The sequence below is a fragment of the Suncus etruscus genome, chromosome 10 (genome assembly GCF_024139225.1).
Source record: "Suncus etruscus isolate mSunEtr1 chromosome 10, mSunEtr1.pri.cur, whole genome shotgun sequence".
NCBI lineage: Eukaryota > Metazoa > Chordata > Mammalia > Eulipotyphla > Soricidae > Suncus > Suncus etruscus.
In genome coordinates this window covers 54,507,779-54,579,322 of record NC_064857.1, presented here as the reverse complement: position 1 = coordinate 54,579,322, position 71,544 = coordinate 54,507,779, and the positions used below count along the sequence as shown (strand labels likewise).

General features: G+C 44.2%; 1 protein-coding gene and 1 non-coding gene across 4 annotated transcripts; one reads left to right on the top strand and one right to left on the bottom strand.

Moving 5' to 3' along the window:
- Window positions 1-29,204: 29,204 nt before the first annotated feature.
- SEC22C (SEC22 homolog C, vesicle trafficking protein) lies at window positions 29,205-57,931 on the top strand. Of its 3 annotated transcripts, none has more exons than XM_049781780.1 (7): window positions 29,205-29,498; window positions 37,113-37,321; window positions 41,185-41,348; window positions 44,677-44,856; window positions 47,710-47,828; window positions 51,297-51,362; window positions 52,958-57,931. In XM_049781780.1, exons 2-7 carry the CDS (start codon window positions 37,140-37,142, stop codon window positions 53,156-53,158), a joined length of 912 nt encoding a protein of 303 aa, XP_049637737.1. In that variant the 5' UTR covers window positions 29,205-29,498; window positions 37,113-37,139; the 3' UTR covers window positions 53,159-57,931. The 3 variants fall into 3 exon arrangements, with proteins under 3 accessions (XP_049637737.1, XP_049637736.1, XP_049637738.1); XM_049781779.1 differs by having other exon boundaries at window positions 29,205-29,628; XM_049781781.1 differs by lacking the exon at window positions 29,205-29,498 and adding an exon at window positions 30,543-30,577.
- On the bottom strand, window positions 29,783-29,905 carry LOC126021273 (U6atac minor spliceosomal RNA). The gene has a single exon (XR_007499842.1). It is a non-coding gene; the product is annotated as a U6atac minor spliceosomal RNA (small nuclear RNA).
- Window positions 57,932-71,544: the final 13,613 nt, after the last annotated feature.

Below are 71,544 nucleotides of genomic sequence, written 5' to 3'. Positions count from 1 at the left end.
AGGCAGGGGTTGGGAGGAGGTAGGAAATTCGGAGACAATGATGGTGGGAAAGTTGTACTGGTGAAAGGATGTGTCGCAGGGGTCTTCAAACTACGGCCCGAGGGCCACATATTGTATTTATTCTCATTTTGTTCCTTCACTTCTAAATAAGATATATGCAGTGTATAGAAATTTGTTCATAATTTTTGTTTTTACTATAATCTGGCCTTCCAACAGTCTGAAGGACAGTGAACTGATCCCCTGTTTAAAAAGTTTGAGGACTCCTGGGGCCGGGCGGTGGCGCTAGAGGTAAGGTGCCTGCCTTGCCTGCGCTAGTCTTGGATGGACCGCGGTTCGATCCCCCGGTTTCCCATATGGTCCCCCAAGCCAGGAGCGACTTCTGAGCGCATAGCCAGGAGTAACCCCTGAGCGTCACCGGGTGTGGCCCAAAAACCAAAAAAAAAAAAAAAAAAAAAAAAAAAAAAAGTTTGAGGACTCCTGTACGAAACCCAATTATGGACATGTTTGTAACCATTGTACTCAAATAAGGAAATATATATGTATACACACATAAAGTACTAGGGATCCCAGTACCCTGTGCTAATTTTAAAAAAATTTATAAACGGGGCCAGAGAGATAGCACAGCGGTGTTTGCCTTGCAAGCAGCCGATCCAGGACCTAAGGTGGTTGGTTCAAATCCTGGCGTCCTATATGGTCCCCTGGCCTGCCAGGAGCTATTTCTGAGCAGATAGTCAGGAGTAACCCTTGAGCGCCATCAGGTGTGGCCCCAAAACCAGAAAAAATAAAAATAAAGACAGATAGGGGCTGGAGAGATAGCATGGAGGTAGGACCTTGCAGAAGGACGGTGGTTCGAATCTCGGCATCCCATATGGTCCCCTGAGTCTGCTAGGATCAATTTCTGAGTGTAGAGCCAGGAGTAACCCCTGAGCGCTGCCGGGTGTAACCCAAAAACCAAATAAATAAAAATAAAGACAGTTCAAGCCTCAAAAACAATCAATCTGGATCAAGAGCTAAGGTCACAGGGGGTCTGAGAGGTGGAGGTGCTCCAGCCCACCCCAGATCCTCATCCCACCCATCACAGGGAAGGATGGTCAGACAGACGAGGTGCTAAGGGGGTCTCAGGGTACAGGTCCCTCAGTAAAATAGAGAAGCTGACCCCTGACAGATGTTAGACCCACTTTGTGAACTGCCTGTGACAAGAGACAGGTAAGCCATGGGATCCTTTCCAACAAAATGAGTAACATCTACCCTGCTTCCCCCAGACTCCCAAGAGAAATGATACTTGGGAGAAGGTGTTGAAGGTGAAAAAGTATTCCCAATTACCTAAATTGGTTAGGAGTCGTAATTCGCGTGAAGTTCAGGTGTAGAAAGGTGTCACGAGTGACTTATAGGATTCAGAGAGAGAGAGAGAGGATTTGAGAGACTTAGAATGCATGAAAGTTAGGCATATTTGGGTTGAGGATGCACGCATGGTGTCTTGGAAGGACTTACTGTCTACGGCCGGTAGAGGGCGCGAGAAGACAACCAAAGACCTGAAGTCTGAGCATTGGAACCTGAAGCTGGAAACGCAATTCCGAGCAGGATGAGGGTCCCCAGCCAGAGGTGGAGTCGTGAGGCAGGTCTGAGTATTGCAGGTAACCCTGAAGGGGCTTTAACACCAGAAGGACAGAATGCCAGCGTGAGGTATAAGGGAGATGATCTGGCACAGAAAGGGGAGAGAGTAGGCTGCCCCACGCACCCTGCGGTCACCCAGGATCACAGTAGGCAACAGAGGAAAGCAAGTGGTCTGGCTGTTTACCCTCCATATTCCTTGTTCCTGAAAGCAGAAGTGAGCAGACCTGGGAAAGAACTAGGGCATGCTGAGTTCAGCATTGCTGGACAGGCAGGGCTTGGTTCTGCAGGATTTCCCAAGCCAGGTAGCTTTTCCTGAGCACCACTGGCAGATTCACAAGTGGCAGCCAGTCTGGACCATCATTTCAGAAGCAAAAAGCCAGACAGTTGCTGTTTTTCTAATTCACTTGTGATATCAAAGCCCAGAGTTGTCATAGAGCATGTGATCTTGGGCTCTCTTGATGTCAGTCTTCCTGCCAGTAAGGCCTCTATCACCCTTGAATAAATTATAAAGCACAAGAGTAGGAGAAGAAAAGAACAAGAGAGCAAGTTGGATCAGGTTGCACAAGCAAGAAAAGAACAGGGTCATAGAAACCAATAGTACATTTTATATGAAATTTAGAAAGTAAATGATGATTATTTTACATTTATGCATACATTAGCATGTATGTATAAATGAAAAATGTTTCCCTAGAAATGATATAGCCTGTAGACTATAAAAGGCTCCTTTTGGGCCCGGAGAGATAGCACAGCGGTGTTTGCCTTGCAAGCAGCCGATCCAGGACCAAAGGTGGTTGGTTCGAGTCCCGGTGTCCCATATGGTCCCCCGTACCTGCCAGGAGCTATTTCTGAGCAGACAGCCAGGAGTAACCCCTGAGCACCGCTGGGTGTGGCCCAAAAACCAAAAAAAAAAAAAAAGGCTCCTTTGGTGAATGAAGTTCACAGCCCCACCCATTTGCGCATTAATCAGGTCAAGTCCATTTGTGTGATTAAAGTTGACTCTCCCGATAATCTCTCAAATGTTGGTATGTGTTTCTTGGTCAGATCTCTTCATCACATTGTCAGAGCCTCTACCCAGTAAGCTGACTCTAGCCTTTGGCTCCCTGCTGAGGCGGCCCTGTCAAACCAAATCTTGACATATTCTGACTTTAATTACACCAATACAAAGAAGAGTGCTTTGCTTAAGGACAGCAACCTCCTAGTCCCAGAGATTTTGTGGAGATGAAGAAGATAGTGCAGATCTATTGGTTATGTCTTCTCTTTCTTTCTTTAGATTTTTTGGGTCACACCCAGAAGTGTTCAGGGGTTACTTCTGGCTCTGCATGCAGTAATTATTCTTGGCTGTGCTTGGGAGACCATATAGGACACTGGGGATCGAACCTGGATTGCCCATGTGCAAGGCAAACACTCTACATGCTGCACTATCTCTTCAATCCTCCGGTTGTGTTATTTCTTTTGTTAAAAATTACTACACTGCAGGGGCCGAAGACATAGCATGGAGGCAAGGCATTTGCCTTCCATGCAGAAGGATGGTGGCTTAAATCCTGGCATTCCATATGATCCCCTAAGCCTGCCAGGTGTGATTTCTGAGTGTAGAGCCAGGAGTAACCCCTGAGTGCTACCGGGTGTGACCCAAAAACAAACAAACAAAAAATTATTACACTGTAATTTACCAAGTCATATAATACAGTTGTTTAAGGTATTCAATATCCCAACACCAATCCCACCATCAGTGTGACCTTCCCTTCACCAATGTCCTTAGTTTCCCACCCACCACTCCAGCCTGCTCTGTTATAAGCACAAATTTACTTCATATTGTTTGCTATTGATCCAACTTCATATTGTTAGTTCTGAAGGTAAAAGAAAGGTAAAAAATGGTAAAAAAAAAAAAAAGTAAAATAAAGGTAAAAGAAATGGTCAAAACTTAGATTAATGAAAGTCAATTTGTGATAGCTGTTATATCTCACAATGATGTCATTGAAGTTATTGTCTGAGGATTTTTTGTTGTCTGAGGATTTATTTTATTGGGTAGTACTAGTTGTGTGTGTGTGTGTGTGTGTGTGTGTGTGTGTGTGTGTGTGTGTTGCAAGGAACTGAACACCAGGGCTCAACATCTTTCTCCCCCCACTGAGTCCCAGCGCCAGCTCAGGCCCATTTTTTCTTTTCTTTCTTTTTTTTGTTTTGTTCTGGGGCCACACCTGGTGGTGCTCAGAGATTACTCCTGGCAGAGTTCAGAGAATCATAAGGGATACCGAGGATTAACCCAGGTCAGCCACATGCAGGGCAAACTACCTATCCACTGTACTATCTCTCCAGCACCAAGACACATTTTTTTTCATGACTAGATTCAGCGACTAGACTTTTAATGACTGATCATTTGTGCTTGCCTAATTTCTAACAAGGCGTAATGGGACCCAAAATTTCTTGGGAGGGTTATCATTTGTAGAAACATAGGCATAACCCCTTCCTCTCAGGAGAAGATGTCCAGCTATCCATTTTTCATCCTCCTTGATCCAAATAGGTGTATGGGTTGTTTCTGGTCTCTGAATATCTTCTTTAAAATGTCTTTCAGCTGCAGTGTAACTTTTCCCTTGGGGTAAATTTAAGTAATTTAGTGTGATAAGAGTCAAAGATAACAAATCTGTTGGTGATAAGCCCCTTTTCCTATTTTTTTTTTTTTGTTTTTGGGCCACACCGGTTTGACGCTCAGGGGTTACTCCTGGCTAAGTGCTCAGAAATTACCCCTGGCTTGGGGGGACCATATGGGACGCCAGGGGATCGAACCGCGGTCCGTTCCTTGGCTAGCGCTTACAAGGCAGACACCTTATCTCTAGCGCCACCTTCCCGGCCCCCCCTTTTTCTATTTTTTTGTAATTGAATTTTTAAGGTTCTGTGAGTCCTTTCTACAATGGCCTGATCCCTACAATTGTAAGGAATCCCCATTAGCTGTTTTATCTGCCATTCTTTACAAAAATAATTCAAAAGTTTTGCTAATATAGGCTGGCCCATTGTCAGTTTTTATAAAATATGGAATGCCCATCACAGAAAAACATTGTAAAAGAAAACTACAAGCAGCCTTAGATTTTTGAGAAGACATAGGAATTGCCCACATACACTGAAAATATGTGTCCACCACAACATGAAGATAAGGTTTTCTTGGACATAAATCTGTTTGAGTTATATCCATTTGCCAAAGTTCGTTAGACTGTATGCCTCTTGGGTTTGCTCCTGCTATGTGAGTCTTTTTTGTTAACGGTGCACAAATGTTGCAATTTTTTATAATTTCTCTAGCTTGCCTCCATGGAATTTGGTAATTCACATGTAAATGGCGTGCATTTGTGTGTAGGGCTGAATATTCCTCTACAGGTGATTTAAATATAGGTATTGCAAACAAGTCAGCAGTTTTATTTCCTTGAGTCATTGGTTCTGGAAGACCTGAGTGGGCTCTAATATGCATGATAAAGATGGGCTCAGTTCGTTTTTGAAGAAGCTGTTGTAATTGTTTAAGTAAATTCTGTATGGTTGGGTTATTAGCATTAAGGGAGGCAGTGGCTATTACAGGACATAAATTTACCACATACAAAGTATCAGAAACAATATTCATGGCTTCAGATACATTTTCTAATAGGTAAATTAACGTTGCTAATTCAACTTTCTGTGCAGATTTATATTTGGTATCTCTGGTCATATTAATGTTTTCCCCGGTTAGTCCTCCTTTTCCATTTTGGGATCCATTGATGTAAAAAACCTTGGCATTGGGAATAGGAGAATCCCAAACAATTGAAGAAATAACAAACTGAGTTTTCTTTAAAAAGTCCCAAGTTATTCCTGCTGGATAATGGGAGGATATTTCTCCTATGAAATCTGAGAGGGCCCTTTGTAGAGATTCATTAAGAGGCAATATTGACTCAATTTCCTTTTTTTGGGATTGGCAAAACTACTATATCTGGGTCGAAACCTAGTAAAGATATAGATCTGAGTCTTGCCTTGATAATAATCTCTGAAATCAGTTGCAAGTAGGAGACAAATGAGCAAGGCTGTAATTGGGCTTTAGGGGGATGTAATAGAACTACGCAATGTTTTCTGTCTGAAATCACATCATGTCCTACTTGCGGAAGCCTAATGCTTTCATTTATCTGGGGGTGACATTTCTTGAAGCACCACGGAATCACACTTGGAGTAAAGAGAGCAGAAAATCCATCAGAGAGTGGATCACCAATGAGGGTGTTCTCTTGTCTTCTTCCCTAGGAGCTCCCCATGCTCCCTGACAGCTAAACTCTCTTCCCGTTCTTGGCATATTACCATCCTAAGCCCAATTCAGTGCTCCTGCTTGATGCCTTTTCTGCATGCCTGTGTCCCTTGGCCTTGTTCAAATGAAAGCTATGCAGTACCCAAGTAGGGAAACACCCCCAGAGGAAGCTCAAGTGCAGCAGAGAAGCAGCACTCCCTGTTTGCATTTATTATATGTTTATAACATTGGAGGAGGTTCTCTGGGGTACCCTTGATGTACAAGTGGAAATCGATGTCTGTCACATCCAGAAGTGCACAGAGGTTAGTCCTGGCTCTACGATCAGAAATTGCTCCCAGCAAGCACAGTGGACCCTTTGGGTTGCAGGATTCAAACCACCATCTGTCTTTGTAGGCAAAGACCATGCCTTTGTAGGAAAAGGCTCTACATCCATGCTATCTCTCCAGTCCCAATTACTTTCTTTGAGATCCAGGTTAAGTCCCTTAAACCATTTCTTTATTTTTTGCTTTTAGACTAAATGCCCAAGTATTCACTGGAAAGGAATGTTTTATATTATACAAATAATAATAACATCACCAAAGATGTTGATGGGGCATGTTTTGGTAAGTACATTTTCACTGTGAGTGGGAATTGGGTGCTGCTGCTCTCCTCCAAGATGAGCTTTCTCCAGGAGGGTCTCACTATTTGGGCAGTACATAGCTTTCATATGAACTTGGCAAAGTGACACAGGAATGTAGAAAAGGTATCAAGTAGGAGCCTTGAATTGGGCTCAGGATACTAATAAGCAAGAACAGGGAAGAGAGTGTAGGTGTTGGGGAGGCTGGGCAGCTTCCATGGAAGAAGACAAGAAAACACCATTCTGAGGGTGAGAAGTCCCTGGCAGTGTGGAAAAGGGCCTGGTAGGAGAGATGGGGTGAAGTAGATGGTACCCCAACTCGGGTCAGGATTGAGGATCAGGGTCCATCAAGGATACATATTTTTGGTCTTTCCATCAGGGCTAAAGCGGAACAATGGTATAGCCTGCTCCATGGCTCCCAAGAGGCCTTTAAATACAAAGTATGTTCTTTTTCTTTCTCCTCATGGCCTCTATTTGTTTTTGGACAATACAAGAGAAAGTCTCTGTTTACCAGGCTTTTAAGTTTGCCTCCCCCCAAAAATATAAATAAGACCAGAATTCCCTAGCATGTTTTCAGGAAGAGGACTTTGACGGAAGTGGAGGCAGCCTCCAGCAGCCCAGAGGACAAGATAATGCAGACTGCTCTCGAGCCCATGGGGTAGGCTTATATCAGGGGTACGCAATATGATGAGATCCCCAGCCCGATGCCAAGACCCAGCATCCTGGAACTGCTTATCAGTGGCATCTCTATCAACAGTACCAACACCTCCAAGATCCTTCCCTTGAAAATGAGGGGGGGCTACCACAGCAGGTGGGCAACAAGACTGAGTGCGCCTTCTTGGGCCTCCTCACAGACTTGAAGCAGGACTACAATGCAGTCAGTGCACAGCATTTTGCCTCCGAATGATATTTTGAAAGTCTATGCATTTAACTCAGAATGCAAGTCCATGAGCACTGTACTTCCACTTGTACAACAATGGGGCCCCAGAGAACCTCCTCCATAGTTGTGAACATATAATATACGAAAAAGGCGTTGCCAGGTTCTTCAAGAGAGTGCAGAATGCCCTTGAGCCACGGTGCAGGTCTATACGGGGACATGCACTCAGATCAGATCCCAATGCCCGATGCCCTGGCGCCCAGAACCCTGGAACTGCTTATCGGTGGCCTCTCTATAAACAGTGCCAACACCTCCAAGATCCTGCCTCAGGAAAAGGACGGGGGCCTGCCACAGCAAGTGCGCAAAAAGACTGAGTGCACCTTACCATTGATCCTATGAATTGCTGGCATAATGTCCGGTTTCTATTACCCTCATTGGTGATCCAATCTCTTTGGTGGATTTTCCGCACTCCTTACTCCAATTATGATTCCATGGTGCTTCAAGAACTGTCACCTCCAGATAATAGAAAGCATTGTGGCTCCCCGAGTTGGACCTGATTTTTGACAGAACACAGCGAGTAATTTTATTTATCCCACCAAACCTCAATTACTTTCTTTGAAATCCAGGTTAACTTCCTTAAACAGTTTCTTTATTTTTTGCTTTTAGACTAAATGCCCAAGTCTTCACTGGAAAGAAATGTTTTATATTATATAAATAATAATAATAACATAAGATGTTGTTGGGCATGTTTTGGGAAGTACACTTTTGCTGTGAGTGGGAGTTGCGTGCTGCTGCTCACCTCCAAGTAAGCTTCTTCTGGGGAGTCTTCCTATTTCGGTACTGCATAGCTTTCATTTGAACAAGACCAAGGGACACAGGCATGCAGGAGAGGTATCAAGTAGGAGCCCTGAAATGGGGTCAGAATGCTAATAAGCCAAGAACAGGGCAGAGAGTGTAGCTGTCAGGGAGGATTGGGAGTGCCCAGGGAAGAAGAGAAGTGAACACCTTTCTGAGGGTGAGAAGTGCACACAGTTTGCCTGCAAATGATATTTTGAAAGATTATGCATTTAATTCTGCAACAAAGTACATGAACACTGTCATTGGAAGACAGACAGCGATTTCCACTGATATAGCAAAGTGGCCCCAGAGACCCTCCTAAAGTTGTGAACATATAATAAATGCAAATGGGGAGTGCTGCCTCTGCTCCACAATGAGCTTTCTCTGGGGGTGTTTCCCTATTTGGGTACTGCATAGCAGCTTTCATTTGAACAAAGCCAAGGGACACAGGCATGCAGAAAAGGCATCCAGTAGGAGCCCTGATTTCGGCTGGTAAATTGGGCTGTTGGGGAGCATGAGGAGTTCCCAGGAAAGAAGATAAGAGAACACCATTCTGAGGGTGAGAATTCCCTGAAAGCATGGGAACTAGTACTACCCAATACAATAAATTCTCAGACAATAAAAAATCCTCAGACAATAACTTCAATGACATCATTGTGAGATATAACAGCTATCACAAATTGACTTTCATTAATCTAAGTTTTGACCATTTCTTTTACCTTTTTTTTTTACCTTTTTTTTTTTTTTACCTTCTTTTACCTTTCTTTTACCTTCAGAACTAACAATATGAAGTTGGAGTAATAGCAAACAATATGAAGTAAATTTGTGCCTATGACAGAGCAGGCTGGAGTGGTGGGTGGGAAACTAAGGACATTGGTGAAGGGAAGGTCACACTGATGGTGGGGTTGGTGTTGGGATATTGAATACCTTAAACAACTGAATTATATGATTTGCTATCTTTGACTCTTTTTTTTTTTGTGGTTTTTGGGTCACACCCGGCAGTGCTCAGGGGTTATTTCTGGCTCCAGGCTCAGAAATTGCTCCTGGCAGGCACAGGGGACCATATGGGGCTCCGGGATTCGAACTGATGACCTCCTGCATGAAAGGCAAACGCCTTACCTCTATGCTATCTCTCCAGCCCCTATCTTTGACTCTTATCACACTAAATTACTTAAATTTACCCCAAGGGGAAAGTTACACTGCAGCTGAAAGACATTTTAAAGAAGATATTCAGAGACCAGAAACAACCCATACACCTATTTGGATCAAGGAGGATGAAAAATGGATAGCTGGACATCTCCTGAGAGGAAGGGGTTATGCCTATGTTTCTACAAATGATAACCCTCCCAAGAAATTTTGGGTCCCATTACGCCTTGTTAGAAATCGGGTCAGCACAAATGATCAGGTTCAGACTATAAACTTCCCTCTAGATCAAATACAGAATACTCAAGACACTAACAACAGTAGGGAACAATGATTTAGCTTTCATACCCCATACATTGAGTGAGACTGACAGTAGTGATAAGCCCTTACATTTTGGGTTGCAAAAGGAAAGACAGGAACCTGTCCTCCAAAATATAGGAAACTCTTGCTACATGAACTCAATATTGCAATGCCTGTATAATATTTCAACTTGACTCAGTATTTTCACTAAGATCATTATAAAAAGGATATTAACAGGAAAAATCCAATGGGACATGAAGGTAAATTAGCCGAAGAATTTAGTCTGCTCATCAAAACAGTGGGAAATGGATATCATAGATATATTAACCCTGAAAGCTTCAAAGTAACAATTGGTTTACTTAATGACCAGTTTGCTGGACACAATCAGCAGGATCCACACGAACTACTGATGTTTCTAATAGAGGGACTACATCAGGATTTGCCTACTGTAAATCTAATGACAGATAAAAAATTATACATCTTATGAAAAATGAAAATTATGAACAATCTAGTCCAGAACACCAAAAGGCTCACAAATCTCTTATTTATGACCTCTTTCAAGGACAGTTCAAATCTATACTACACTGTCTCACATGCCACCAAAAGTCTGAGGTTTATGAGACATTTGTTCATTTGTCTCTGGTTGTCATGTCTACAGATACATGTACATTACAGGAATGCCTCTTTGAATTTTTTTTTTTTTTTTTGGTTTTTGGGTCACACCTGGCAGCGCTCAGGGGTTACTCCTGGCTCTATGCTCAGAAATTTCTCCTGGTAGGCTCAGGGGACCATATGGGATGCCGGGATTTGAACCACTGTTCTTCTGCATGAAAGGAAAACACCTTACCTCCATGCTATCTCTCTGGCCCCTCTTTGAATTTTTTAAAGAAGAAAAGTTAAGAGATGACAACAAAGTTTAGTGCAACAGCTGCAACACTAGAAGGGATTTTTCAAAGAAAACATACTTATGGAAACTGCCACCAGTACTAATAATATACTTAAAATGTTTTGCTTTTGATGGCAAACAAAAAAAAAATCGCACACTTATGTAGATTTCCCTTTAGAAAACCTCAATTTAGTAGAATTCAGTTCAGAGAATAAAAGCAAGATTAAAAAAAATAAAAGCAAGATTAATAAATACAACTTATCATCAGTGTCAAACCATTATAGTAAAGTTCACTATGGACACTGTACTTTATACAATAAAATTGCTGCAAGACAACACTGGATCAATTTAGATGACAAGAAGATCAAAAATGGGGCCGGAGAGATAGCATGGAGGTAAGGCATTTGCCTTTCATGCAGAAGGTCATTGGTTCGAATCCCGGCGTCCCATATGGTCCCCTGAGCCTTCCAGGAGCGATTTCTGAGCATAGAGCCAGGAATACCTCCTGAGTGCTGCCAGGTGTGACCCCCCAACCCCTCCCCACAAAACAAAAAGCGTAAGAAGATCAAAAAAGTCCCTAATACATTGGTGAAATCCACAGCAGCATACATCCTGTTTTATACTTCTTAGAGATCTACAATGAACACCAGATAATTATTTCACTTCATTATCGGCTGCTATTAATGCTCTATGATTCTTTCCACAGGCATGATCAATGAACAGGATTGAAAATGATGGACTGTCAATGCGTTTCCTTCTATGGTGGATTTATGTCTTAATTTTATTATTGCTCTAGGTCACAGTTAATCATGAAATCTTACAATTTAATTTATTCAAGGTTCACCTGAAAGAAAAATTTCTCTCCATATTAATGTTTTTCTCTTTTATGTATACTCATTTAATGACTTTCACTCTTTTTATTTCCCTCAATTTAGCTTTTAAGACAGAAATGAATTCATAATGCTGACATGATGATACTTTTTTTAGGTGGACTCTCTTCACAGTACTCCTCACCTATATTGACTATCATAGAGTTACTGTTATACACTTACAGTAGTGTTTTCCATGTTTGTATTGTACATAAAATTCTCTTTCAGATCTGCTTTGCTCTGCCATAAAAATTTTTTTTGAATTTGAAATTATTCATCTAAACAGTTTGCCAGCTTTTACATTTTAAAGCACTTTTTTGTTGATACAGCTAAATTTTTTCTTTTGCTCTACTTTGGATCCTTTCCAACTAATATTTTTTGTAAGTATGAGTGAGTGAGTGTTAACGCCATATTTTTTGTGACGTCTGTATGTGTATGTCTTGTTCTGTGTCTGTTATGCATATTTTGTATAGTTCCCTGTGGTGTACCCCAAGACCCACCCATATCTGGGAGGAGTTTTGGGAACCGGATAATAGGTGTAACTACCTGCAAGACCTCCCATTTCTGGGAGGGGTCTGGAAAAGGATAGATAAACCTCTGAGCCAGGGGATTCGGGCCTTTTGCCGTTTCTCTTTTGGCCCGGCTTGGCTTCCTGGCTTTTGGATCTTTGGGCCGCATGGAGCCCAGAGGGAAGATGGCTAACAGGAGATAAGATGCAGGGCTAGCAAAATATAGCTGTGCTTGAAAGGTTGACATAGGCCACACACCTGTGGTGGCAAGGGCATGAATAAAGATGATTCTTCCTGATGGCTGCGTGTGAGTGAGTAATTTCACCTGGGCCTGGAACTCGCCGGCTGCATGGAGGTTGCAGAGCCACGTGGGCTGGATGGCATCCTTCACCATCCAGCCCCATCGTTATTTATTTAACACAACATCTGGCGCTCCGAACTTTGACCTGAATCCTGGACCCAAGAAACCAGCAACAATGGTAACATTTCTGCTTTTCAGTTTAATTTTGGCTCTTGTCGGGTGCACTGAGCCCAAAACCCTGGGCCACGTGCAACCATTTTTTTTTTTTTTTTTTTTGGTTTTTGGGCCACACCTGGCAGTGCTCAGGGGCTACTCCTGGCTGTCTGCTCAGAAATAGCTCCTGGCAGGCACGGGGGACCATATGGGACACCGGGATTCGAACCAACCACCTTTGGTCCTGAATCGGCTGCTTGCAAGGCAAACACCGCTGTGCTATCTCTCCGGGCCCACGTGCAACCATTTTTAAAAATGGCCGACACCCCATCTGGGGGTTCAAAGGCCATTAAAACAAGAGAGGTGAAAGCTTGCACCACCTCTGGCCAAGGCGCAGAACTAAAACTTTGTTACAAAAACCAAAAACCTCGGCCTCTTCAAAAACTTATTAAAAGTCTAAATTGGAAACGGAGGAGAAAAAAGACTGTATTTAAAGTGAACTGATTTTCTAAAAATGACCTTTGGCTTGAATTTGGATTTCGACTTTGGAAATTTCGAACTGAACTTTTAGTTTAAATCACTTGAAACTCTGAACATCCATAAGCTGCTTCCAAAGTGCGCCCGGAGGGAAAAATAAGGCAGCGGTGAAGCCCCTCCAGCATCAGAAAAGTGGCCAAAAACTTGCTTGCAAAGTGCGCCCAAAGAAAAAAAAAAGCTGCGAAAAGCTCCAAGCGGCTGGGCTCGGCTCGGCTGGGATCGGCTTGGCTGGGCTCAGCTTTGCCCGGAAAAGCGAAAAACCTGGAATCCTCGCTCCAGATCACAAACCGGCAGCGGAGCCTGGAACTACGGAAGAAAGCCACGTGGTAAGATCAGCGTGGGACAAACCAACATCTGAACTTTAAAAGTTTACAAAAGCCACGTGGTGAGATCAGCGTGGAACAAATTAATCTAAACTATGGTTTTAGGTGTAGAAAATTAGTGGGTAGTAATATTTTACTCATAGTTGGTGATGGAATAAGTTTTAATTAGTTAGTGGTTAAAAAATAAAAATATGGGGCCGGGTAGGTGGCGCTGGAGGTAAGGTGTCTGCCTTGCAAGCGCTAGCCAACGAAGGACCGCGGTTCGATCCCCCGGCGTCCCATATGGTCCCCCCATGCCAGGGGCGATTTCTGAGCACATAGCCAGGAGTAACACCTGAGCGTCAAAACGGGTGTGGCCCAAAAACAAAAAAAAATATATATATAAGGGAGGTAATACAGATTAGCCCATTTTAACATCTAATTTCTAACCACCTGCATCTTTGTCTTAGTCATTTTCTTTATGATTTAAATGTGTTTTGTTGTCTTTCAAAGTTAATATTTTCAATTGCAAAATGTTTTACTGTGTATTTTAATGTACTTAGCCTGTTTTTAAAATGTATGTTATGCATGTATGCTGCAGTACTTGTGTATAGAAAAGTTATAGGAACAATGAAGTTCCCCCAATATAGTTTAAAAGTATAGGAACATGAAAGTTCCAAAATAGTGCTTGGTACAAAAGGATTAATAGAATTTTAGGTTACAGGTGTAAAGTATATTTTGCAAATAATATGTTTTTGAAAAGGGCTGGTATATTAATTTTCACTTTATTACGTTGGCACATGAAAATATTTAAAAAAGGGGGAAATGTGGTGTACCCCAAGACCCACCCATATCTGGGAGGAGTTTTGGGAACCGGATAATAGGTGTAACTACCTGCAAGACCTCCCATTTCTGGGAGGGGTCTGGAAAAGGATAGATAAATCTCTGAGCCAGGGGATTCGGGCCTTTTGCCGTTTCTCTTTTGGCCCGGCTTGGCTTCCTGGCTTTTGGATCTTTGGGCCGCATGGAGCCCAGAGGGAAGATGGCTAACAGGAGATAAGATGCAGGGCTAGCAAAATATAGCTGTGCTTGAAAGGTTGACATAGGCCACACACCTGTGGTGGCAAGGGCATGAATAAAGATGATTCTTCCTGAAGCCTGCATGTGAGTGAGTCTTGATTACGCGGATTACCTGGGCCTGAAATTCGCCAGCTGGATGGGGATGAAGCCACGTGGCTGGGGCCTAAGCACAAAGGCCTCCATCCATCGCCATCCAGCACCATCGTTAATTATTTCATGCTACAGTTCCCTTTTTCTAACGTTATCTTCTCCAATTTAGTCTTCCTATCCTTCCCTTTCTCTTCCTAGCCCTTAACATTTAATTTTCAGGAATCCTCCTTCACATGAGCAAAACATCTCCTTCACCCAAAACTACAAGCCTCCTGATCTTGGCCTGAGGAAGAAATCCTTGACTGTTGGAGTTTTGTACTCTGTACTGGGCTGCAACCCGCTTTTCCAGGCTCAACAAGTGTCTTTGGCTGGTGTTTTCAAAGTTCCAGACCCCTCATCTTTACAGATTGGTATTGGACTTTGTAGAAATTTCACCTTTTGTGTTTTTCTTATAATTGTAATCCTTTGAATTTGTACTTGATACTACACTTCTTTTGACTATTGTAATTAATCTTTTTCCATTTTAGTTTTTAATTTTAGAAATTGATGTTGTATTACATTAGGGTTTTGCTTTCTTGACTTTAGGTTAGGGGTTAGATATTGTTGTCTATAATTTCCTAAATGATATTTTTGTCTGTTCTCAGGGTTGTTTTTTTTTTTTTTGTGTGTGTGTGGGCGCTTCATAGGGAAAAATATTAGGTTCAAAAGGAGGTTCTATCCATTTTGGATGGACCGTCAAGTTGTTTATTTACATGGGGAAGTTCTCTGCCTTAAACATTTTGTTTTGGTTTGTGACTTAAGCTCCCATCTATAAACAATCGGCCGTACTTGGTACATCCATTTTGGACCTCATATGGACTTCTGCCTGGACTAGGAACTTGAATTAAGTTCAGATACCTATTCATCATCATTGCAGTGGGCCCCCCACCACTGTGCAGGGTGTGTTTGTGTCTAACCTCCAAATTAAGGGCCTAATTCACTGCCCTCAAAGATGGGCTTTCTTGTCTACCTGGACTTGAATGAAAAATGTGCTTCATCTCGCCTGCTACACAGCCTTTCTAGCATCTCTTTGAAGGATCTCTGTCTATGGATTGCAATTGGGCTTTCTGAAAAAAATAAGGTTCTTGCCTTGTGTATTGCAGAACCTAGTTTGCTCCCTGGCATCACCTATGAACCCCCAAGCTCTGCCAGAAGTGATTTCTGAGCAGAGAAAACCAGAAGTAAATCCTGAGCACAATTAAATGTAGCATAAAACAAACCAAAAAAGAAAAATAAAACAACTTGTTGTACCAGATATCTTTGTTATAGTTTGTGTTTTTATTTGTCAATAGTTTTTTATCTTGCTGTTTTATTTATGTATTTATTTATTTATTTGTTTTTTGGGCACACCCTTTTGATGCTCAGGGGTTACTCCTGGCTATGTGCTCAGAAATCGCTCCTGGCTTGGGGGGACCATATGGGACGCCGGAGGATCGAACCGCGGTCCGTCCTATGCTAGCGCTTGCAAGGCAGACACCTTAACTCTAGCACCACCTTCCCGGCCCATTGCTGTTTTATTTTTAACAGTTTCATCACTGGTCCAGCTGTCATCCCTGGGTACTTCTCCATTGGTGCTGAAAATGTGGTTCTTGTTTTAAATGGAAGAGAAAAAGCGAAGGTCTTTTATGCCACCCAGTGGTTACTTTATGTACACAATTTAAATAAAACCCCCAAAACTCCAGCATCTTGCTGTTGTTTTGCTTGGCAATGAACATTGTCATACTGGCTGGATAATTCAGTTTCTCACATTAAATGGAGGATTTGTGGAGCTGTTGTTCTTAGTGTATGACAGCCCATGAATTAATAATGTGGATATATTTCAGTGGCCTTTGGAATAGCAATATAAGTACAAAATGTTATCACACATTCCTAGATGGTAAGCGCTGTTTTTTTGAATCAGGAACATTATCTCTGATACTTATAGTAAATGCCAGAGCAATAGCACAGTGGGTAGGACATTTGTCTTACACATGGCTAACCTGGATTCGACCCCCAGCATCGAATACAGTCCTCCGAGCCTGCTGGAGTGATTTCTGAGCGTAGAGCCAGGAGTGCTGAGTGTGAGTGCTGCAGGATATGGCCCCCAAACAAAACCTAAACAAAGTTGTAGAAAATGTAGCAAATCTTTCCTATAAGTAAAGGTATGGTTTTGCCTCATGATTCAGTAATAATAAGTCTACTTCAGCTGTTGTTTTGGTATTTAGGAGTTTTTAATTTTTAATTTTATTTTGTTTGGGGGCTTATTTGATTGATTGATTGATTGTGTGTGTGTGTGTGTGTGTGTGTGTTTTAGAATGTCATGATAAATTTTCAAGTGTACACTAGAGTATTTCCAAGTTTAGGAATAGCCTAAGAAGATGGTTAGCTAAGAGTAGCAGAGAGACAGATTTTAAGACAGAGTTCATTGCAACAGCAAACCCAGAGTGGCTAGAGTGACAGTATAGTAGGTATGGCATTTGACTTGCCGGCCTGGGTTGATCAGAGCCCATCAGGAGTGATTCCTAGTGCAGAGCATCACTGGGTTCATCACCCAAAACTCAAACAAACAAGCAATCAAAAACACAAAACACAAAACAAACCAAAAAACTCAAACCTAGAAACTTTAAGGCAGTATTCAATCACTGTTTCCCTTAGGTTTGAAGCCATTATATTGAGCTCAATTCTACCAATGTGATTAGATACATTTGTTTAAATCTATCAAAAGAGAGGTAAATTAATAACTAAAGTATCTCAATATGTCACCTAGTTAAGTCTATAAAAGAAAGTTCATATTTTTAATCTGTTAATATAGGTTTTAATTAATAATGTGAGTGCTAGGGAGATAGTTTGACAGCTAAAGGAGCACTGTGCATACTCGAGGCCTAGATTTCATCCCCAACACCGCATGATCCTGAACACTGTTAAGAATAGCCTTAAACCTTCTCCCTAACTTGGGCGCGCTGGGAGCCTTGATAGGCCCCCAGCCTTCCCCTCTTCTGCCTCCGGCCTCCAGGCCTTCTGGGGTGGCAGCCCAGGCGGCCAGACAAGGTGTGTGTGTGTGTGGGGTCCCTCCTGGATGGGGTCCCAAGCTTTCCCCGCCCTTTCCACAGCTCTAGGGTGGGAAGGGCACAGGGTGTAGGGCGGGCAGATCCTGGCTTCCAGCTCTTTCTATCCTCTCTTGAGCTGGAGGCTAGCTCTAGCTGGCATGGGGTTTGGGGAGACCCCATGTGAAAGGCCTTCTCCCTAACTTGGGTGCACTGGGAGCCTTGATAGGCCCCCAGCCTTCCCCTCTTCTGCCCCCGGCCTCCAGGCCTTCTGGGGTGGCAGCCCAGGCGGCCAGAAATGGTTGGTCCTAACTTGGGGTGTTCTGAGATTTGCTTGGTTGCGCTAAGTTTGTCACTGGCAATTTATGACCACCCTATATATGGAAAACCGCACCGGGGCTAGTGTATTTCTTATCTTTATGTATGTTTTGCATATCCAGAATGTCCATTTTGTATTCTGCCCTTTCCCACACCCCTACAAAGCTCATTTTTACTCCTTAACTCTTTCACCTCCCGCAAACATCACTAACCCACATTACTCTTTTTTTTTTTACACTTTTATCTGTGTTTATTTAATTATAACAAAAGTAGAACAATGCATGCCAAATGGAAAAAGTTATCCCAAAAAGGTGATAAAAATGTTTAGGAACAGAAATACTAATTTAGCTGAAGGGATCAGCCAGGTGTCATTAAAACATTTGCAAGATAATTGGTTATTAGTGTGAATTAAATTTAGTTACTGAGTCCCAAATTTCACTATTAAAATTTTTCCAAAATATTATCAAAATACTTTTGAAATGGTACATAAAAACTGACATCATAAATATTACAGAAACACCAAAAAAAATCCATATGGGGCCGGGAAGGTGGCGCTAGAGGTAAGGTGTCTTCCTTGCAAGCGTTAGCCAAGGAAGGACCACTGTTCGATCCCCTGGCGTCCCATATGGTCCCCCCAAGCCAGGGGCGATTTCTGAGCACATAGCCAGGAGTAACCCCTGAGCGTCAAACGGGTGTGGCCCAAAAACAAAACAAAAAAAAAAAATCCATATAAGACAAAGAAATGAATCCTGAGGTAACACACAAATCTGACTTATCAGGCCTGATCTCTATAAAACCCCTTGTTCCACTCATGTAATTGTGAGGATTTAGTATTTTGCACATTCCAAGATAAAATAATAATTTAGGTTGATGCAAACTTCAGCCATAAAAATAAACTACTTCATATCTTAAATATTCCTATGATGGCACATCAGGACTCCAGTTTCACTAATCAAAACTTTAGGAAGATATGGATACATGGTTTGACTCCTCAAACTGTGGCTGAAACTTCCCAGCAAAGCATTCAGAGCTTTTTTTCTCTTTCACACCAACTGACCCAGCATATATTTTAAGAAATGTTTATTTTCTGTGCATATTTGGTTCAAAAACTATAAATTCCTGAGCACATTTTCTTCTTCTTTCTCATCACTATCAGTGACATTGACTTGCTGGATGGTGGAAGAAGCCGATGTTGGAGCTGTAAAGACATTCTCTAAGGCACCAATGTCCAGTTGAGGCATGGGGCTTAGGTACTCCTCCGCACTATGGCTGTTACCGTTATAGTAAGAGCTTCCATCCATGCTCTCACAACTTCGAGAATCTTCATTGTGCACACGTTCCTCTGGATAGTCTCTAAAAGGATAGTCTCTGTTTAAAGCTGAAAACATAGCTTCGTGTTTTTGGTACCTGTCTTCATAATAACCAAGGCATTCTGGCATTGAACTTGGAAAATTTCCATAGCCAAAGGGAGGCCGACTGTAAGGGCATGTGCTGCAAGACTTCTCCCATCTACCTGAGTCCCGCCCATTCCTGGGAGCCACATTACTCTTTTTAACTTCAGTACTGCACAATCCTAATCACAGACCAAAGCCCTGCATTGTGCGTAACAACCCCAAACTGTTTCAAAAGACATAAAAGGACACGTATTTCTTTAGAATATTTTGTGTTTTTTCTCTGAAAGCTAAAAGTCTTACTAAATAATCTCTTATACAGTGACTATTCTAACCACTTTTTAACTTCTCTTTATGAGCTGTTCAACAAGAAATTTTGGTGAAAGAGTCCCCAATTAATGCTTATGATTGAACCATGTCATGGGGATTGTTGGACTTGTTCTTATGGCCCCCATATGCGCCAGTAGCACCATGTGGCATTGCTCCTTTTTTGCATAGGCACATTAAAATGGGAAAATACTATACATACAAATAAGATCCTATCTGATAGAGATTGGAACACACAAATCTTGTAGTGCAAAGGGACCTTACACCCTGAACATTGACATAACGACCTGGCACAGACCTCAGAAGAAAGGGCATTTTCCATTCACCCCTGAACCAGGGAAGCCATCCATGAAACATCCAGGTTTGTCTATAACATCACCTGGAAGCAATCCTCTACCACGGAAGACCCTACCACTGCTCAGACATCGACCTGCTCAAAAGAGACTTCCCTTAACACTGAGAAGACATAACAACAACAACAACAACGACTTGCTTACAGGACAGGGCTCCCTGCATTGCCCTTTAATGGTGAGGTGAAATGAGAGGACGCTCCACATCCTGACTTCAATGTAGGATATGCAGATTCCAGGATATTTAATACAGAAACATGATACCAACAACAGAGACTGTGTGAAAAGTGTGTTGGCACTACAGTCAATGTCTTGGATTGGACGATCTAGCTTGCCTGGAGCCTAGAGTTGGTCTTATGCCAGGAAACTTTAGGGGTAGGGTCTCTTTGTATTTAGACCAAGGTTATTCCTTTTCATGCCCCTCATATTTTGGTGGGCCTATGCAAACAACAATTGCCACTCTAACACCGTTTTTACTGTGCTCCTTTGACTCTAATCCTAAAAAAAAAAAACACTTAAAATTTAAGGTTAACTTAAGCTAATATGCATGTACATGAAAATTTAAAAAATATTATGCCTCTAATGTTTAAGGAGTTACGTAAGTTTTATGGCTTTAGATTGCCTTGTGTGCTGTTAAGAAGTATTATAATGTGTTACAATCTGGGGACTTGAGGGACAAAGTAATTGTACATGGATTCTGTTTTATTTATCTTAATGTTCTTTGGCTAAAAGTTCAAAGTTAAGATATCAGCAAGGGGACTTCTTCTGAGAATTATGTTATGGGTGATTGCCCTTCCACTGTAACTTTACCTTGTCCTCTTTCTTTGCATCTTTGTTCTCATAATTAAAAATAAAAAAATTAAAAAAAAAGAATAGCCTTAAAGCAGAATATGTTGACTTGAATATAAGTTAGTATATAACTTCCTGAGGTGGATTTTGTCCTTTTTGTTCACCATTTTATCTGCAGAGTCCATAAACTACAGCCTCAAAGCTGTACTAGTTCAGAGAAGTCACACCCAGTAGGTATTTGTTAAATTGCTGAATTAGAAAAATCTCAGTATTGGGGCCAGAGAGATAGCATGGAGGTAGGGCGTTTGCCTTGCATGCAGAAGGACAGTGGTTCAGATCCTGGAATCCTATATGGTTCCCCAAGCCTGCCAGAAGCGATTTCTGAGCGTAGAGCCAGGAGTAACTCCTGAGCACAGCAGGGTGTAACCCAAAAACCAAAAAAAAATCTCAGTATTTATTTTTTACTATGATATTCCTGATTTATTACTCTATCACTCATTACCAGCTGAGGGTCTAGCCTACTGACCAGTTGGCTATACAGGTATCACCAGGGAGCTAACTTGCTGTGACCTTCCCTGCCATCCTCTACAAAAGTCTCACTCAGTGCTTGAGGTTGGACTAATAAAAGTATTTATACTGAGTGCAGTCAAGACTGAGACTCTGAAAATCTACCCTTTCAGAAGTAGTGCCTATATTTGTGAAATGCTTTGGAACAAAATGAATAATATTGGCCTGGGGCCAGAGAAATTGCACAGCAGTAGGGTGTTTGCCTTGCACTGGATGACCTGGGAGGGACCTGGTTTGATTCCCAGCATCCCATATGGTTCCCCAGCCTGCAGGGGCGATTTCTGAGTGCAGAAGCCAGGAGCCCTGACGTTGCTGGATGTGGCCAAAAACCAACCAACCAACCAACCAACAAACCAACCAACCAACCAACCAATCAATCAATAAAGGTTTTAAAAAGTAATAATAATATTGGCCTGGTTATTATGGCTCAGCAATAGAGCACTTGCCTTGCCTAGTGATTTGACCTGGGGCAGCACAAACAAAATTTTTTTTTTGTTTTGTTTTGGGGCCACACCTGGCGTTGCTCAGGGGTTACTCCTGGCTGTCTGCTCAGAAATAGCTCCTGGCAGGCACGGGGGACCATATGGGACACCGGGATTCGAACCGACCACCTTGGGTCCTGGATTGGCTGCTTGCAAGGCAAACACCGCTGTGCTATCTCTCCGGGCCCCCAATTTTTTTTTTTTTTTTGGTTTTTGGGCCACACCCGTTTGACGCTCAGGGGTTACTCCTGGCTATGTGCTCAGAAATCGCCCCTGGCTTGGGTGGACCATATGGGACGCCGGGGGATCGAACTGCGGTCCTTCCTTGGCTAGCGCTTGCAAGGCAGACACCTTACCTCCAGCGCCACCTACCCGGCCCCCCAAATTTTTTTTAATTTACATTTTTGGGAACAGATACTACAGTGAACAAGGTGCTTGCATAGCAAAAGCTTGAGCATCAGTGGATGTGACCCCAAAACCAAAACGCTAATAACCTGATTGGTGGGATCTAGACAAGCTTGTGTTAACACACATGGGAAGCCTGTTGCTTCTTTCTCCACTATCCAGAATGTATCTTTAGACCCAGTGAGAGGAGATGGACAATTTCTGCAGACTTTTTTGCTTTTCCGACTCTGGCCCAAGCCCAAGGCAGGACTACAATGACCCAGCAGATGCCTCAGCCCCTGTACTATGGGTTGGGACACCCAAAATAGAGGTTTCAGAAATGGGAAGGGGAGGACTTAGGATGCAATGTCAGGAGACTCTGGCTCTTCCAGCTGCAGCTCCTTGCGCATTGTTCCCTCGATCTCTCCTGCCAGGGAGTCCAGGGGAAAGTCAGAAAGACACAAATGAGTGAACAAAGGGAGGTATGAGGCCCAACTAGCCACTGGAAGATGAGCCCAGGCCTCAGCAGCCTATGGTCCCCAAGGCACACAATCCACAATCCCTACTGCTGGAGCCCAGTCAGGTTCTCAGTGCAGATGAGGATGATGAAGCCCCTTGGCTTTGGAGCAGCTGAGGGTCTGAAAAGAAAACACTGTGCCCCCTGTCCCAGCTGCAGAGCTGCAGTAGTGACCACGGGAGAGGCCAGAGAACTGGACATCAGAACTGTGGGACTATAAGAGCCTCTGCTCTCTTGTCCCCCTCCTTCCTCCCTCCCCTGCTCCCTCTCCACTCATTCCCATCCCTCTTCTGCTCCCACCCCTCCTCCCTTCTCAGCTCTGTCTCTTCCCCAGGTGGACAACCCCCAGCAGAATAAGCCCAGGAAAGTTCTCTGGGTTGTTTTCTTGAGTCTGTCTGTAGCCAGGCTGTGAATTTTGTGAGTCAGGGGATGCTCAGTCACTGATCTCTTCTTATCTTCCCAGTAGGCCCTTCACCTAAACCAACTGTAAGCTGCCTGGGGAATGTCCCTGGCTCCTAGCCTCCTCACCACCTGGGGACCACTTAAGAGTCCCACACATCTGTGTGACCACAGTATCACCCATGTAAGTCTCAGAAGACCTCCTCCCACTAAGAACAACCTGAAGGGAAGGACCAGATTCACAGTTTTGCACCCCAAAACTCCAGGAGATGTTCCAGTATGGAGGCTGCTGACCTCACTCAGTAGCTACCGAACAGAGGAAGTATGGCCCTCATAGGCCAAGGAACTGACTTCTTCACTGGACTTGTTTTCACTGGCAGAGGACCCCAGGGTGTTTAGATCCATGGCCCAACCATTTAAAGGGAGATGTTCCAGCCCAGATGATGGAGTCAAGTGGGGAGACATGGCAGGTGCAGGCAAGAAGCATAATCCATAAAGGCCAACTAGGTTCATTTCTGCTTCCTATTCTTTTCATTCTGGTATTAGGCCTAATTGCCATGCAGATTTCTGTACATAACTTATGTACAATGAAACCTCCCAACTATGAAGGTCCACAGAGGTGCTAGGAGAGTGCTGCAAGCGGGCTTGGATTGGCATCTCTTTTTGGCTAAGCTCTCCTCTGAAAGTTTGGGAAACCCATGGACCCTTTCTCAGATGAAAACTTTGGAGGGCCAGATGGCTTTCCTAGCATGCAGCCTATGATCATTTGCCAGCACCATACAGTGCCCCAGCACAACCAGGTGTGGCCCTGTTGGTCCTCAGCACCCTGGCTTCAGCTGACTTACAGCATCAGAACCAAACACTGAGCTTTAGGCCCACACAGCATGGTCAGCTATAAGTAGTAGGGGCTCCAGAACCCTCTAAGCTGTGCTCGAAAGGATCCCCAAAATAAAGTAGTCATTTCATTATGGTTATTGCTGTTTGAGTCACACCTAGTGCTGCTTGGGGGTTACTTCTGGCAGTACTCAAGGGATCATGAGATGCAGGGAATTGAATCCAGGACTCTAGCATGCAAAGCTCTTGCTGTAGCCTTCTAAGCCATCTCTTTGGCCCCAATGATAATTTTAAATTAATAAGTAGAACCCAAAGAAGCCAGACAGTACACTACTATGCCATGCAGCATAGACATCTCCGTTTTAGGGGAATATTAGCCCGCCAGATGTGTCTATTGACTTTCCTGGAGCAGTGAGCTGATTTTCCCCAAGAAATATTTTGGCCAGCAACTCCATTGGTGGACGTTAATTATACCCCTACGTGGATTACTGGCAATATTCCTAAAATCCCTGACATAATAATGACATTACAATTTCTTACTATTTGGCACATTCTCTTCCTTGCAAAATTACAGGCCAAAAATACAGCCTCACTCAATGACTCTACTCAGGAAAATTTTCAGCACCAAAAGTCCAGTTTCCCCTCTGGCAAAATAATTCCGCATTTCTAAAGCAAAGTGGTCAGCGAAAATGCAAACCCCCTTCTCCTTATGTTACTTCCTTTTAGCTCTGGACTCTTTCACTGTATTGGCTAGTTTTTGATATGTGTATTCTAGAGCCTGCTGTCATTGTGTCCCTTCTTCTAAGATTCCCCACCTTTTGTCAGCGTGGAGATGCCTTTCATACCAGAAACTGGGTATATATATTATCAACATGGAAGAATAAAATTGTCTCATGTCTATTGAAGACACGGGTCCCATACAATTTATTTTGTGTGGTTTCATTATTCCATATTTCGCCACCTGTGCAACCCACTCTCCCCGAAGTGGATTAATTGAAATCCCACTAATGGTTGTAGGACAGAAGCCGCCTGCAGCAGTACACTAGTGACAAGAACAAATAACATTTGTGATAATGTAACATAATGGATTAGGATTTGGGATTGGTAATTTCTGCCATTTTGAAGAGGGATTAATAGTATTTTTGAGGCATTGGCAGAAGCTGAGCCATATTGTGGAAATAGTTATGATTGTGGGTGGTGATAAAAAATATCCCTGGGGAATACTGTCAACCTTCATATGGACAGGAAATACTAAATACCGTTCAGGCTTGTGAGACTATCAGAGAGACTCCTTCCTCAAGTTCATGGGCCACCTAACCCAGTCCGTGGATCCTAGATTAAGAACAACCACAAGGCAAGGAAATCTAAAATACTTTTGGCAAAGTAGCTCACTCACTGCTCATTCAGCAGTGAAGACCAGCTGTGAGCAGGTGGGAGCACTAAGACTAAGATCAAATGCTGTATGTCCTACCCGGCTCTTTTCTAGCACCACAGGGCCCCCAAGTGATGCTTGGCTGGCCTTGGTGGTCCTCAGCACAAAAAGGACTAAATTATTCTTGGGCCCTATTACTGAACTGCCTATCCCAATTGACCAAGAATCATCAGATAGTGAACCCCCCAGGATCCCCTGAGCACCACTTGAAGTTTAAAAAAATAAATAAAATATAAGTCATCTTCCAACGCAAGATGGCAAACATGGAAGCAAAAGCTCTCTCCAAGAAAAACCCATGAGAAGCTTATTATTTAACCTTCTTAGGTAATGGTTTAACTTTAAAAATGCAGGTCTTATAAGGGCCCCACCCACTTTATTTTAAACAGAACCATAGAACCATATTGTTCTGCCTCATATTTCTATGTCTTCCTACAAATTGAGAAAAAAAAAAGTGGACAGGACCCAGGGGCCAAGTGTCTCAAGAGCATTTAGTGGAAATCAAAAATGGTCAGACCTAAATACTCAACCCAAAGTCAAAGACAATAGAATCAAGAGACTCAAACTATAGCAAGCTCAACACAAAAGGGATCTGTTTCACCAGCAGTCCATGGGGTTAAGGATGGAGGTATGGGATGCTTGCAGGGAACTATGGTGGCAAGAGGTCAACACTAGTGGTGGGAATGGACCTAATTCACTGTCACTATGTACCTTAAATACAACTGTGAAAGACTTGTAATTCACATTGGTCTCAATACAAATTATGTTTAAAAAAAATGCAGGTCTTAGGGCCAGAAAGATATAGTACAGGGCTGAAGGTGTTTGTCTTGCATGTGATGGTATCTACTTCAATTCTGGGCATCACATAATCCTGAGTACTGCTAGGAATGAACCCTGGGCACAGAACATGGAGCAAGCCCTCAGTCATACTAGGTGTTTCCCCAACTAGAAGTCTGTCCGTTGGAACAGAATCCTACATGTGGAAGCAGAGAAAGAGGGGGAGAGAAGCAGAGACAGAAGAGGAAGTGCCTGCCAATTTTTGATGTCAATCAGAAACATAGATATCACGACTTAGGACAAATCAGACAGAACACCAAGGAATGGGGGTGTTGGGCAATGGAGTGCTGAAGGAAACGAGTCCAAGGAAAGGTTGTATTTGGAAAGAACCAGCACCACACACATTTATATGCTACCATTCTTTCCTCTTTTAGAGGGGCTGGTCTCTAAAGATCATCTCTCCTTAGAGAGAACTTGACACTTCTTTTATTTCACAGAACAGAAGCATGAATAGAAAAGCCCCTGGTGATTTGCTCTTCTGTCTACCCTCCCAAATGATCTACTAGCACCTTTGAATCAAACACACAGAACAGTGGGCTACAGACAAAGTATTCCAGACCCGGGAGGAAGGAGAGAAAGTCAGACCTAGGGCTTTGGGCTGGTAGAGAAAGAAATGAGCAAAGCTTAGAAAAAACAACCTACTGGGAAAGGGTTGGGGATAGGGGCGTTGGGGCGCAGGGAAACCGAGACTTAATCCTCCTTCCTAAGCCCTGTTTCCCTACAGCCCTAACAGGGGGCCCTGTCTTGGCTAACCCAAGGAAACTGTGGAAATCTTTTGAAGGAGCAAAAAATGCCAAGTCAGCACAGAGAACTAGTTTTTTGTTTTTGTTTTTGGGCCACACCCGGCATTGCTCAGGGGTTACTCCTGGCTGTCAGCTCAGAAATAGCTCCTGGCAGGCACGGGGGACCATATGGGACACCGGGATTCGAACCAACCACCTTTGGTCCTGGATTGGCTGCTTGCAAGGCAAATGCCGATGTGCTATCTCTCCGGGCCTGAGAACTAGTTTTTCCACTCAAGATACTGGCTGCTGTGTCAGATCAACCCCCAGGAGAAAATGAACAAGTCAGCCGCAGAACCAGTAGGCCTGAGCAGGTGATCCAAGACTTGTAGGATGTCCATGGGTGGCCAAATCATGGAGCCAAGGGGGATCAGGGGGAGGGGGCTAAGCCAGCCTTAGAGGTTCAAGGCTGCAGGCTCGGTCCATCCAGAGATGGTACTAGCTCAGGTGAGGAAATCAGTTCTATTTTCTTTTTTTTTTGGGGGGGGGGGGGTTTGGGCCACACCCGGTAACGCTCAGGGGTTACTCCTGGCTATGCGCTCAGAAGTCGCTCCTGGCTTGGGGGACCATATGGGACACCGGGGGATTGAACCGTGGTCCGTCCAAGGCTAGCACAGGCAAGGCAGGCACCTTACCTTCAGCGCCACCGCCCGGCCCCTATTTTCTTTTTTTACCCCCATCCTGCCTTCCCCACTTCCAGTTGTTTGTATAGTAAATTCTCAATGTAGAGGGTTCTTGAATACTGAGATCTAAAGTAACATGACCGTAAAGGAAAACCCAAATAATACTCTTGAGTTCGCTTGTCAGTTGTTCTTTTCCCTCCTCTGATGTTAAACTAAACTGCACCGACAAAGGTATTTTTGTCCCACATTCTTCCAGGAACCTATTGTAATCCTGTGTTCTGTCTGAAGCAGTTTTTCCCTAAGCTGTTTAGTTAGCAGCTTCCCAGCCAGCGCCAGGGGTCTTCATGGAAGCACCCTCCGGCTTCAGCCCAGAAACTCCCCTCCCACATCTCCCTCTAGCACCTCTCAGACAAAAAGCAAGTATGGGGCTGGAGAGATACCATGGAGGCAGGGTGTTTGCCTTGCATGCGGAAGGACGGTGTTTCAAATCCCAGCATCCCCTAAGATCCCCCCTGAGCCTGCCAGGGGCTATTTTTGAGCGTAGAGCCAGGAGGAACCTCTGAGCGCTGCCGGGTGTGACCCCAAAAACCAAAAAAAAAAATTGTTTTAATTAGTTTACTTGATGGTGCTCATCTGCTCTCACTTCTTTCACTTAGGTTTTCTGTTTTGGCTGCTCCCTGCAGTGCTCGAGAGACCCTGTGTTGCTGGGAGTTGAATCCCAAGCCTCCCACACCCTAGGAAATGCACCCTAGCACGTTATGCTATCTCCCCTAACTATTTTTAAGTTATTTTTGTCCTTTTTTGGGGGGCACCCCGATGACATTCAGGGTTTCCTCCTGGCAATGCGTTCAGACATCGCCCCCGGCTCAGGTATCGAACCCTGGTCCGTCCCGGGTCAGCTGCGTGCAAGGCCAACGCCCTAGCGCTGCGCCATCGCAGGACCATTTCTGAAAGGCCTCGGGATTCCGTGTCTTGCCCAGCGCCGTGTAGACGCCCCAAAAGGTGTTCAACGCCTCGGACCCCAGCCTGGGGCGCTCCCCTTCCCCTCAGGAAGGACGAGGACTTTGTCCCTGCGTCCAGGCTGGCAGCAGGCCGTGCTCTTTGGCCGCCCCGGCCTGGGTGCCCCGGGCGTGTCGCGCCGTCGGTCGGTCAGAAGCCGCCTCAGGCTCACACAGCGGCCCTGCGGCGCGCGCGCTGACGAGAATCGACTGGGCCCGCGGGCGCGCAGCCTCCTCAGACTCCGGGCGCGGGAATCACGCGGCGCGGACCTCCGAGCCACGTGACTGAGTGAGTGAGTGAGTGAGCGAGCGCCGGCGGGTGGGAGGGTAGGAGAGCCCGGAAGCCGGAAGGAGCGCGCCTGGCCGTCTGAGACCGGTCGCTCCCGCCTCAGGACCAGTTCCAGCCACCACCACTGGGCCCGGACCCGGCAGTGGGCGCGCGCTGTGATTGGTCGGTGCCGGCTCAGCGACAACCAATCAGGACGGACGGGAGATTTGCGCGTGCGCAGTGCGAGGCTGGGCCGGGGCGGGAGGTGAGTTCCGGAAGCAGCCGCAGGGGCGAGCTGAGCTGAGCTCAGCTGGAGGGGCTGGACGGGGCGGGGCGGGGCTGAGCTGAGCTGAGCGCGCCCAGCGGACAGACAGACAGACAGACAGTGGGTGCCCGAACCAGCTTCTCTGACCAACCTGAGGAGGAGGAGGAGGGGATGGGCATGTATTCAGTTTTTTATTGATTGATTTATTCAATTATTTATTTAGGTTTATTATGTTTATTCTGGGTTTAGGTCTGCACTTCCGGAGCCAAAGGATTAAAAATAAAATTAGGCTTATGCAAAAATCCAAGCTACCATAGAATTATTTCCAGCTTTGCAAAGGAATGGGTGAGAGATCATCACCGGTACGAAAAAACAAAAACAAACCACTAGAAGTCAGGCCTATGGATAGATAGCTCTTATCTTCATTGAATTTTTAGGAAGAAAGGAATGAATCCAAAGAAGGATCTTTTTAGCCAAGTGCAAGCGGTTGCATATCGCTAAATGGACCAACTTGACGTAAGATATGGTTTTGGACCTTTATTTTTTTATTGATGAATTTAAAGTGCATTCCACAGAGAGAAAGAAGCCAATTTCAAAGCTCTTTATAACATCTAGGATGATCCTATTTACCTGGCATTATAGAAAGGTAAGACAATAGGAAGGAAGAATAGATGTTGACAGGTCAAATGGTGACACATATATCGACTACAAATATTTGGAGTGATAGAAATGTTCAGTATTTGGAATTTTGTATGAATTATACAAATGGAGAGACCAATTAGAAAATCCATAGCTATGTGAAAAAACATTGGTTAGATGCCACAAAGTAGGTGGCAGTGCCTTGACCATAAGCATGTTGCGGGCCGAAGGTTCTTGCATCCTTGTCAAGGGCAGTGCTAACCTTCTTTCCTTTCAGACAACACTGGTTCTGGACATTTTTAATTAAATACTCTGGTTACAGTTCTTGGTGTTTGTGCTCACTGCATGGACTACAGGATATCTTAAGGAGGATCTTCTTATGCGTGTTCTTTTACACTCCTGGAGGGAACCACAGAGTTAAATGCAGGTGATTAACTGTCAGAGAAGAAAATAGGCTTGTTCAAAAGAATAGCAGGAGTAAGAGTAGATAGATGTTCCAGTGGGATTCTAGGTCAGGGTCATTTCTATTGGTTTTTGTTTGGGTTTGAGTATTAATTCTCTAGGAGAATTAATTGTTTAAGACAGTGATTATTATCCCAAAGATTGGATTTAGAGGAATGGAGAACAGTGGAAGAATCAAAGGCTTTGGAATCTTTGAAGTGTGGACATTTGGGTTTGAATCCTGGCTCTACCACTTAAACGTTAGAGCTAGTTTTTCACCTGTCCATTGTAGACTGTGCTTAGCTTATAGCTAGGAACATTCATTATTAATGAACATTAAAATATTATTGTGCCTTGTCTATCATATTAGTTGTTAGGAATTTCATCTCCTGTTCATTTTAGCTCCTAAGAAGAGTTGATTCTGCCCTTTTCCCCACCTTATCTCCAAGGAAGCAGGATAAAAACCAGCATGATCTACACATTAGGTAACCTGCTCTCAAGTCCTGTGGCTGAAGGTGAATCCAATAAGGATGACATCACCTATTTTTGTCTTCAGTATTTGAATAAGCAATATGTTTTATTCTGACACATTTGAATGTGTGCCAAATGCAACTTATTTGACCTGTTTAAGTTACTGTTTTGCAAGACTTGGTGATTTAATCCTATTTTTTCCCTCTGTCTCTCTCTCTCTCTCTCTCTCTCTCTCTCTTTTTTATTTTGGGCCACACCGCACACACTCAGGGGTTACTCCTGCCTATGCACTTAGAAATCACCCCTGGCAGGCTTAGGGGACTGTATGGGATGCTGGGAATCTAACCTGGGTTAGTTGTGTGCAAAGCAAACACCGTACCTGCTGTGCTATCTCTTTGGTGCTCATAGAATTTCTCTCTGATTTTATATATATATATATATATATATATATTGGTGAGGGCAGTTTGAGCCGCACCTGGCAATTATTAGGAGCTACTGCTGGCAGTGTTCAGAGGACTACGTGGGATGCCAGGAATCAAATTTGGGTCAGCCACATGTAAGGCTGTGGTACTATCATTCTAGCCCCACTTTCCCTCTCTTTTGTTGGAAGAGATGTATGTAGTAGTTTTTTTTTTTTAATCATAACTGGCAGTGCTTAGGGAATACTCCTGCCTGGCTTAGGAGATCATATGGAGTACTGGGGATCAAAACTGGGTTAGCCATGCAAACCAAGGTCCTTAACTGCTGTGCTGTCTTCCCAGTCTCTATTGTAGAATTTTGGGTTATGTAAAAAAAAAAAAAAGGAAACCATGGAACAACAGTGACTATAGCTAGACTGGTAACACAGGGATAATCTCTGACTTGAGCAGTTTATAAATAGGTGAGCAGTTTATAATCTGAGAAGAGGCTTTAGAAAATGGATGGTCAGATTAAATTACTATTTTTTATAAAATATAGTAGTCATTCAGGTTTTGTGTATGTGATGACTACCTTCAGTTACTACTTAGAAAAATTCCATCTATATTATCTTTTCCCCCTCTCTAAGTAGAGATTTATGTGTTCAAAAAAAGTGTTCAAAACAGAAGATGGTGGGGTCGGAGAGATAGCATGGAGGTAGGGTGTTTGCCTTTCATGCAGAAGGTCATTGGTTTGAATCCCGGCATCCCATATGGTCTCCCCAGCCTGCCAGGAGCGATTTCTGAGCATAGAGCCAGAAGTAATCCCTGAGTGCTGCCGGGTGTGACCCAAAACCAAAAAACCAAAAAACAGAAGATGGTAAAGAATATGAGGGGCCGGGCGGTGGCGCTAAAGGTAAGGTGCCTGCCTTGCCTGCGCTAGCTTTGGACGGACCGCGGTTCGATCCCCCGGTGTCCCATATGGTCCCCCAAGCCAGGAGCAACTTCTGAGCACGTAGCCAGGAGTAACCCCTGAGCGTTACCGGGTGTGGCCCAAAAACAAAACAAAACAAAACAAAAACAAAAAAAAGAATATGAACCTGTATAACTTGTTTTAGAAAGCAAAAATAAGGCAGCCCTTGGTTTGTTTATTCATTTACTTAGTAGTTTAATTTATTTTTTGTTTGGGGGCCATGCCTGGCGATACTTCTGTTTCTTCACTCAGAGATTGCTCCTGGGGACAATATGAGGTGCTATGTATTAAACCTATATAGGCTGCTGTGTTTGTGAGGCAAAAGGATATCCACTGTACTGTTGCTCCAGCCCCTGTCATTTGCTTAGTAGTTTTTAGTTATCATTATTTTATTGGTTTTTTTTTTGGGGGGGTGGGAAGAATTTAGTCACACCAGTAGTTCTCAGAGCTTACTGCTGTCTCTGTGCTCAGAAATCGCCTGGCAGGCACGAGGGACCATATGGGATGCCAGGATTCGAACCACCATCTGTCCTGGATCAGCTGCGTGCAAGGCAAATGCCCTACCTCTGTGCTATCTCTCCAGGCCCATTATTGTTGTTGTTTATACCCAGTGATTCTAAGGGTTTAGTACTGGCTTTGTATTCAGGCATCACTTCTGGTGGTGCTTGGGGGACTATATGGGTTCTGGGGATTGAACTCAGTAGGTCATTCGCAAGGCAGAGGCCACACCTGCTGTGCGTGATTTTACTCATGTAAAATCTTAGTAGTTTATACATGAGTGCTTCATAATGTGCCTGGCATATTACAAGATTGTTTTTTTGATCTACAAGCCTTGGAAGTGGCTGGTAAAGTCTAGAAGACTATACTCTGTGTGAGCCCTCTGAGGCTATCATAGTGTTTATGTAATCAATACTATATATTTTTTTAATATTTGGGTCACACCTGGTGGTGCTCACGTGTTACTCTTGGTTCTGCATCCAGAAATAGCTCCTAGCAGACTCAGGGGACCATATGGGATGCTGGGATCAAAGCCAGGTCCATCCTGGGTCAGCCACATGCAGGGCAAGTGCCCTACCGCTGTGCTATCGCTCTGGCTCCAAGATTCATGAAATTCATTCTGAATTTATCCCAGACTTTCCACATTGAAAATGTCATATTGTCATGAGGCTGCCTTTATGAAATATGCCCCTTACCATTCATGCATAAATCATCAGAACTATGGTAAATTAGCAAAAATTGTTTTACTAATGTCAATATTTCAAAATGACATATAAATGCAAAAAGCAAATATGAGCATTATTTAAATTAGTGTGGTATAAAGACATTAATGACTTTAGTGTTATTTTAAAATAATTAAAATCATAGGAATTTAACTTTAATGGTATATAACTGGGGATGAGGCTCAGTGGTAAAGGGCATGCCTTATATGCATGAGACTCGGTTTGAGCACCAGCACTGCATAACTATAATACAGTATGAAACTCTAGGGAAAATAGCCTGGTTTAAAGTGGTATTGCTCCATGTTGTTTTTATCATGTGTAGATTTCTATTAAAGATGCAGGATCTTTAAAGATCTTAAAGATCTCGCACTTTTTGTTTGTTTGTTTGTTTGTTTTTGGGTCTCACCCGGTAGTGCTCAGGGGTTAATCCTGGCTCTGTGCTCAGAACTCGTTCCTGGCAGGCATAGGGAGACCATATCGGATGCCAGGATTTGAACCACCGTTCATCCTGCATGGCAAAAGCCCTACTGCTGTGCTATCTCCCAGCCCCAAAGATCTCCTTCTTGCTATTGCTTTATACTCCCTTATGTCTACCATTTTAAGCAAAGACAATTCAAATCTTGATCTCTATAGTTAAAATTTTTATTTGTATTCATTTAATTAATCTTGGGGGTTTGGAGCCATGCCCTATGAGGCTACTCTAAGCTCCTTATTCAGGCATCACTTCAAGCTACGCTCAGAAGACCACATAGCACTGGCGATTGTATATACTTAATCTTAAAGCTTTCTCTTTGGGCTTGGGGCCACACCAGGTGGTGCTTAAAGGTTGTTCCTAGTGATATTCAAGGGACAATGGTGGTGCTTATGCATACCTGAGGTATAGCCAGAACTTGTGGCACTAGGGGTCACAAATTATAGAGTTGCCAGGATTATGCTCGGTGCATGTGAGGTACCAGGGGTACCATATGACCATATGCTTATAAGGCAGATGTTTAAGTCATTAGGTTGATCTGCAACATAGTTGAAATCCTTAAGTTCTGGATGCTGTTATTTTATAGCTACTTAAGGATCCCCCTATCTAGATAATTATGTTTCTTTGTTTGGTTTTGATTTTAGGGCCATACCTGGTGACACTCAAGGGTTACTCCTGGCTCTGCACTCAGAAATCATTCCTGGTAGGCTCAGGGGACCATTTGGAATCCTAGGATTAAACCTGGGTTGGATACATACCAGACAAACACCCTACCCACTGTGCTACTTGTCTGACCCCTAGATAATTATGTTATCTGAAAATAGGTTTTGTTTTTTTCCTTTCTAATCTATATGCTTCATATATTTCTACTTTTTGTTTTGGGGATCATACACAGCAATGCTCAGTGGTTTCTGACTTTAGTTAGGAATGACTCATGATAATGCTAAGAATTTTTCATATACATTCATTAGGTATATTCCATAATTTTCTGGTTTTCCACTGTCTTTATCCTATTTTGTTGTTAGGGGAATCTTTTATAAAAGCAGTTTGGAATTGTACCTTGGGTAGAAGTGCTGCATATAGTACTAGGATCCTAGAAGTTTTGTATGTTGAGGTGTTTTTCCTGCGAATTATTACATATTCTGCTCTCAATGGAAAGTGTGATGAAATGGTACTGTGTCAGGTCTGTTGATCAGTAGGCACAACTTTTTCTTTTGGCTTATGTATGTCTACGTTTTATATACCACTACAGTTTCTACATGCATAAAATAGGAATAGTAATTCATTCATCCATTCTAGAGATGGCCTTTATTTTCAGAACTTAGATTTTAGTATAGAACCCAACAGAGGTCTAATAGAGAACAAAAAGGCAGTAGGTTCATTGGAACTTCCAGGATAGAGAACTACTTCCTGCCAAGAGAGGAAAACTGTACAAGCAGTGCATTTGAATAGCAGTTTCTGAGCACAGAGCCAGCAGTAACCCCAGAACTATTTCCTGCCAAGAGAGAAAAACTGTACAAGCAGTGCACTTGAATAGCCCTTATTGTGGATTTGGACATGAGGAGATGAGGTGTGGGTGTTCATAAAGCATATACAAAGACACAGAGGGAAAGTGTAACAGTCTGCCTTGTGGGGACTCCCTTTTGCTACTGCTCAGAGGAATTGAGAGGCTAAAATAGGGTTATTAACTGTCAAATTATTTTTTTTTTGCTCCCTCCCTCAAATTATTTTTTAATTATTTTTGAGAGAGTTTTGGACTACACCTGATGATGCTCAGGGGTTAATCCTGGCTATGCACTCAGAAGTCACCCCTGGTTTGGGGAGACCATATGGGACTCTGGGGGAATCAAATGTGGTTCATCCTAGGTAAGCCGCGTGCAAGGCAAACACCCTACTGCTACGCCACTGCTCCGGCCCCTTTTTAATTTTTTTTAATTTTGGTTTTTGGACCATACCTGGCAGTTTTCAGGCCTTATTACTGCACTCAAGAATCACTCCTGGGCCCGGAGAGATAGCATAGCGGTGTTTGCCTTGCAAGCAGCCGATCCAGGACCAAAGGTGGTTGGTTCGAATCCCGGTGTCCCATATGGTCCCCCGTGCCTGCCAGGAGCTATTTCTGAGCACACAGCCAGGAGTAACCCCTGAGCACTGCCGGGTGTGACCCAAAAACCAAAAAAAAAAAAAAAAAAAAGAATCACTCCTGGTGGAGTTTGAGAGACCATCTGGGGTGCTAGGGATCAAACACAGGTTGGTTATGTGAAAGGCAAGTGCCCTGTCCACTGTACTATCACTCCACTTCCTGTTGAGTTCTTTGGAAGGAAAGTACACCCATAGAACTCTGTATCAACATTTAGTTAGATAGAGAACCTGACTTCTGTGGGTGGGAAACAGGCTTGGGGGATCCCAGAGACCCCCTTCAGTTGTGATAGCCTTCTCCAGAACCACAGCGTTAGACTCTGTGAACCTTGAGGGTTAAACCCTGGCTAGTCTTTTCAAGAGATCTGGCTCAGGGCTATTTCTGCCCTGAGAACCATTTGGTCGGATTTACTAAAGATACCATGATGACTCTGGGTGTTCCCTTTAGTTTCTTTTTTGTTTGTTTGTTTGTTTTTGGGTCACACCTGGCAGCGCTCAGGGGCTACTCCTGGCTCTAAGCTTAGAAATCGCCCCCAGCAGGGTCAGGAGACCATATGGGATGTCGGGATTCGAACCACCATCCTTCTGCATGTAAGGCAAACGCCCTACAGCTGTGCTATCTCTCTGGCCCCTGCTCTAGTTTCTTAATGGCACTCCCAGTCAAATATTTAATATTGTACTATACTGTACTTTGCTAAATGAGTCCCTTTAGCCATCCATGGGCATTCATTCATCAAACTGAAGCCTGGCTTCTGAAGTCAGCTCTCAGAAATTTAGGAGGACACTCTACTCTCTCCATGCCATCTGGCTTTCTGCTCTCTCTGCCTTCGGTCAGCCTAAGGTTAGAGGCTGTGTTCACTGCCATCTCTCCCCAGCCCTCAGAAGTGAGGCTAGGGCCATTCAAGTGCTCAACACCCACTTCCATCCCTATCCTTCAATGTCTGGCCCTCCCTCTCTCTTTGGGGCTGTGTCTTGCTACACCCTGTGATTACTATTGCTTCTGGCTTCTCTTTGCCCTTCTTCCTCCTGATTCTTATTTTGTTTTGAGACTTAGGCCACCCCCAGTGGGCCTTTGGAGCTTTTCCCAGCAGTGCTCATGGAATCATGCTGTATTGGAGATAGAACTGGGGGAGTTTACATGCAAAATCTGTGTTCCTGCCCTTTGAGCCATTCCCCTGGCCTTTCAGTGGAGAGAAGGAAAAGGGAGATTACAAGTGAAGGCAGTTTGGAAAACGGGAGCCATGTAACTGCAGAAGCCAGGAAATGCTAACAAAAGCGATCTGTATTGTGATAATGGGGGTGTGGGGGAGGCAAACCCCTAATCTGAGGTGCCCGGTGGCTCCATTTGTTTGACCTCTAACACAGTGACTTTGCTATCCCCAGGTGTCCTCATGACTTCTCTTGCGTACCATGTCCATGATCCTTTTCGCTTGTGTGGTCAGGGTGAGAGATGGATTGGCTCTGTCAGCTTCCACTGACTTTTACCACACCCAGGAGTTTCTGGAATGCAGGAGATGGCTCAAGATTTTAGCATCACGACTGTCCGAGTATCCAGGTCGAGGCACTACAGAAGGCCCCTACTTCACTATACAGTAAGTGAAACAAGTGTGCTTACTTTCTGAATACCTCAGCCCACCAGGGGTTGCTTTGATCATATGTTGAGGTAATGTCATGCCAATTCCACCATAGTTGGAGCAGACAAGCACCAGACTGAAACAAGACTACGTGTATCAATGATGGGTTCAAAAGAGCTTCACACTCTTCTGTTCCAACTCTGCTTCCACCTGAGCATCCGGAGACCCACCTCAACCAGTTTTTCTTTTCTTACTTGTTTTGTTTTGGGGCCATACTTGACAGTGCCCAGGACTGACTCCTGGCCCGGTGCTCATGGATTACTCCTTGCAGTGCCCAGAGGTGTCGTGCCACATATCAAACCTGTGTTGGCCATAGATGAGGCAAGCTCTTTTTTTTTGTTTTGTTTTTGGGCCACACCCGTGACGCTCAGGGGTTACTCCTGGCTATGCGCTCAGAAGTTGCTCCTGGCTTGGGGGACCATATGGGACACTGGGGGATCGAACCGCGGTCCATCCAAGGCTAGCGCAGGCAAGGCAGGCACCTTACCTCTAGCGCCACCGCCCAGCCTGAGGCAAGCTCTTTACCCACTGTCCTATATCTCTGGCCCTTGAACCAGTTTTTATGCCTTTAATTTGGCCGATTTTTTTTTTTTTGCACTGAATATAAAGGTGGTAAAAGAGTAAGAAGGATGGAAATACTAGATTAAAATGAAGGAGAAGGAAAAGGTCAAGAAGTGAGAAGTTGGGGCCAGAGAGATAGCATGGAGATAGGGCATTTGCCTTGCATGCAGGATGGTGGTTCGAAACCTGGCATCCCATATGGTCCCCTGAGCCTGCCAGGAGCGATTTCTGAGCGTAGAGGAACCCCTGAGTGCTGCAGAGTGTGACCTCCCCAACCCTCCCCCCCCAAAGAAGTGAGAAGTCACGAAAGTAAGAAAAATATATAATTAAAAAAATTTTTTTTCAGAGAAGAGCAATAGCACAACAGTGGGGTGTTTGCCTTGCATGCAGCCAACCCAGGATGGACCAGTTCCATTCCTGGCATCCCATATAGTTCCCAAGCCTGCTAGGAGTGATTTCTGAGTACAAAGCAAGGAGTAACCACTGAGTGCCGCTGCCACCGGGTGTGACCCAGCCCCCCGAAAAAAACTTGTTTTTTGTTTTTTTGGGGGGCCACATCCGGTGATGCTAAGGGGTTACTCCTGGCTATGCACTCAGAAATCACTCCTGGCTTAGGGGACCATACGGGACACTGGGAGGTCAAACTGAGTCCGTCCTAGGTTAGGCGCATGCAAGGCAAATGCCCTACTGCTTACGACACCACTCTGGCCCCCAAACATTTTTTTTTTTTTTTTTTTTGGTTTTTCGGGCCACACCCGTTTGATGCTCAGGGGTTACTCCTGGCTACGTGCTCAGAAATTGCTCCTGGCTTGGGGGGAACCATATGGGACGCCGGGGGATCGAACCGTGGTCCTTTCCTTGGCTAGCGCTCGCAAGGCAGACACTTTACCTCTAGCGCCACCTCGCCGGCCCCCAAACATTTTTTTTAATTGGGGCTTAGTCCCGGCAGAGCTCAGACTGACAGGCCATCAGGGTCACATCTGTTTGGGCTAAGCACACGTGGAGGATTATGTGGTACAAGGATTAAACTCAGGACACGCATGTGAAAAAATCTTGTTATACATTCGAGGCACAGCAACAGCCCCTGACTTATAATTCTTTTTATTTTAATTTAATTAATTAATTTATTTTGTGGGGCACACCTATCTATGCTCAGTACTTATCTCTGGTTCTACAATTAAGGGCCACTCCTGGCTTTTAGTTTTTGCCTTTTTGGGTGGTGGGAAGTTGGGATTGGGAAACAATGAGCAGTACTGACGGCTATTCTTAGCTCTGTGCTAAGGAGTGACTTCTGACAGGGACCATTTGTGGTGCTAGGAATTGAACTGGGGCCATTTGCATGCAAAGCAAGTGTTGTAACTCCTGTTTTATCTCTCTGGTAGCTGTTAAAATAAAATATAAAAAATAAAAAAAAATAATTGAAACATTGAGTGGGAATGAAAAATGAACACAAATTAAGGTTTCCTCGGGGAATTAGAGTCTAACAAGGGAAACAACAGAAATATATAGATGTCAGAGAGATTGTATAGCAAATAAAGCTCTTGCCTTACACAATCTGACCCTAGTGCTATGTTTCCCTGAGCATTGTTAGGAATGATCCCTCAGCAAAGAGCCAGGAGCCTTCACTGCACCAGGTCACTAACTGTGTGTCACTGACTGTGACCCAAAAACCAAAAAAAAAAAAAAAAAAAAAGAGAGAGAGAGAGAGAGAGAAAGAAATGTATAAATGAGTATGAGGTGAGAAAATTTTCCAGTGAAATTTGGAATCAATAAGACACAATAATTAGAGTAGTAATAACTGTTGCTTTCTATATGTAAGAACCTTTTGTTTTTTGTTTTTGGGTATCAGTTGGCAGTGCTCAGGGGTTAATCCTGGCTCACTCAGGAATTACTCTGGTGGTGCTTCGGGGATCATATGGGATGCTGGTGAATGAAGCCAGGTTGGCCATGTGCACGGCAAGTGCCCATTCAGCTGCACTATCTCTTCGGCTAACTGGAGACTATTTTAAATACTTGTAGCATCTGAGGTAGGGAGTAATATTGTGCCTGCTTTACAGAGTAGGATTAGACTGTCAGTAAGGGATAAACTTAAATGCAAACACATAGACTTCAAGGTCTATTCATGTATCATAGTGGTTCTTTTTTATTTTTGTTATTACCACTAGCAGTGCTCTGGGTTTCACTCCTGGGTCTGCACTCAGGGATTAATTTTGGTAGGCTCGGGGGATCATATATGGAGCTGGGGATTAAACCTATGTTAGCCACTTACAAGGAAAGTGCCCTACTTGCTGTACTAATCTCTCTGGACCCAAGGTAAGCATTCTTGTCAGTGTACAGCCTGAGTTAAATTATGATGGGTGAGAAATTGTCTGGCCAATATAGAAGGATAACTCATCTTTGCTTGGCTTAGGATGGGAAGGAAAAGGAACTTGTAGCAGGACGTTGAAACCCTTCTCCTGTACCTCCAATGGAGCTAGAGTTTGAAATTAGACTTCCTCGAGCCTAGAATTGCCAAGCTGAGGTTCACATGTCCAGTATTGGTTCCAGACTAATGACTCTCCTGCAGTGGTAGCCAGAGGACAGACAGAAACGCTCTGGATGTGACTCTTCAGGCATCAGGGGAATTCCACAGAGAAAGCGGCTCTGTGTTACTGGGCTCTCAGCAAAAACTGACAAATAGTGGGAGAGAACAGAGTGACTCCGTAGACACCCCTGCTAAAACTAGAACCCCCAGACCTTAAAATGTCTCACATTCATTTTATGAAACCAGAATAACCCCAATACTCAAAGCAAATGCAAGCAACAGCAAAAGGGAAATCATAGACCAGCCTTTGTCTGTACATCCGTAAGAGTCCTAAATTGATCTTGAGGAAATGAAATGCCACACATGTGCATTTGAATATGTAAAAGCTCGCAACCAAGAAGAGTTTTATTTCAGGATGATTTAACTTTAGAAAAATCTGTTGATGTTGATAAAAGAAGAGAGACATTTTTCTGAGGATAGAGGGAAGACTGTGGCTCCATGTTCCTAAATTGTATGACTAAGAGTGAGTCTGTGCCATTGGGGGACAGAGCTTCTCTCATCTCAGAGGAGACTAAGAAAGGCCCCATCCCAGGCTGATGGTCTGTATGCACCTGACAGCCACCAGACTGTTAGAACCAAGCAAGTGTGGAGTTGGAGGCAAGACTCTGGTCTGGGTGCAGGGGAGGCAGTTGTGGGTCTCTTCTCTAGTAATGAAAGCTTCTTGCTTTCCTTTCAGCTTTTCTTCCCTAGGGAATGTGGCCTGTATGGCTATCTGCTCCCGCCAGTGCCCAGCCGCCATTGCTTTCTGCTTCCTGGAGACCCTGTGGTGTGAATTTACAGCTTCCTATGACCACACTTGCATTAGCCTGGCCGCCAGGCCATATGCCTTTCTTGAATTTGGTTGGTAAATCTTTCTTGTTTATTATTCTCTTTCATGCCAGTGCATGCATGGAACTAACCATTTTGGCTTGGCTTTGACCATCAGAGAAAACCTGGTGGAGAAGCCATAATTTGTGACAGTCTAGTTGTGTGAAATTTCACAGCCATTGAAATGGCCTGGAAATCCGAGTTTAATACTAGCTTCCCATCTCTCCCAAGCCTGGGGCAGGAGGGAATGATGGATGAGTCGTGAAGAGATTTCTTAGCAAGGGGACAGTCAGCTGTGACCCACAGTATACTTACTGTATTTATGAAGAAAGTGTGGGATTATTACACTCATTGTGTTCTGTTCTGTGGTGTCTGTGGCTACTTTTCCCTAATGTCTGCAGAGTGGGGTGACGATGATAGATGATAGGAGACTCTGAAGTTCCAAGCCTGGAACATTTGTCTATTGTCACCTTACGATATTTTGCCAACAACTTTGTGGCATGATTCAAAGGTTGGAATATGAACTAGTTCTTCCATCATGAGGCAAGTTTAAAAAAGCAAGCAAAGCAAAACAATAACCCCATGAGAATAAATGAATAGGAATTCACACAGTAAATGATATTTGTATATTCTTATACTTGTCTAATTTACATTTTATCAGTGTAATGAGCCTGTCACAGTTAGGAACTAAGGGAAAGTGGGTCTTTCACTCTAAAGTTTGAGAAACCTGACTCTGGCAGTAGGGATCCTTTTTCTGGGTGCTGCCGGAGATGCCTTTTGAAGATTCAGGGCTTTCAGAGTTCAGACTCATAGTTGAATTCATACTCGATTCATTTTGAACTCCTGGGAGATGGGAGTAGAGATGGTAGGGATAAGGAGATGAGGAGAGTGGTTCTATGGGCCTCTATGTGTGTAGCCAGTCTCTCTGAGGTGCTGCTGAATGAGGATCAGGCACAGGGCTGCACCTGGAGGTGAGACTTGCTTTCTAGTAGCATCTCTTTTTGTATATGTGGTTTTGGGGCCCCACCCAGCAGCGCTCAGGGGTTATTCCTAGTTCTGCACTCAGAAATCGCTCCTGGCAGGCTTGAGGGACCTTATGGAATGCTGATAATCAAACCTGGGTTTATCGGGGTCAGCTACATGCAAGGCAAAGGTCCTACCACTGTGCTATCGCTATCGCTCTGGCCTCTCTAGTAGCATCTCTGCCCTTCCACTTCTCATGTGACCTTGTGGTCAGCCTCCCAGGATAGGATCAGCACCCTCTTTTGGTGTTACCAGAAGACAGATAGTTTGTACAACCCAAGCCTAGCAGGTTTGGAACCACTGAGTGTTCTGCTAGGATCTTCCTAGGAAGCCCTAGCTGAAGTGCTGCTCTCCACCTACTTCAGAGGGCATGTGGCCTCAGGCAGGTCATCAGTGGGTTTAGAGTTGATGGGCCTACGGTCTTTCTCCTGTCTATATGAAGCTTCCTTCTGAAGCTCTGTGCTTGATTGAACCCTGCCCCATGTGGACCCATGTGGGCATTGCTTCTGTTTACTACTGAGAAGAGAGTGGGAATTAAAGGCCACTATCACAGTATTTTCTATGATATTTATGTGCCAACATGCTTAAAACTTCATTTCAAATACTTATTTAAGGGCTGGAGATGTAGAGCAAAAGTCAGGAACTTTCCTGGAAGGCAGATGCAGCTACAGTGCTGTTTGAACCTCAGCACCTTCAAGTATGACCCAAAAGCAAAATGGAATCAAAACATCAAATGCTTATTCTGACTTGGTAATAGATCGATAAGTAAAATATGTTAACTTAATGCCTTTAATATATAATTCTAGCTCATACAACACGTTTATGTTTGTATTTTTATTTCTGCACAAGCCTTTTTTTTTGAGATGATACAGTCAAGAATAATTATTCTTTTTCAAGGTGAGGAATCATCTAAAGTCAGAGGAACTTACTTGCACTCATAAGATAAAAGGGGTTGTACTGTGCAAACTGGTAACTTTAATTAACACTGCTATGTGGTTTGTTGAATTACTGAGAGGATAAATCCTAAAAGTTCTCATTGCAAAGAAAAGAACAAGCTTTTCGTCCTATTTGAATGATGAATGTTAACTTATTGTGGTAAACATTTCATAAAGAATGTTAGTAATTTATTACTGTCATGCTGTACTCCTTAAACATTGCTGCATATATGTCACTGATTTCTCAAAGTGGAAGAACAAAAAAGAGTAGTAGTGAAGTTTATAAACTCCATATTTTGTAATTTTCCCTGTTCTTCCTGCTCTTGTTTCTTTTCTCTTCATTTTTTTTCCCTTGCCTTTCTCTCTCTTCTTTTGTTCTCTTTTGTTTTTGGGTCATACCTAGCAGTTCTCCTGGTTCATCTTTTAGGGATTACTCCTTGTGGGCTCAGGGGGATCATATGTGCTGTCAGGGATTGAACCTGGGGTGACTACATGCAAAGCAAATGGATTCCTGCTATACTATCTTGGCAGGCTTTTCCCTCCCCCTCCCTCCCTCCCTCCCTCCCTCCCTCCCTCCCTCCCTCCCTCCCTCCCTCCCTCCTTCCTTCCTTCCTTCCTTCCTTCCTTCCTTCCTTCCTTCCTTCCTTCCTTCCTTCCTTCCTTCCTTCCTTCCTTCCTTCCTTCCTTCCTTCCTTCCTTCCTTCCTTCCTTCCTTCCTTCCTTCTCTTCCTTTTTTCTTTCCCTTCCCCTCTCTCCTTTCCCTCTTCCCATTCTGTCTTCCCTTCCCTTTTAGTCATTTATTTATTGTGCCAGGTATTGAAATTGATCTTACACTGGCAAGGCAAGGGCTCTATCACTGAACTTCCTCCCTAGCTTCCTTCCTTTTTTAAAATTTTCTCTGATAGTAGAAGAGGGGAGGTGGGTGTAGGGCCACACCCACCAGTATTCTGGAACTATTCCTAGTCTTGTGCTCAGGAGTGACCTCTAGGACCCTTTAGGGACCATATGTGGTGTTGAGGATTGAACCCAAGTCAGCTGAGGTGGCCACATGCGAGGCAAGATTTAGTGTGTTATCTTTTGTACTGGCTCTGTGGCCCCAATGCCCCTCCCTCAGTCCCCTCAGTGCTGGGATCTGTCTCGAGGCTTCACACATGCAAAAGAGGTGCTCTACCACTTAAGCCACATCCCAATCCCAAGGGACATTACAATTTAATTATGCTGTTTTGACAAGAAATTAGCAATAATGTTTTGCAATCCTTTGACCTTTACATATAATCTGACATGCTTCAGGATCTGGCTGACATTAGCTTGCTTAGAGATGTGAAAGGCACTTTGTTTCTCGTAATGCCTTTTAATATCCATTCTGATGGGAGTCTCATCTTGGCTTGCTCTAATTTTTGCAGACAGCATCATCCAGAAAGTGAAGAGGCATTTTAACTACATGAATTTCACTCAGATAGGGAGCAGCATAGAACAGATACAGGAGGAGCTTGAGTTCCAGCCACCAGTGATTCTCACGATGGAGGACACAGCTGTCCCCAATGGGATGATGAATGGACACATGAAGGTGCACTTGGAGTCTGGTAAGTGACCTGTGGCTCCCTCCCGTTGATGGTCATTGCCTCCAATTTCCACCAGGAAGGTGGGGTGGGGGAGAGGAGGATAGTGGAAGATGTGAGGATGTCTACAGACCAATCCTGTTGCCAGTAGTGGTTGTAAAAACTTCACTCTTATGATAGTCCGTTCGTTAGAGGGAAGATAAAGTTTACGATGAAATTCAGGACAAGAGTGACTTGGCAGATTGTTTTCTTAATCAGGGTGAAGTCGGCAAATTTAAATTTTGAAAAGGAGATTCATTCTCTTTTGCTGGAAGTCCCTTATGGAACGGTACTGATTTGGATATATTCTTCTGTCTAGCTGTCTTTCATGTTTTACTTTTTGGCTTTTAATTTTTATCTTTTTGTGTTTTCTTGTTTTACTTATGTATTTATTATTTTTAAATAAACAAATATACTTTTTATATCAAATCCTTATTTTTTTTCTTTTCTTTTTTTTCTTTTTTTGGTTTTTGGGCCACACCCAGCGGTGCTCAGGGGTTACTCCTGGCTGTCTGCTCAGAAATAGCTCCTGGCAGGCATGGGGGGACTATATGGGACACCGGGATTCGAACCAACCACCTTTGGTCCTGGATCGGCTGCTTGCAAGGCAAATGCCGCTGTGCTATCTCTCCGGGCCCCAAATCCTTATTTCTTCATATCAGCTTGGGAAAGCATTGCACATCTCTGCTGAGAGATCCCATCCTCTTTGATGGAGGGAGAGGTGGGCTGTGGGAGTCTAGTGGGCAGGATCTGAGTCTGGCCTCTACTGCCCCCAATTTTTTGCTCTCTGTAGGCATAACGACATCCTCCTCTCCTGGAGGACTTTGAAGAATAAAGTGTTTGCAGTGCCTTGACATTCTAAGATTTAGTCTGGCATTAACACCATCAGCCCCTCGGTGTCCATAACCAAGCATAAGTTTTATGTTGCTTGTGTATCAATTACCTACAATTAAACCAATTTTTAATTGTTGTAGATATACATTATCAAAATTCTATAATGGTGTGAAATTTGAGTCCTTCCAGAAAGAGCTATTTACACTATTACTGTCTAATTTTTTATATATATTTACTAAACTCATTGCTTGAATTAAAAAAGTGAATTAAAAACATTCTCATTTTTGACTTAACTCATTCTTTCTTAACTCTTAACTTTTTCTTTTATGTGTTTCAACAAGAAAATTCTTGGATTGACTTTCATGCCAGCAAGTTGTTATAATTAATGCTGGGAAAAATTTAACTTTTGTAGATGGAAGAAGATGGGCAATTGAACCCCAAACTTCTATGCCATAAATGAAGACAAGGGTAACTTTGTTACATATATTTTGTTTTCTTAAATATTTAGACAAAGAGAAGCAAACTCAGAAAGTCTCAACTTGCTCATCTTTCTAGGATATTTTCCTGTTTGACTCACCCTGAGACTAAAATCTTTCTAGGGAGCACATTCTATTTTAACAGGAGCCTTGAACCACTTACTGGATGCTCTAACCCACTAATAAATGTTCTCAATTGTATAGTAACGAGATAGTCTTGTGTGTATGTGTATTGCATGTATATTTGAGAAATTGTAAGGACAAGAAAGGATGATTTAAAAAATTATAAATGCAGGCCGGATCCATAGTACAGTGGGTAGAGTGTTTGCCTTGCATGTGGCTAACCTCTATTTGATGTCCATCATCCCATACGGTCCCCCGAGCCTGCCAGGAGCGATTTCTCAGCGCAGAGCCATAAGTAACCACTGTGTTCCACTGGGTGCGACCTAAAAACAAAGAAATGAAATAATTATAAAGGGGACAGGATGTGGCCTGTCTATAAGCCACACACCTTGCATGTGTAAGGCCCTGGGTTCACTTTCTAACTCTGAAGATTCAAATGGAACAAAATTTAAAAAAAGCATAGCAAGACAATGAGATTGAAGGGAGATTATTTAGCTGTGTGAATCAGAATCAATTCCAGCAGTTATTTTCAAAGAGAGAAGGATTACCTACTCTAATTGGAATTTCAGAAGCTTCTTCTAGCTTAGTGTTTCCCTTATTTTTCTGATTATTTTAGAACTAAACATTTTCACTAACTCAAGAAGCACATTTAACTATTAATAGTCTATTTGTCAGAAAAATTAGAGGGATCAGTAGACAGAGTAGGAGTTAAAATATGTACTAATTCTCTAGTACCCTATGGTCTCCTGACCAGTGTCAGCCAAGAATAAATAGGAGTAGTCCCTACGTCCCCTGAAGCACCCCACTCCAAACAAATGCAGAGCCTTTATAAGCAGAGCACTGAAGTGTATACCAGAAATGCCTCAGAATTTAATAACCAATTTATAAATAAACCATAACTTGCTTTAAATCTGATTTCTTAACCTGAACCCTATTGCTATTTGATTTTGGTTATATTTGGTGATGGGTGTGTGTGTGGTAGGCTACTCTTGAGCCCTGTAGAACGCTTAGATGCATTTCTGGTCTTTACCCACTAGATGACAGTATCACCCCGTCACCACTTGTGACGACCCAGATAGTTCTAGATGCTTGCTGGGGAGCCTTGGTGCCCCAGCTGAGAATCACTGCTCTGGGAGAAAAGAAATGAGGCAGTGAAACTGGACCTTGTTCTGGAAAGGGCCTTTTTAGAGCGAGAAATTCACCCCGATTCCCAGATCCATTCTGTTCTTCATTTTTTGCCTCCCCTCCCCACTCTGCCCTAACCACAGCAGCTTTTTAAATCAATGTTTGTAACCGTGTGCTTCATGTAATGAGCCTATCCCGGTGGGGTCTAGCTCATGTCTTTTATGTTCCTCTCACAGAGAAGTTATTTTCCTGAACATTTCTTTCTTTTTTCATTGTGAAGCGCCTAACTTCCGACTGGAACCAGTGACTGCTCTGGGTGTTCTCTCTCTGGTTCTTAACATCATGTGTGCAGCTCTGAATCTCATTCGTGGAATTCACCTTGCAGAACATTCTGTACAGGTACATTTCTTTCTTTTCTTTCTTTCTTTTTTTTTTTTGGACCACACCTGGTGGTGCTCAGGGGTTACTCCTGACTCTGCACTCAGAAATCACTGCTGGCAGGCTTGAGAGACCATAGGGATACTGGAAATTGAACCCTAGTCTGTCCTGGATTGGCCGCATGCAAGCTAATGCCCTACTGCTGTGCTGTCTCTCTGGCCCCTTCCATTCCCTCCCCTCCCCTCCCCTCCCCTTCCCTCCCCTCCCCCTCCCTCCCCTCCCCTTCTCTCCCCTCCCCTTCTCTTCCCTTCCCTTCTCTGCTCTTCCCTTCCCTTCTCTTCTCTTCCCTCCCCTCCCCTTCCCTTCCCCCTCCTTCCCATCCTCTCCTCTTCTCTCCCTTTCCCTCTCTTCCCCTTACCTTTTCCTCCCCTCCTCTCCTTACCTTTCTCTCCCTTCTCTTCCCTTTCCCTCTCCTTCCCTCCCTTCTTATCTCCTCTTTTCTCTCCCTTCCCCTCCCTTCCTCTTACCTTTTCCTCCCCTCCCTTCCCTTTTCCTCCCTTCCCTTCCCTTTCCCTCCCCTCCCCTTCCCATCCTTCCCCTCCCCGCTCCTTACTTTTTCTCCCTTCCCTTCTCTTTCCCTCTCCTTCCCCTTCCCTTCTTTCCCTTCCCCTCCCCTTCCCACAGTTACAATGGAGAAACCTATGCTACAAGAAACTATGAAGATCTATTTTATTCTTAGAGTTGTTAGGCACTAAGGTTTTACTTATTAAAAATATACAAGGACCCAGGAGATGATACGAAAGGATGGAGGCCCAGGTTTGATATCTCTCCCTGCACTGTCCCCTCAGAACTGCCAGGAGTGCCCTGCCCCCACAAATAAAAGACTTTAAAAGTAAAACTATTTTCTCATTTTAGTCTTCATTGTAAGTTTAACAAATATGAAGCTTACTCTTTTGTACTGGTGGTCCTGAGAAGCCACAGGACCTGCTGAGATGTTAACGAGGAACCAATAACTTACTCTATCAGGGGTCTCAAACTCAATTTACCTGTGGGCTGCAGGAGGCAAAGTCGGGGTGATCCTTGAGTGCAAAGTCAGGTAGTAAGCCTTGAACATTGGGGGGTGTGACCCAAACAACTAAAACAAAGCAAAACAAAAAAAAGATTCCTCTAGGGCAGGGCCACAAAATGTTGTACGGAGGGCCCGCAAAAGGCCCGCGGGCAGTAGATCACCCCATTGTTGTTGGGACCCCCAAAGTCACTTCAGGGTGTGTGGATTATCCAGGGCCAAAGTTTGATCTCAGACTTCTGTTGTTGTTGTTGTTTGTTTTGGGACCACACCCGGTGACACTCAGGGTTTACTCCTAGCTCTACACTCAGAAATCACCCCTAGTTTAGGGGACTATATGGGGTGCTGGGGATTGAGCCCAGGTCCTTCCTGGGTCAGCTGTGAGCAAGGCACTACCACTGCGCTATTGCTTTGATCCCTGACCTCAGACTTTAAGGAAAAAGTAATTAGGAGTGTGGTGAGGGGCCACACCTGGCAATGCTAGACATTACTTCTGGCTCTGCACTCAGGAATCACTCCTGGTGGGTTTCGGTGGGGGGGGGCGCCAAAGATCAAATACCCTACCCACTGTATGGGGTGTCTATTTATGGGGTATCTGATCCCTCAGATTTTTCTTTTGCTTAATTTCCTTTGGGGGGTGTTATTGAGAGGGTTTGGGCCTCACCCAGCTGTGCTCAGGGTTTACTCTTTTTTTTTTTTTTTTTTTTTGGGTCACACCCGGCGGTGCTCAGGGGTTACTCCTGGCTGTCTGCTCAGAAATAGCTCCTGGCAGGCACGGGGGACCATATGGGACACGGGGATTCGAACCAACCACCTTTGGTCCTGGATCGGCTGCTTGCAAGGCAAACGCCGCTATGCTATCTCTCCGGGCCCAGGGCTTACTCTTGATTCTGTGCTCAGCTGACCATGTGTAATACCAGGATTGATCTGGTGTCAACCACATTCAAGGCAGGAGCCTTAATCCCTGTTCTGTTTCCTTGCTCTAAGGGACAACTCTTCCCAAGAACAGTTGTCTCCTAATCTTTAGTTCTTATACTTGTAGCACTGTGGTCTGTTATGTCAGAAAACTGTGCCATTAGAGAGAGAATTTGCCAGCCTGTTTTTTCTCAAAACAAACTTCTATTTCAATGTTTTTAAATTCTGTTCTATAAAATTTGAAGCATTTAAAGCATATATTTTTCAGAAAGCATAGTATTAGTGGTATCAGGACTCATACAGGGAAGGCAAGTGCTCTTACTATTGAGCCACTAGCACCATGGGTAGGTCATTTGCCTTGCACATGGCCAACCTGGTTTGATCCTCGGCATCCCATAGGGTCCTCTGAGCCTGCCAGGAGTGATTTTTGAGTACAGAGCCAGGAGTAACCCTTAAATGCCACCGAGTGTGGCCCAAAAACAACAACAAAAAATGGGTCTCAGGCTTGAGAGATAGTATAGTGGGTAGGGCACTTACTTTGCATGTGGCAACCTGAGTTCACTCTGGCATTCTATATGGTCCCCTAAGCTCGGCAGGAATGATTCCTGAATGTAGAACAAGGAATAATCTTGTTAGCCCCCCCCCCCCAACCAAATCAGAACCTAAACCAAGACAAATAAAAAAGATTGAACTCCAATACTCACAATCCATGTATGGTGGCTACAGATGTTGCTACTGAGTCCCAGGAGACAAGAGGAAACTGGTGTGGTGAGAGTGCAGCAGGCCTGTGCTCTAGGAGCAGTAAGAGTAGTTAGAGGGGGCCTGGAAAGATAGCATGGAGGTAAGGCGTTTGCCTTTCATGCAGGATGGTGGTTCAAATTCTGGCATCCTATGTGGTCCCCTGTGCCTGCCAGGGGCGATTTCTGAGCATAGAACCAGGAGTAACCCTTGAGTGTTGCTGGGTCTGACTCAAAAACCAAAAAAAAAAAAAAAGAGTAGTTAGAGGTCAGAAGTAAGAGACTTCTTTCTCCATCCTGGTCTTGTGAGCTGTACATTCCACTTCCTGCTGGTGATCACTCATATACAGGTGTTTACCATGGAACTGAACCTACTGGGACAGATCCTCAACCAACATGATGGTTCAGACCATTTTAATTAGGTGTCTTTTGGGGAGAATGAAGCTTGTGGTGACATCACTAAGGCGTTTCATAATATCTACAGGTGACAGGAATTAGTAAACTCTCTAGGTGAATTTTGATAGGCTTTTAGGGTTGGGTGGAAGTGGGTTGAGGACTTAGCACAGGTGTGGGCATAGGAGGCTCATGGGTGTCCAGACTATTGAAAGTGGTTGTGAGTCAATATCTTCTCTGGCCCATGTGTTCCAGGGAAATGTGTCTTACCCAGGGAGTTTTTTGCTCTCAGCCATATGAGACTGAGTGAGTAAATTTCTTGGCATAGTAGTATTTCCCTTCATCTAAGTATTTCTTTTGTTACTCCTCTTTGCTTAGGTTGCCCAGGAGGAAATTGGAAATATTCTGGCTTTTTTCATTCCTTTTGTAGCCTGCATTTTCCAGGTGGGTGAAATGTTGATATTGTGGGGAATCATTTAAATTTGTAGCTAGCTATCTAGCTTCTCTCTCTCCCTCCCTCCTTCCCTCCCTCCCTTCCTCTCTCCCTCCCTCCTTCCCACCCTCCCTTCCTCCCTCCCTCCTTCATTCCCTTTCTTATCAATAAGTTTCCTATCTCTTCTAGCAGGACCTTGGTTAAAAATCGCAGGCTGCATCAAGCCCCTAATGGAAGTCCATCCTGCCTGATTCTCTCATTTTACAGAGGAACAACTTTAAGTTAGAAAGGAAAGGGCCCGGAGAGATAGCACAGCGGCGTTTGCCTTGCAAGCAGCCAATCCAGGACCAAAGGTGGTTGGTTCGAATCCCTGTGTCCCATATGGTCCCCCGTGCCTGCCAGGAGCTATTTCTGAGCAGACAGCCAGGAGTAACCCCTGAGCACCGCCGGGTGTGGCCCAAAAACAAAAACAAAAACAAAAAAAAAAAAAAAGAAAAAAAATAAAGAAAGGAAAGGCATCTTATTCAAGGTCCCTGGGCCTGATATAGCTTTGGAGCAGGAGTCAGGGATGAAAATGTGAGATTATAGTTAGGTCTGATGATGTCAGGTACAGATATGTCCTTCTGCAGAAGTCACATTTGCAAATATGTTTGTTTAAAATAATGTTTTGAGGAGAAGGGTATTTTGGGTCATACCCTGTAGTGCTTAGGGGCTATTCCTGGCTCTTTGCTCAGGGGTCACTCTTAGCAGAGCTCAGAAGACCATTTGTGACGCCAGGGATAGAAAGGGGATAAACTAAATGCAAAGGCAAGCACCTTGGCCCCTGTAACTGTCTTTCCAACACCTACAAGTTTTTCTTTTAATTGAAATTTCTAGTCTTAGGGCACTTCATTTCTCTCTCATATTTCATGGTATGCAAAAAATAAAATTTCAACCCCTACTGAAAAATGTATTTCTTTCTCAGAAAATAAGTGTCCTCACCTTGGCTGTGGCCTTTGGGTGCTGGCCAGTGATCCCTGTGGCATTTCAGGTTCCTCCTCTGTTTCCTCATCCTATTTGGCTCACTCCTACTTGGGATGCTCCTTCATGGGGAGTTCTCTTCTTCCAGCGGGAGCTGGAACCTTGCTAGATTGCTCTTTGCTTGGAAACAGTGAAAGTGCAACTTCCTCAGGGCTTGTTGCCCTGGTGCAACTACTGAAGGGGTAGGCCCTACTGAGGACTGTTTGTCTTTTTTTTTTTTTTTTTTTTTTTTTTTTTAGGACTTTTTGTCTTATTTAGGCTGTCCAGCCTGGCTCCCCACCCTTACCTGCATCTCTTCCTTTTCTGCAGACACATTCTGGACATTTCTGTCTGTTGTGTCTCTTTAACTTTTTCCAAGAACAATGAGTTCAAGCTTTTCTCAGGATTTGTGTGTCACTTTGCTTCTCTTTTGCATCTTCTCCTTCTCATCTCGCTATGGGGAGTGTGAGCATTATCATAAAGACTTTTGTGATGAGCAAATGAGTGGGAAAGGACCCCACGTGGCAGGGGTGAGCTGTGAATCCTGACAGACCTGGCAGCCCTATCACTGTCTCTGATTGTCCTTCCACCTCTTATGTCATTGCAGTGTTACTTGTACCTGTTCTACAGTCCTGCCAGGACTACGAAGGTGGTACTGATGTTGCTCTTGATTTTCCTGGGCAACATGTACCTGCACGGGCTGAGGAACCTCTGGCAGATCCTCTTCCATGTAGGTGTGGCTCTTCTGTCCTCTTACCAGATCCTGACGAGGCAGTTGCAAGAGAAGCAGTCTGATTGTGGAGTGTGAGCAGGGCAGCGATGGACAAGCGGGACCTTGTGTGTCCCCATAAGGATCACCTGTCATTTACTTCAGCATCTCAGCATCTCATTTTGCCTCTCCATCCTGGAAGTTCTTTTTGATCAGCTCAAATGGAGAAACAGAATTGGGGTGTAGAGTCAGGTACAGGTGAAGAAGGTCTGGGATTGACAGATACCCCATCCTGGTTTTGTGCTGAGTAGTCACTGAAGAATCAGAATCTCTGTTTTAGCACTTTTACTTTGGACAGCAGAATGTGGGGACTCAATCAGAAGGAGCACTCTTGGAAGACCAGAACGGAATTATTTTGGTCTTTGACATTAAATGATGCAATAAATCACTAGATTCAATAAACCTAGTTTTAGTAATTGGCAGTTTCCAAGAAACCTGTTTGAAATCTGTAGCAGCTTCTCAGTCTGAATGTGACTCAGTGTTTTTATAGGGTCAGTACAGGGTAAACGTAAAACATAAAAATATGATTTGTAAATATAAGCTAGGTAAATTTTGTTTACATTTTTGGTAACTTGGGTCTTACATGATACCTATAGCAAAATATTTTAATGTATTTTGGATACAAATTTTATGTAGGGTGAGGACAAACTTACAATGAAATACAGGGTAGGAGAGCTGAGTGTTTCATTTCCATAACATCTTTTATGGTGGCAGGATTCTATAGCATTGAAAAATTTCATATATGCAAGGTATCTTTGATTATTTTAAAAAGTAATTGCATCTCCAGCTAGAGAATCATAAGCAGAAATTAGACTTTGGATGCCTTGCAGGTGGCTATGAGCTAGAGTAGGTAAATCCATGGGCAAATGGCATAGACTCACACAGAGGTGCTTCACAGACCTGGCATGCTGGTTGCTGCCATAAGTCTGTTGTATGGAGCCACATGCCTAGGGTTTCACTGATGAATACCTGACCCTATGAACTTATTCCCAGATGAGTTTCTGAATTAATTACTTCTTTCAGCATTTTGTTATCTTAATTAGATCAGGGGCCTCATTTTTTAAAATGAGAGTTGTGTAGGTGTAAACTTAAAAAGTTTTATGAAGATATAATTAATCATGTACTCCCAAAAGTTATTTCACTTTTTCTTGTTGCCAAGATGATGATGGATCATAGTTTTCTTTTTTTGCTGTTGTTGAGTTTTGGCTACACCTGGTGATGTTCAGGGGTTACTGCTGGTGGTGCTTAGGGAACCATATGGGATCCTTGGGGGCAAAACCTGATTTGGTTGCATGCAAGACAAATGTCCTACCAGCTATACTATTGTCCTGGCCCCGTCCATAGTTTTCTAAGCTGTAAATCTGAATAAGATCCCTGAGATCTACAGAGTTGTTCAGTACCATTCAAGAGTGTATGTTTTAGCTTGTTCATGGTAGAAGTCTAGGTTTTGGATAATTCAGCTACCGCTGCTTGGGATACTTTGAGTTGAATTATTTGATTTTAATTCAAAAAGGATGCTGTTTGGATAGTTTCTGAAAGTTGAAAACCATTGCAAGAGTTCTTGAGTGTCTAGAGAAAAATATATGATGATGTTACTTTAGGGATTTGTTTGTGTGTGTGTGGTTATTACTTCTGGGGAATTGCCACCTTGCTACCTTAGTACCACTTAAAGAAAAACAGACAAGTTTATGTGATTGAGTGCTGAGTTGGAAAAATGTTACCATGGTGACTGTATTTTCTTATAATAGAATTTTTTATTTTTAGCCAAGCACAATATCTGGCTTTGAAAGTTGTATTAGCAGCATTGTCCTCTATGGCAGCGTTCTTCTACCCTTTTCCATGGACCACTTTGGTTTGCAGGTGTAGAAAAGGCTGAAAACCACTTGTCTACTGCCTGGATTCTACCTGCTGGTCCATGGAGGGCTATGTAGGCCAGGTGATGACTCACAGGTGTAAAAAGGCTTACGGACACTGCTCATCACACTTCAGCATTGTCTCTGTTGATTTTTATCATTTTCTGGGTACCCAGACAGTGACTGTTCGGGCTTTCTAAAGGGAGATAATTTTGAAGAGATGGTAAAAGACCATGGAAATTCAAAGAGTGGAGACAAATCTTTTTAAATCAGAAGCACAAAAATGTGGGAAGCTGGTGAGAACCCTGTCCAGACCTATCATGTTATTTTTGAACTTCTGTAGTTTTAATGTTGTCTGGGCTTTACATTCTCAGGGGGTCTGCATTTACCACCTCATGTTTTACACACAGCAAAGAATCCCTGAAGCATTCCTGGGAGTGTTTCCTATATACCAAGCCTTGCAGAGAGATGTTCTTCATATTTGTCTCAATATGGTTTTTCATCTGTTGAGAACAGCATGAGATTTGAAATTTTCTTTTGCAAACAAAAGGCAAAAGATGCAGTAGATAAAATTGTGCCAGAAAAAGCCCATATAGGCACCATTTAACTGAAATCCAGTTGTAGGAACCTCAACTCACTGAATGATGGGGAAAAACTGGAGATTTTGTTCAAGATTTTTGTTTAAGCACAGTTTGTTGACTGAGGTCAGGCCTGGGTATAGCATCTAGATGTCATCCAGGAGTCCCTAAAGCTGTTTCCCTGTCACTGGTGTCACACCTCCCTTCCCCCCTGGGCACCCTGTGTACCAGCACCATCGTTAAATGCTACCTGCACAACCCACCTGGTTAAATCTGGGAATCAATGAACAGATGTTAAATGCCAAGCCTTAGACATGCCTTCTGGTGTCAGCTACTTTAGCATCAATGAACACTAAGTCCCGGTGTGGCTGTGCTAAGTGCTCTTGGACAGGGTGTCCCACTAATGGCCCAAGCCCATCTCTACCCTTAACTTAGTAAACTCAAGTGTGGTCTTAACTGTCCCCTGGCCTCTTCCCCTCCAGTGTGGGCTTACTTGTTGGGTACACTAACTTTTTCCTGGGAACAGACAGTTGGGTCATTATTCCAGGCTCATGCTACATCCCCAGTATCAGGCCCTACCAAGTACAGCAGCACAAAGCGAGCTCTGCTCCTGGTGTTGCTTAGCAGATACGGACCCCTGTTTTAGGCTCTGGTGACACCCAACCTTTAGAGTTTTTTAAGGATGAGGGCAAAGGCTGTAACCAAGAAGACCTTTGGTTGCATCTCTGCATCTAACCCTGATTTTTCTCCTGGGGTCCCCCTTTTTTTCAGCTCTGGATTCATTCCTGCGAGCGCAGATGCAGGAGTTTCTGAGGGGGGCAGATGGCACTGTGGCCCAGCACTCCTTGAGCACTCAGGAGTCCCAGTGAGCTCCGAGACTCTGTTCTGCAGGAGAGCAGCATGTCAGCTCTGCTAGGGTCACAGAGCTGGTATCTAGGGCAGGGGAAGCTGAACTACAGGATTGGGCTTGGGGTTTGCCACATACGAGGAAACATGCTCCCTGGTGGGCTCTGGGGGCTCCTATGTGTTGTTCCCCAAGAGAGGTTCTGCTCAGCTCTATAGGCAGGCAGGAGGCCTTCTGAGTTCCCTGTGGCTGTACAGTGAGGTGCTGGTGAGGACCAGTAGGGGTGGAAGTGTGTAGACCAGACACGTGGTAGACCCCTGCTCTGCTGGTGTATGCATGTGACACATTGCAGATTCATATCTCTTGGGTGTGTGCTGGGTGAGTGTTTTGGGGGCTGAGGAAGAGGAGGTGTTGGTGTAAATTGTGAGATGATGTGGAGAAGAGGCGTGTTGGGCAGCTGGTCAGGGGGCCCGGAGTTCGGCTCTTCCACACTTCTGGGTAGGCAAGGTTCTGCAAATCTTGCTGTGAGTCCTTAGCTAAGAAAGGGTGATCTCCAGCTTTTTCTGCCCCCTGCAGCAGGCAGGCAGATGCTGGGGGAATAGTGGGAGTACTGGGCATGCCTGAAGTTTGGTGCTAAAGGTCAGCTTTTATTGTACCTGCTCCTGGAGGTTTGGGGTCTCCTGGGCTCCCAGTAAATGGTCTCTTGCTGTGCTCCAGACAGATTGAGCAGTTCATCTCCTTTTCTGGACCTGCTCCTGCTGACCCAGCACAGAACCCTGGCAACCAGGGACTCCCCTGAACAGGATCAGAGAAGCTGCTTTTGCAGGTGGCACCGGACCTCAGAGTCTGCTCCTGATTCAAAGGAGGGAATCTCTCTTTCTAATGGGGATGGTGTTGTCAAGTTCTGCTGCTAGAAAAAAAAAATCTCATCTGCAGATACGAGCTTCTCAATCAAGTCTGAGAATGGAGGGGCTGTGGGATTTTGGGGGGAATTTTGGAATATGGAAACATCCATCTGTATATTTCAAGTTCTGAGCTGTCACCCACAGCACCTTTTATTTAGAGTAAAATTTTAAGTCTAATTTGTTCTGCTCCCTCAACCTATGCTTGGAACATGGGACCTTTTCTAACTTGCTGGAGTTGCTTCAGAAATATTATTTAATACATGGTACATATCATTTGATGCTCCCTTCACTCCACTCCATCCCACCCCAAACCAGGATTCTATTTTGTGTAATGGAGTAACAGATCTAATTTTCTACTAATTGTAAAAGAGGTGGATTTAGACAGAGCAGAACCACGGAATTTCACATCTTCATTTTGAATGCTTGTTGTCTGTATTACACAAGCTTCTTAACTGTTTTCATCCACTCACAAAGATCTATTTTGAGTATGTTTTAACAAAGTTTCACACTGATAGTAAAAAAACTATGTTAATAACTGTCTGTGAAGAATGTTGTATTGCCATTTATATACTATGTATATACAGTTTAAACCAGGTGGCTGCAGGAAGGGGGAATAAATTTAAGGTGCTTTATGCCTCTGTGTGTTTGTGTCTGTATGGAAAAGTGAACTGAGGATTTTACTTTGTTGGTGGGATGCTGTGGGTCTGATGTGGTAGGGGTGAGTATGTCTAGAAGGATGAGATGTGGGGCCCTCTGCATTGAAAACTCTGGACAGAGGCAAGGGCTTAGAGTTAGGAGAGGGTCCCCAGACTCTGGACTGTCCCTTCTGACAGGAAAGACCCAGGAGAAATTTAGCAGCCAGCGATTCCAGAAGTCCCCTGATGTTGGAGTGTGCTCAAAAGCTGCTGGCTCTCCAAATAGGCTGTAGGCCCCTGTGGCAGACATTGTCTTGCAGTTTCCATTTCTCAGGGCCAGCCTCTACATGACATGGCCACCAGGAGGCACACAGCTGCCACCCACATCCCAGAGTTCCCAGCTCAGGGACTGTGCCCTTTTCTAGAAGCGGTTCCTCTAGCAGCTGATACAGTTCCCAGAAAGGACATAGAAGTCCCAGGCTTTTCTCCACTGTGGGCTTTCTCTAAACACATTGGGGAATACTAGCTTCAGTCTTCTCTCCATCCTCTTCTCTGAGTGGAAACCTTTTTGAGGAGGCCAGAGGCTTCCAAAATAAATAAAGTGAGTTTATTAATGCCTGGGATCTGAGATTTGGGAGTCCATGTCTTTCTACATCAATCAGGGGTCCTCAAACTTTTTAAACAGGGGGCCAGTTCACTGTCCCTCAGACCATTGGAGGGTCTAACTATAGTAAAAACAAAACTTATGAACGAATTCTTATGCACACTGCATATATCTTATTTTGCAATGAAGAAACAAAACAGATACAATATGTGGCCCGCGGGCCATAGTTTGAGGACCACTGAATCCAGCCCCTTGTTCTAGCTCAGGTGTGGAAATAAGTTGCTGAGAGCCAGTGATGAGAGCTGGAACCTGCTCCTCTGCTACCTACTACTTTGTGGTGTAGTATACCCACAAAGAATTACATTTTTTTTCTTCTTGGGTCCTGCCTTCTGTAGGGGATCCTGTGTTCTGTGAGCAGGACTGGTGGAAGAGTGAGGCTTGGGCGCAAGTACTGGATTCAAGGTTCAAGATAAAAATTAAATTATTCGGGGCCGGGAAGGTGGCGCTAGAGATAAGGTGTCTGCCTTGTAAGCGCTACCAAGGAACGGACCGCGGTTCGATCCCCCGGCGTCCCATATGGTCCCCCCAAGCCAGGGGCGATTTCTGAGCACATAGCCAGGAGTAACCCCTGAGCATCAAATGGGTGTGGCCCAAAAACCAAAAAAAAAAAAAAAAAATTAAATTATTCACTGATGGTCATAGAGACCAGTACCGTTTGAACTGGGCTGGAAAATTAAACTGTCCCATTGGGCCAGTGATAGAATACTGCTGGTAGGGCACTTGCCTTGCATGCAGCTGACATGGGTTCAATCCCTGGCACCTCTGTGGCCCCCTGGGCCCAACCAGGAATGATCCCTAAACACAATGCCAGGAGTACGACTGAACACCTGAATGTGGCTCCAAAAAAAAAAAAAAAGCTAAACTGTCCGAGGCAGGGGCCCAGGGATACTTTAGCTGTAGAAGTCTGCCTTGCAGGCATAGGACGATGAGTTGGATCCCTGGTTCCAACCCATATATCAAGTGCTCTCATAGGGCAACATTGCCAGTGAATATTCTAGATGTTGTAACCATGCGTATGATCTTCACCTCAAACCACATGCGTGTGAGCAGTACAACTGAGTGAACCCCTTGTTAACCCCCATCATGGCAACAATTATAAAAGGAAAGGGGAAGAGTTAAACAAAACAAAACACATGGGAATGTTTTTTGTTTTTTTTTTTTTTAAATTGTCCCAGTATGATGATCCTTAAGGCAAAATGACAAAATATACACCCTCTGCATCCCTCTGTAGAGGTTCCTGTGATTACACTTCTCACACACACATACACTTGGGGGTAGTTTTGTACTGCTGCTTACACTGACTGTGGGATGAGTGAAAACAGCTTGAAGAACTGAGGATCGCACATAGCAGAGCCAATGAGCTTGTGCTCAGCACATGGAATTCATGGTCTTAGGCTTGCCAGGCAGATGCTCTTAAGTCACCAAGCTTCCCCAGAGCCCCTGGTGAATTCAGCAGCATTCAAATAAGGTGAAAGAATGGAAGGACAGTACCCTGGGAGATAGTACAGCAGGCATGCATTTACCTTGCATGTGACCAACCTGGATTCTATTCCATACTGCATATGGTTCCCATAATACTGCCAGGAGTGATGCCTGAGCACAGAGTCAGAAGGAAGCCCTGAGATCTGCTGTGAGTGGGTCCAAAACAAAATAAAACTGGAAGAGAGAAAATACAGTGTCTAAAACCAATAAGGATGAATATACAAGCTTTCCAATTAGCCAGCCAGCCATAACAATAGAAAAAAAGATATATTTGTGGGAGAGAAAACCACCATTCTATTAAAGCCAGTATGAGAAGATGTTTAAAATTATGAAACACATAGAAATGCATTTAAAACAAATATAAAGTATCACTGGCCATTGAATTTGGCCAAATTTAAATGGAGCTCTGCCCCAATGTTAGCAGGACTGTGTGGATATATATGTATGGCTTCATGAGTAGCAGTCTGAGGAACAGTGCCTGAATTCTGCCCTCCCCAAATTCATGTGACCGAGCCCCCAGTATTTCAAATGTGCCTGTAACTAGAAAAAGATCTCTTTAAAGAGATCATGAAGGGCTGGAGAGAAAATTCACATGAAGGGCTGGAGAGACAGTCCAGGGTTTAAGGCACTAGACTTGCATGTGGCAGACCTGGGTTCAATCTTTGGCACCACACAGGGTTCCTCAAGCCCTGTTAGGAAATCCAGAAGGAAGCCCTTGGCACAGCTGAGTGTGACCTCCGAACAAAGTTGAGAGTGATTCAGTAGAGAAGGCTGAAAGCTCTGGGAGAATGAGGGTGTATACTAGCACCAATATTGCCTTCTGAGGCTCGAATGCTCCTGCAGGTATGGGAGGACTGTAAAGGAAGCTTGAAACAGCCATCAGGCAAGGACAGGAAAGTGGGCTAGACGTGGCCCTCAAAAACACTGGGGTCGTACAGGCATCCATGACAATTCTGGGAGTTTCCTGACTGCCCTGATTACCCACCCCCTTCATTCACAATTGTGGGAAAATGCCAGATGTCATGTACTTCCTAAAGCAAATCAATCTACTGTACCTTTCTATTGTTTAAAATACTATATATAGCTTGTAAGCTCATGGTTCAGGGCTGGCAGATTCTGGCTTATGCTGGATTCTGACAGCCCCTGCATGCTTGTAAGAAAAATAAACCCTCTGCTATTGCATGAGAGATTGTGGTCTTGGTGTCTTTGAACGGCGCATCGTTCTCCTGAACTTAACATTTGGAGGCCCCAGCGAGATATTCACGCCTGTTCAGGGACATCAACGCTTCACCTCGGGGTTTTGAGAAAACCGGCGCCTAGGAGGTAAAATGTGCACTTGGTGTGGGCAGTGTGACTGCCGTACGAGCCCGTGAGGGTTCTCGGTGGCGGCTGACAGACGTGTCTAGGGGGCCGCAGGTCACAGATCTGAGGGACGCCTCAGTGAGGTTTGGGGATCCCGAGGACGCTCGGGAGCCCTTCTGTATGTATGACCCTTAGTGGGGTATACATTGGTAAACTGCCCAAGTATCGGGACCTAGGTCAGATTCTGTTTGTCTGTCTGTCTGTTACCGTTTTGTGTGAGTTGTTTCTCCTTGTCTTGTGTGACTTGGTTTTATTGAGGAGCCCTAGGGAGAAGTGGCCAGAGGGGCCCTTCTCATCAGGGAGGAGGTCGGGCGAGGCCTCCTCAGCAAGGAACAGAAATCTTGGCTCCAAACGTAGGAGACTCCACGGAGCTCCAAGGATCAGTGCAAGTCCCGGCCGGGCTTTCCAAAGTGGGTGTGAGCCCTTCGCAGATCCTTCAGGTTGGTTTGATTTCATTTTGATCTCATTTTTAGTTTTGGTTTATTTTTTGGCTTTCCACTTCTCTGGTTCATTTTCTCCTGTCTCTCTCTTCAAAACTGGAAGTTACTCAGTGAGGGAAAAATCCCTCCCAGTCCTGGAGAGGTGTGGAGTTCATTGGGCATGGCCCAGAGAGCAAAAGAAATTTGTAAATTTTAACGTGAGAGTGAAGACCGGTCAGTGTGAGTGGTGAAGTGCTTGGCAAAATGTGTGGGGAATTTGTGTGATAATTGATTTCTTGATTGTTATTATCTATTGCCTTTTCTCAGTCAACCATGAAGCAGGCTCAGACTGCTCAGTCCAAGGTCTCTTGCTGGAAAACTTCCCAGAGGTGCAAAAATTGGTGTTAAGTGGCAATTTCTATACTTCCTTGTTATTTTCTGTTTCGTTGTGTTTTTGTATTTCAAGGCAGGCTCTGTTAGGGACAGGGCAAGGTGGTGGTCGCAAACTCTGCCTCTTTGCTGGCCAGCAGGACTTAAATTTGTCCTGGAGGGGCTGGACTTTGTAACTAAACACCTCAGCCAAAAGGTAAAAATCAGAAAAATCTTGGAAGCTGCCGTCTTGTTGCTTCTGGCTGGGAAGCTAAGAAATTAGTCAGTTAAAAAAAAATTCTTTACTGGAGCTTATCCAAGAAAGGAAAACTTACCAAACTCCCTTCCCCCCCCTGGTTTACATATCGAAGAAGAAATTGGGAGTGGCTGGGATGAAACTAAGTTCTAATACAGACTGGAAAATGCCACCTGCCATAAGAAATTTCACCAACTCTAAGAAATTATCAATCAGTTCAGAAACAGGTTCCAACAGCATTGTAATGTGGGAATAATACAAATTTTTGTATTTCTATGTCTGTTAAAAATAATATTAATTTTAAAAGGCCAAAACTGTGTGAAAAATGTTGTGGTTAGCATTTTGATAATATTGTTAATCTTGTGAACGCTTAATATTGTTGAAATGCCTAAATCTAGATAACAATATAAAATTTAATGTAGTTTTAAGGTCTTAATGTAAAAATGCCTAGATTGTCTTTACTAAGTGTAACAAAAAAAATTTGGTCCTGTCAGATAAAAGTAATTCTAGCAATTTGTTTTCTAATTGGGAAAAATAAAAGAAATAAAAGTTTTAGGTATTTGTATAAAGTGCAAACCTTTTAAAATTAAAGTAAAATTAGTCATATTTAATATCTCTAAGGTTTTTATAACTTAAGTTATACTGTAGTGCTTGGATGGTTACAATACCTACCTCTCATTTGCTAAAGTTGCATCTTGTAAAGCTTAAGTAACTTGGTAACTGGAATTTAAAATATAATATGTTCTGAACACTGTCATAAATTTGGCATTTTAATCAATAAACAGGGTATATTTGTAGTAAACTCATTTGAACCTATGATAAGTTATAAAGTAGTAAAAAATTGTAAAATAAATTTTTAGAAACTGCAAAATGCTATGTTTGAAATAGTTAAAAAACAAAAAACCATTTTGAATAATGTACTAAGTTGTTCAGAAAAGTAAAGTAATTAAAATTGAGTAAAAAAAAATCAAACTTTAAAAACTATAACTCCTCTAAATTGTAAATTTAAAATACTTTTAAGAAAATTTATGTTTTGCTTTGGTCTAAAGCATAGCTAATATATTTTTAAACACCTTTAAACTGAACTTCAATATTTTAAATTTTTGATTATTTTTTTAAAAAAGGTCTAAAGTCTGCCAGAAAATTTTGTAAAATATAAATTGCTAAATTGCTGGTGTCTAATATGTTTTCTGCTTTAAGCTAAGTCCAGAAGAATAAGCAAACTTCTACTCTCTGTATGTAAATTTATTTACTGCCAAGAATATTAATAAGTGTATCACAAGGAACTTTGTAAATCTTATTGTAAAAGCCTCCAGACAATAATCAGGTTTAAAATTTTCTGTGCAAAATTAAGTAACATTTGCTTTTTCTCTCGTCCTAGCACCTTTTAATATCATTTTTATGTCATGGCATCAGTTTGCTTTGCATGAAATACAAACAGGTAAATTTCCTCTCTGCATGAGGAGTAATCCCCGTGCAAACAAGAAATCTTAAAATTAATAAGGGGACCCCAAAGCCCTCTTTTGGGGAAATAATCAGGCTTAAGGTGGTGTAACAAGCAGGCACCGTTAGGCATCTGGCTAACAAAACCAGGAAAACATCAAGATGAATGGCCTGAAAAAGGAAATGGCAGATTTCTGAACCTGCACTAACTGGCCACGACCACTCTCACCCTCACCCTCAGTCTCAAGAAAGAACTTGAGGTCAGAGTCTCTTCCAACCCTGAAGAGGAGTGGAACAGGCTACTTCTAGGAAAATCCTGCAGTGGGTGAGAAGACAACAGCCATCCGAGAACCAACTCGTTCTTACATCAGCCTAGCCTAAGTAACTGTAACGTGACAAATCTGCTGTGTCCCCACCCTATCCTCAAAAATTCTGTAAGTATTGGGAGTGCCCCAAATGGAGATTTCTCCAGTAATATTGTGTTTATGCAAAGGAAGGAGCCAAAATTTTTTCAAATATCTAGTAAGGTGCAAGGTTAAGGTGGAGAGAAAAATAATTTTTATAATTAAAGTAAAGTAACCTAGGTGTAAAAGCATTTTTTATTAATTGTACTCAAACAGATCATAAATTACAAATGTAAGCATTAGTCTAACTAAAAATAATTCAGAGCTGTTTGTTAATAATGCTATAATGCTTTAATTTCTGTTGTTTAACTTGTGTTATCATTAATTGTTACACACTAGGTGTAAAAAACCTTAGATACAGAACAAGTAAGAAACCCCCCGGAAAACCTCTTCATAAGTCTTTTTCAGATACTTCTCAGAAGCCCGCAGCTTGAATGGTCAGTGGCCTGAACAGACTACAAAGGACCCCCCCTGCATATCCATCTGACTCAACTTCCTGGACCGGGGCAAAATGAAGATCACCTACTGTACCAGATGACAGCATGGGACTGTAAAACCACCGGTCAGGCATACTGGAAGCTCCCTTCCAGTTGGAACTGAATCGTAATAACCAGATTAGTAGTAAATCACACTTTTTAAAAAGCAGCTGGGGAAGGGGTCAGGCAAGAGAAATGCCTTGCATTGCCCTTGAAGTTTTTAATTTGACCTTCCATTATTGTGTGCTAATTAACTGCGCTCTTAAGGGGGGCCAATCAAATCAGTAATCACCCACCCCCCTTCAAGAAAGGCTAAAACAAAAATTCCGGGTTCAAAACAATTGGTTTCAGTCCTGGTTCAAGTAGTCCCCCTGGCTAACAACTCTAATGTCTGCCATTACAGGCCCGCTTGTGCTCCTGCTGCTATTACTGACTATAGAACCTAATGATTACTAGGCAGCAATATAAGGCACTTAATCAAACAACCCAGATCTCTAGGATTAGAGATCAAACAAAAGAAAAGGGGGGAATGTAAAGGAAGCTTGAAACAGCCATCAGGCAAGGACAGGAAAGTGGGCTAGACGTGGCCCTCAAAAACACTGGGGTCGTACAGGCATCCATGACAATTCTGGGAGTTTCCTGACTGCCCTGATTACCCACCCCCTTCATTCACAATTGTGGGAAAATGCCAGATGTCATGTACTTCCTAAAGCAAATCAATCTACTGTACCTTTCTATTGTTTAAAATACTATATATAGCTTGTAAGCTCATGGTTCAGGGCTGGCAGATTCTGGCTTATGCTGGATTCTGACAGCCCCTGCATGCTTGTAAGAAAAATAAACCCTCTGCTATTGCATGAGAGATTGTGGTCTTGGTGTCTTTGAACGGCGCATCGTTCTCCTGAACTTAACAAGGACTGCTTCAGAGCAAGGAGCTGTGTTGGCCAGTGAGGGCTTGCAGACCCCTTGGGGGAACTGGAAGAGAGAACCAAAAGGGAACACCAGAGGGGAAAGGGGGTGGGAATGAACCAGTTCCTGCCACTGGGGACTCCCCTTACCAAATCTAGGCAACCAGTAGTTTCCTGGCCAAGATGCTTTCCCATGTGAGGCACTCGGCTAACTGACCTCAGGAGGACACACAGCTGTGGGGATAGAGGTGTCCATGACCAGGGCTGCTTCTCACTCCACAAATAGATTGTACTGACCCTGGGGGCAGCTCGAATGAGAGGAAGGAAAGCCAGAGGGGCTGGCAGTGGGAGAGCTACAGTGACTGGGGGGGGGGGGCTCTACTGCCCTGAGGGCTTGTCCCCAGCACATATTCTGAGGCCCCCAGAGAGGGGAGGGTGGAAGGAACACAGGGCCATAGGGTTGGGCCATGGTGAACTTTCTCACAGAGCTGGCCAGAGGTGCCCTGGACGGTCTGAGCACTTCACCACCCAGGTGTATCCAGCAGAGAGAACCGTGTGGGGACATGCTGTGCCTGTCTCAAGACATTGTCTTGTCCTGGATGCCAGAGTCCCAGGGGGATATCTACCTGTCTCCTTCTGTGCCTCCTGCTGTGGCTGTCCCACGGGCTGAAGCGGACGCCAGTAGCAGGAAACAGCCTGTGCCAGCTCCCATTTGAAGAGTAAATATTAGTCTTTTCAAGAGCTGCCTGTTCTCTGTCACTTGGCACCAAGGACATTAAGCCTGGGGGACCTCTCAGCTTCTTTGCCCAGGTGGAGTCTGTGGCCCCTGTTGCTGCTGTGGCAGAGAACCCGAAAGAGCAGCCTGGTTCTTGTCTCTCTTACTGGACAGCAGTGAGCCCGGAGTTACCCAAGTTGGGGGAGAGGAGGCACCCAGAAGGAGGCTTTCCTTATATTTTCCCCAGAGGCAGTGTACCCCCTACCCTGACTGGGTCTCATCATCTCTCGGCTCCAGGTCCACAATTTAGGTAGGGCATTTGCCTTGCAGGCGGCCAACCCAGGACAGACCTGGTTTTGAGTTCTGGCATCCCATATGGTCTCTTGAGCATGCCAGGAGTGATTTATGACTGCCCCCAAAACAAACAAACAAAAAAATAAAATTCTCTGACAGGGGTCAGGGTAATAGTACAGCAGGTAGAACAATTGCCTTGCATGTGGCCAACTTAAATTTAATCCCTGGCACTAATTGGAGTAAGCACCGTGTGTCCCCCAAATCAAACAGTCAAATCCTCAGACTGTGGGTGGGGGTGAGGCCTGACTCTTGTGTCACTGTCATCCCTTGGGGGATTCCACTAACAGCAGCTCTTCATTTAGACCAGTGTTTCCCAAACTGGCAGTGGCATGCCCCCCTTGGGGAAGACACTGGGAAGATCCAGGCTAGTAGGAGCTTTTGGGGGGGAGGGTCTCTACTAGAGCCCCAAAGTGCTCAGTATCAGTCATTCATGGCTGGCAGGAGTGATCTGAATAGTTGGAAAATCAGCATGATGCCTTACCCTCACCCAAGCTGTATTGGGGGCTGTATAGAAAAGGAAACCTGTATTCCAGGGCAGTTGGAAGCTGGCAGCCCTTTGGGGAATGTAGGCAGGATGAATGGGGAGTGGATAATGCCCCTTCAATTGGTGAGGGACAGAAAGGGGGGGGGGAATGTCAGCCACATTTTTCTCATTCTCTGAAGGGAAACCTTAAGGGGAAGAATGATGAAAGTTGAGACCCCATAGTGAGCATGTGTCAGAGTGAACTATGAGGCCTTGCCTGTTCCACAGGGCCTAAGGAAGGTGGCTTTGCAGAAACTGAGAGGCCTTTCACAGCACTGCCAAGGCCAGTGGCAAGGTGGACCTGCCTCAGACACCGAGATGAAGGGTGCTCAGTAAAGCCAGGACAGAGTCTTGGCTGATCCTAGAGGGACCCACGGGGACATAGAAGAAGCCTGGGTGGCTTCTTCTGGCAGGCCCTGAAGGCCTCACCCTGAAAACAGACTGAATATCCCAGCTATAGACTTCAGAAACACTGACCTGTAATTGTTCCAGAAGACCCTGAAGGGGGTAGGACACAGCACTGAGGCCTTTGGGTCACTCTCCCCTGCCACAAGGAGGGCAATTGTACTGGAGCCTCCAGTATTGGTCTCTCTGTCAACTAAACTCAGGGATTACCTCAAAGAGCTTCACTTTGGTTGGTGCCACACTTTTTCTAAAGCCATCATGTGGGACATTTGTGGGAATCCACCACACACTCACACTTGCCAAACTGGAAGGATGAGAGAGGAACATGGACCAATGGAGCACTAGGTGATGGGGTTAGAGCTTGGAGCTTGTTTCTCTCAGGAGGACAGATCTCAGACTCATGCAGACAGACCCTTTGGGTCCTGGGGTGGGAAGGATGTGTTTTTGTGGTCACAGCAGGGACACCTTAACTTGGCCATCCATACTTGTCAGTCTCATGCCTCTGTTCCCAGTTCCCATTTCCTGCTCTCAACCCTTATTGGGCACTCAGGCTGCAGGGCCTCTGGAGTTCCCAACTAAAAATGATTCAAAGGCAGTTGGCATCTCTCTATGGACCCCTGCTTGATACCTATATGGGCCAGGGGCTTGATGGCTCCCTTTTCTGGATGCCCTTTCCTGCTTGGGGGTCTGGGTGTGAGTGAACTTTGCAGGAGAAAGCTTGAGGGAGCAAATTGCAGGACAAAAAGATATAGAGGCTGTTCTCCCAGCAATGTGGTGGCTGGGGAGGAAGGCCTAGGAGAGAGGAGTCTGCAACAGCAGAACTTGGTCTCCCTTTCACTTTTTGGTCATCAGTTTCATGGAGGCACCAGTGGTATGTTGGCAATAGTCTGCAAGATGGCAGCCTGGTGTCCATAACCATGAAAGGACAGAGATGTGCCACCACTTCCATTCCTTCCAACTGTTCCATAGTTTATCCCCACACTAAAATCTCTTTGTGCACAAAACACAATAATATCTTACCTTTCCTGAACCACAAGGGATTCGACTTCTTTATCACCGCCATGTATATATTATCCTACCAGTCTGTGATGTAAGGAATCTGAAGGGCCTCCATTTACCCATAAAAGCAGGGCCCACTGTGGGTAAGTGGTGATTGCCCACTCAGCAGTGTCCTCTCTTCATGAGATTAAGTTCTTGCCAGGAAGGCTGGCCTCTCTCACAGCCAGGACTTAGGTAGTAGAGGAGAGTGTAGAAAAAGAGATAGGCAATCCTGCTGCTGCTGCTGCTGCAGCAGCAAGGTGACACACAGGAAGGAAACACTTTCTGTGAGTGCAGGGTGTTTTTCGAGAACATATGTTTGGGGGTAGTGACAGCTATCTTTGCAATCAAGAAGGGGGAAGTCTGCAGACCCAAGTCAACATACCAAGGATGGCAGAGCGGACAGACTTAGAAGACTGAGGCCTATATTGACGATTGTTAAGCCTCTGAATTAACCCTGCAGCTGCCTACTTTTAGTCACCATTCTGTGACAATATCCCTTCCCTCTGATCTACCTATCTACCTAGAAATGGTCCAGAGCTCTTTTGTGTTGACATGCTGGGACTCCAATGCAGGAGTCTCTGAGGGCTTAGCAGACTAGGTCTAAGAGGAAGCATGTGAAATGCTTGTTTCAAGCACACAATGGGAGGGAGTAAAAGACAAACAAATCAAAATTAAACGTGACTGTTAGTATAAATCATATTTCAATGCAAGATGAAATAAAAGTGAATGTAATAAATAAAACATGCAGCAGGGGCCAGAGTGATAATGCAAGGTAGGGCACTTACCTTGCATGTGACCAACTCAAGTTCAATCCCTGCCATCCCATATGCTCCCCAAGCACTGTCAGGAATAATTCCTGAGTCCAGAGCCAGGCTTAACACTTGAGTACCTTGGGTGCATCCCCAAAACAAAACAAAGAAACCATAACCAACCAACCAAAAAATAAATAATACCCACAAAAAATCGCAATAAATCAGGCATTTATTTATTTATTGGTTTTCTGGTCACACCTGGTGGTACTCAGGGGTTACTCCCTGCTCTGCACTCAGAAATTGCTCTTAGCTCAGGGGACCATATGGAATGCTGGGGATAGAACTTGTGTCCTGGTCAGCTACATGCAAGGCAAATGTCCTAGCACTGTGCTACCACTCTGGCCCTGAAGAGGACTTTTAAAAATTTATGTCAAGACACTAAAGAATCAATGTTGTCTATCGTGAGCATCACCTTCATCTCAACCTGAAATTTGTACTATTGGCCCTCTTTCCTCTGGAGAAGCCCATGTTCTCTCTCTCTCTCTCTCTCTCTCTCTCTCTCTCTCTCTCTCTCTCTCTCTCTCTCTCTCTCTCTCTCGCTCTCTCCTTTCTTTAACTATTTTCCTTCAAAAAAGAAAGAATAATTGCTGTCAGCTGTGTTTGCTCTTTTATGTCCACACAGGCCACTAATGCATCTAAGGTGGCATTAGCCACATTAGCAAAGGGATTTTGATAAGTGGCTTCAAAGCTACTTTCTAGTCAACACATTCTGGACATTTTAAGCAGGTCTTGTCCCTTCTCTGAACTCTGGTCACTCCATCTGTTCGGTGCTGGAGCTGAGGCAATGCCAGCACGACCTCCTGAGCAGTCTTCCTCATCCCCACGGCCTTCTGAGGTCCTGTTCCCTTCCCCATGAAGCTGTCTCCAAGGCCATTGACTTGTGGCTATTAATATCAGGGTGCTAATGATTGCCAGCTGTGGTCCCCCTCCATCTCCCCGGAGAGGGGAAGCAGTTCCTGTTCCCCTATGGGAGGGGCAGGGTCACTGCTCATTAAAACAGACCCGAGGCAAATGATGGGAATGGAGTGGCCCACATGGACAACTTATGCCACCCATGGCTGGCATGCCAGAAGGGAGTGACTGAATACAGGCACAGCCCCATGTGGGGTCGCCCTGCCCCCTTGCCCAGATTTTATCACCTTCAGTCCTGCTTCCCCAGATGTTTCACAGACCTTACATAAAGCATGATCCAAGTGAGGTCCTCTTCCCCAAACTGCCTGTCTTCCTTCTTCACCAGCAGCCAAGCCCCACATGTTTGGTCTCATTTAAGAAACTACTTTTAGGGTCCCTGGTTCTAGGTCTCTATGGTGCATCACCATCTGGATTCAGGTGCCCCTGGCACCCCTTATGTTCTCTTGGAATCTGAATGCCCTGACCTGGTCCTCATAAGCACTCCTCTGTGGCCGCAGCCCGGTAGCTTTGCTCAGAGGTAGTAGAACTGCAGCCAAGGGACTTTATGCTATAAGGAAACAGGCTGAGATGGCATCTCTGTGCTGGGAGGACTCTTGCCCTCGTGTCCTAGTGGCTGCCCACCTGAGTTTGCTGGACATAACCACCAAGGACGGGAGTCAGTGGATGACCAGGGCCCAACCAGAAACAGTTCAATCCAGGGTCAAAGCAGGGTCCAGGGCTGGTGTTGTGGTGAGCCACACAGGCTGTCCCTGGGGCTACCATTTCTGAGGTCTCTTGTACTGGTCCTGAAGTAGAGCTGCAGGCAGACATTTCTCCATATCCTGAAGGGTCTGCACAGAGCTCTGAGATGACCCTGCTACCTAGTTCTCCAGATGCCCAGAAGATGGCGATAAAGATGAGTCAAAGACTGTTAAAGGGCCCCCAAAGGGTAGGTCTGAGGTCTGAAGAGAAGTGTGTGCAGGAGAAATTCTGCTCGTGGTCATCTCCACTCCTTCCGCCATCTCTAGGAAGCACCCATGGTAGCCCATGGCCTCGGCCCTTTTGTCAGCTTTCTGTCTTCCCATA

Excerpts from the sequence above, each read along its gene's own strand:
- SEC22C (XM_049781780.1), top strand. The coding sequence starts at position 37,140 with ATGTCCATGATCCTTTTCGCTTGTGTGGTCAGGGTGAGAGATGGATTG. Across the intron at positions 44,857-47,709 it reads GAAGGTGCACTTGGAGTCTG|CGCCTAACTTCCGACTGGAA; the intron begins GTAAGTGACCTG and ends TTCATTGTGAAG. Across the intron at positions 51,363-52,957 it reads TTGTAGCCTGCATTTTCCAG|TGTTACTTGTACCTGTTCTA; the intron begins GTGGGTGAAATG and ends ATGTCATTGCAG.